Below are 67,895 nucleotides of genomic sequence, written 5' to 3'. Positions count from 1 at the left end.
GCTCAGTCACAGAGAAAGGGGAGGGGGTAGAACTGCTGGCCTAAATGGAGCTGACAAAATGGAGTCTGTGTGGTTCAGCCACACCCACATTCCACTGTCCAAAGCAAGTTTTATGCTCAAGCCCAAAGTCACATTTTTGTTCCTCCCTTCTCCACTAGAATGTAAGCTCTGAGCAAGCAAGACACTTGTCTGTTTTATGTATCTTTGCCTAGAACAGTGTCAGGCATGTGACAGATGTTTTTTTGTTGTTGTTTTGTTTGTTTGTTTGTTTTTTGCGTTACGCGGGCCTCTCACTGTTGTGGCCTCTCCCCTTGCAGAGCACAGGCTCCGGGCGTGCAGGCTCAGCGGCCACGGCTCACGGGCCCAGCCACTCCGCGGCATGTGGGATTTTCCCGGACCGGGGCACGAACCCGTGTCCCCTGCATTGGCAGGCGGACTCCCAACCACTGCGCCACCAGGGAAGCCCCGGTGACAGATGTTTTTAACCAGTCCCTTATACATTTGAATGAACTTCTGAACCAGAAGTCCATGCTGAAATTCAAACAATTGTCCTATAAAACCATCATGACAGTTGGCTTTTCAGAAATACCTCTTGCTGGAGATGGACTTGACACAAACTTTTGCCTGAATGGAGTTCTTTATTAATCATGTGCAACTACATACTACTTGTCAGCAACTGCTTTGGATATGGTCTACGGGTTACAAGAGCCACTTCAAGGTCCAGAATGGCAGAGAAAGCCCGTGAAAGTGGCCCTGACCAGAACAAAGACCATGTAAGGTGTTTTCCACCCTGGACATGGCAGAACCAATAAAGTTCAGAGCAGAGCCCAGCCCCAAACTCTCCTGGTCTCAAACCTGATTATCCTTTAGAGAAGGGAGTGGGAGGGGGCAGAGGCAGCTACAGGGTGAGTTGCAAATGTTGATGGGCCTCCCCTTGCACCTCTGAGGAGAATGGGGTCCACAAGAGGCTAACAGTCATGGAGAGCATCTAGGAGGGTGTGAAAACCAGCAGTCTTTGGAGTGAAGAGGCCCAGCTAAGCTAGTGACCACACCATGCAATTTTGGATACGGCTGCTGACCTCTCTGTGCTTCAGTGTCCCCACATGAAACATGACACTAAAGCCCTTGCCAACCCAAAGGACAAATCAAGAGAGATGCGCTGGGTGAAGCCAACCCTTCCACTGGAATCACGCGTCCCCATCCAGGCTCAGAACCAGTGATTCCAAAACTTTTCAGATTAGACACCCGCTCAGTGACATTCTTAATATATGCTAATATTTGTTTATAAATTATATACATGTACTTTTAAATATTAATGTTAGTGGCCTCTTGCACTTGCATTATTCATATTATCTTTGATCTATGTTTTTTGCAGTGATTTTTTTAAGCCTTTTAGGTTTTTTGTGAGGGCTTCAGCAAAACTAAAAATAATAGTTGCTGCCACTTATATCGTCCTTACCAAGGCAGTTTTCTAAATATTTTAAAGGAATTTAATCCCTGTAGCATCATCATGAGATGGGTCTTAATATTATTCCCATTAAAATGATGAAGAAAGTGGACAGAGAGTAACCCAGGGCTCATAATAGCAGAATGAGGATTCGAACCGGAACAGTCTGGCTCAGAAAGCATCAAAACACACCAGGGATGTGTCAAAAGCTTTATGTCCCGAACACTGAGCCCAGGGAAGGTGTCACCAGCAGCCTCTCCACGGTGTGAGGCTCTCTTGCACTCCCAGGATGTGCCTTTTCCTTCACTTTGTGCAACAAGATATGGGGCTGACACACAAACCAAATAAGGACACAAAGATCAAAGTGTCACTATTTTAAGAATTTTAAAAATTCAATTATTTCAATTGAAATGGAGGTTATAGTCCTGCCCCACTTTGGAAGCCACTGCTCAGAAGAGGTGGGGGAGTGGGAATAACACAGCGTCGGGACCACCAGAGGGCGCCCTAAACCACCGGCCCTAAAGGGCAAGGGCCGAACCTGTCTGCAGCACTCACGACCTGAACGCCTGTAACGAGGCCATCTGCCGAGTTTGTTTTTCGCATTCTCATTAGCTACCAGGCTCACACAGAATGAAAGATGGGCCTGTCTTTCTTAGCTCCAAATCCTTCTCGGGGCTGGGCCTGGGATAGGGAGCCTGGTTGTTACTCTCCGCTAATAGCTGGGTAGGGCAATGACAACGAAATCCTCAGGGAGTCACAGAGCTAGGAGGTACCATCAGGGAGCATCGCCTTCACCTGCTGCCTCCACATCTACCACCTCCTGGAGATACGTTTTTAAACAACTTTTTTTTTCTTGAATTTTTGAATTTTATTTTATTTATTTTTTTTGTACAGCAGGTTCTTATTAGTTATCCATTTTATACATATTAGTGTATACATGTCAATCCCAATCTCCCAATTCATCCCAACCAACCCCCACCCCACGCCACTTTCCCCCCTTGGTGTCCATACGTTTGTTCTCTATATCTGTGTCTCAGTTTCTGCCCTACAAACCGGTTCCTCTGTACCATTTTTCTAGGTTGCACATATATGCGTTAATATACGATATTTGTTTTTCTCTTTCTGACTTACTTCACTCTGTATGACAGTCTCTAGATCCATCCATGTTTCTACAAATAACCCAGTTTCATTCCTTTCTATGGCTGAGTAATATTCCATTGTTTATATGTACCACGACTTCTTCATCCATTTGTCTGTCAATGGGCATTTAGGTTGCTTCCATGTCCTGGCTATTGTAAATAGTGCTGCAATGAACACTGGGGTGCATGTGTCTTTTTGAGTTATGGTTTTCTCTGGGTATATGCTCAGTAATGGGATTGCTGGGTCATACGGTAATTCTATTTTTAGTTTTTTAAGGAACCTCCATACTGTTCTCCATAGTGGCTGTATCAATTTACATTCCCACCAACAGCGCAGGAGGGTACCCTTTTCTCCACACCCACTCCAGCATTTGTTGTTTGTAGATTTTCTGATGATGCCCATTCTAACTGGTGTGAGGTGATATACCTCATTGTAGTTTTGATTTGCTTTTCTCTAATAATTAGTGATGTTGAGCAGCTTTTCATGTGCTTCCTGGCCATTTGTATGTCTTCTTTGGAGAAATGTCCATTTAGGTCTTCTGCCCATTTTTGGATTGGGTTGTTTGTTTTTTTAAATATTGAGCTGCATGAGCTGTTTATATATTTTGGAGTTTAATCCTTTGTCTGTTGATTCGTTTGCAAATATTTTCTCCCATTCCGAGGGTTGTCTTTTGGTCTTGTTTGTGGTTTCCTTTGCTGTGCAAAAACTTTTAAGTTTCATTAGGTCTCATTTGTTTATTTTTGTTTTTATTTCCATTACTCTAGGAAGTGGATCAAAAAAGATCTTGCTGTGATTTATGTCAAAGTGTTCTTCCATGTTTTCATTGAAGAGTTTTATAGTGTCCAGTCTTATATTTAGGTCTCTAAACCATTTTGAGTTTATTTTTCTGTATGGTGTTAGGGAGTGTTCTAATTTCATTCTTTTAGATGTAGCTTTCCAGTTTTCCCAGCACCACTTATTGAAGAGACTGTCTTTTCTCCATTGTCTATCCTTGCCTCCTTTGTCATATATTAATTGACCATAGGTGTGTGGGTTTATCTATGGGCTTTCTATCCTGTTCCGTTGATCTATATTTCTGTTTTTGTGCTGGTACCATATTATCTTGATTACTGTAGCTTTGTAGTATAGTCTGAAGTCAGGGAGCCTGATTCCTCCAGCTCCGTTTATCCCCTCAAGATCGCTTTGGCTATTCGGGGTCTTTGGTGTCTCCATACAAATTTTAAGATTTTTTGTTCTAGTTCTGTAAAAAATGCCATTGCTAGTTTGAGAGAAATTGCATTGAATCTGTAGACTGCTTGGGGTAGTGTAGTCATTTTCACAATGGTGATTCTTCCAATCCAAGAACATGGTATATCTCTCCATCTGTTGGTAACATCTTTAATTTCTTTCATCAGTGTCTTATAGTTTTCTGCATACAGGTCTTTCATCTCCCTAGGTAGGTTTATTCCTAGGTATTTTATTCTTTTTGTTGCAATGGTAAATGGGAGTGTTTCCTTAATTTCTCTTTCAGATATTTCATCATTAGTGTATAGGGATGCAAGAGATCTCTGTGCATTAATTTTGTATCTTGCAACTTTACTAGATTCATTGATTAGCTCTAGTAGTTTCCTGGTGGCATCTTTAGGATTCTCTATGTATAGTATCATGTCATCTGCAAACACTGACAGTCTTACTTCTTCTTTTCCAATTTGTATTCCTTTTATTTCTTTTTCTTCTCTGATTGCTATGGCTAGGACTTCCAACACTATGTTGAATAATAGTGGTGAGAGTGGACCTCCTTGTCTTGTTCCTGATCTTAGAGGAAATGCTTTCAGTTTTTCACCATTGAGAATGATGTTTGCTGTGGGTTTGTCATATATGGCCTTTATTATGTTGAGGTAGGTTCCCACTATGCCCACTTTCTGGAGAGTTTTTATCATAAATGGGTGAAAAGCTTTTGAATTTTGTCAAAAGCTTTTCCTGCATCTATTGAGGTGATCATATGGTTTTTCTTCTTCAGTTTGTTAATGTGGTGTATCACATTGAATGATTTGCTTATATTGAAGAATCCTTGCATCCCTGGGGTAAATCCCACTTGATCATGGTGTACGATCCTTTTAATGTGTTGTTGGATTCTGTTTGCTAGTATTTTTTTGAGGATTTTTGCATCTATATTCATCAGTGATATTGGTCTGTAATTTTCTTTTTTAGTAGTCTCTTTGTCTCTTTTTGGTATCAGGGTGCTGGTGGCCTTGTAGAATGAGTTTGGGAGTGTTACTTCCTCTGCAATTTTTTGGAAGAATTTGAGAAGGATTGGTGTTAGCTCTTCTCTAAATGTTTGATAGAATTCACCTGTGAAGCCATCTGATCCTGGACTTTTGTTTGTTGGAATACTTTTAATCACAGTTTCAATTTCACTACTTGTGATTGGTCTGTTCATATTTTCTATTTCCTCCTGGTTCAGTCTTGGAAGTTATACCTTTCTAAGAATTTGTCCATTTCTTCCAGGTTGTCCATTTTATTGGCATAGACTTGCTTGTAGTTGTCTCTTAATGCTTTGTATTTCTGCAGTGTCTGTTGTAACTTCTCCTTTTTCATTTCTAATTTTATTGATTTGAGTCCTCTCCCTCTTTTTCTTGATGAGTCTAGCTAATCGTTTATCAATTTTGTTTATCTTCTCAAAGAATCAGCTTTTAGTTTGATTGATCTTTGCTACTGTTTTCTTTGTTTCTATTTCATTTATTTCTACTCTGATCTTTATGATTTCTTTCCTTCTACTAACTTTGGGTTTTGTTTGTTGTTCTTTCTCTAGTTCCTTTAGGTGTAAGGTTGGATTGTTAATTTGAGATGTTTATTGTTTCTTGAGGTAGGAAACAACAAATGACAATAAAAACATGATGATCTCGGGCTTCCCTGGTGGCGCAGTGGTTGAGAGTCCACCTGCTGATGCAGGGGACACGGGTTTGTGCCCCGGTCCGGGAGGATCCCACATTCCGCCGAGCGGCTGGGCCCGTGAGGCATGGCCACTGAGCCTGCGTGTCCAGAGCCTGCATGTCCGGAGCCTGTGCTCCGCAACGGGAGAGGCCACAACAGTGAGAGGCCCGCATACCGCAAAAACAAAAACAAAAACAAAAACAAACAAACAAAAAAACATGATGATCCAAAACCTATAGGATGCACCAAAAGCAGTTCTAAGTTCCCTCTTAGAACTGCTTTTGGTGCATCCTATAGGTTTTGGATCATCGTGTTTTTATTGTCATTTGTTTCTAGGTATTTTTTGATTTCCTCTTTGATTTCTTCAGTGATCTCTTGGTTATTTAATAATGTATTGTTTAGCCCTCATGTGTGTGTGTCTTTTACGTTTTTTCCCCTGTAATTGATTTCTAATCTCATAGCGTTGTGGTCAGAAAAGATGCTTGATATGATTTCAATTTTATTAAATTTACTGAGGCTTGATTTGTGACCCAAGATGTGATGTATCCTGGAGAATGTTCCGTGCGCACTTGAGAAGAAAGTGTAATCTGCTGTTTTTGGATGGAATGTCCTATAAATATTAATTAAATCTATCTGGTCTATTGTGTCATTTAAAGCTTGTGTTTCCTTATTAATTTTCTGTTTGGATGATCTGTCCATTGGTGGAAGTGAGGTGTTAAAATTCCCCACTATTACTGTGGTTACTGTTGATTTCCTCTTTTATAGCTGTTAGCAGTTGCTTTATGTATTGAGGTGCTCCTATGTGGGTGCATATAAATTTATAATTGTTGTATCTTCTTCTTGAATTGATCCCTTGATCATTATGTAGTGTCCTTCCTTGTCTCTTGTAACATTCTATTTTAAACTCTATTTTATCTGGTATGAGTATTGCTACTCCAGCTTTCTTTTGATTTCCATTTGCATAGAATATCTTTTTCCATCCCTTCAACTTCCGTCTGTATGTGTCCCTAGGTCTGAATTGGGTCTCTTGTAGACAGCATATATATGGGTCTTGTTTTGGTATCCGTTCAGCGAGCCTGTGTCTTTTGGTTGGAGCATTTAATCCATTCACGTTTAAGGTAATTATTGATTTATATGTTCCTGTTACCATTTTCTTAATTGTTTTGGGTTTGTTTTTGTAGGTCCTTTTCTTCTCTTGTTTTTCCCACTTAGAGAAGTCCCTTTAGCATTTGCTGTAGAGCTGGTTTGGTGGTGCTGAATTCCCTTAGTTTTTGCTTGTCTGTAAAGCTTTTGATTTCTCCATCAAAGCTGAATGAGATCTTTGCCAGGTAGAGTAATCTTGTTTGTAGGTTCTTCCCTTTCATCACTTTAAATATGTCATGCCACTCCCCTCTGGCTTGTAGAGTTTCTGCTGAGAAATCAGCTGTTAACCTTATGGGAGTTCCTTTGTATGTTATTTGTCGCTTTTGCCTTGCTGCTTTCAATAATTTTTCTTTGTCTTAATTTTTGCCCATTTGATTACTATGCTCCTTGGTGTGTTTCTCCTGGGGTTTACCCTGTATGGAACTCTCTGTGCTTCCTGGACTTAGGTGGCTATTTCCTTTCCCGAGTTAGGGAAGTTTTCGACTATAATCTCTTCAAATATTTTCTCGGGTCCCTTCTCTCTCTCTTCTCCTTCTGGGACCACTGTAATGTGAATGCTGTTGTGTTTAATGTTGTCCCAGAGGTCTCTTAGGCTGTCTTCATTTCTTTTCATCCTTTTTTCTTTATTCTGTTCCACAGCAGTGAATTCCACCATTCTCTCTTCCAGGTCACTTATCCATTCTTCTGCCTCAGTTATTCTGCTATTGATTCCTTCTAGTGTATTTTTCATTTCAGTTATTGTATTGTTCATCTCTGTGTGTTTATTCTTTAATTCTTCTAGATCTTTGTTAAATATTTCTTGTATCTTCTCAATCTTTGCCTCCATTCTTTCTCCGAGGCCCTGGATCATCTTCACTATCAGTATTCTGAATTCTTTTTCTGGAAGGTTGCCTATCTCCACTTCATTTAGTTGTTTTTCTGGGGTTTTATCTTGTTCCTTCATCTGGTACATAGCCTTCTGCCTTTTCATCTTGTCTATCTTTCTGTGAATGTGGTTTTTGTTCCACAGGCTGCAGGATTGTAGTTCTTCTTGCGTCTGCTGTCTGTCCTCTGGTGGATGAGGCTATCTATAAAGACCTTCTTTAATGATTTCAGGGTGAAGCATCTGTCAGTACATTCTACTTAAAAAAAAACTCTAACCCACACACTCACACATCATCCGAACCTCTGAGGTTAGTGTGAATGACTTTTTGCTTTGGGACTGCGTTTAATCACCCTAACCTTGACTCTCCAAGGTGTCCTCTCAGGCTGAGTGGATGCAGAATGTGGAAGCGGTGAGGCAGAGTGTGAGGTAGAGCAGGGGGCTAGCAAGCAAAGCTTCATCTGCTGCTCCCCATTGCTCACATTACTGCAGGAACCAGTGCTTTCATTACCGCCGGAACCATATATCCCCCCCACACCTCCCCCCCACACACACACAGACCCCTAACCTGGGAAAATTGTCTTCCAGGAAACCGGTCCCTGGGGACTGCTGAGGAAAGAGCTCTGACAGGTTCACTCCCCCTAGGCCCAGGGACTAAGAGTGTTATTAACCTCAGCGTTACCTGCATCATCTTGTATTCCTTTCCACCAAGGGGAGGGCAATGTCAAATCCCAGAAAATACCCTGAGTGAGTTTGCAGCATTAAAAGTCAGGGTTTTATGCTCATGCAAATAGAAAAGACCATTCATTAATTCATTCAGTGCAACAGAGAAGGATGTCTTGACCATGAGGAATAACAGAAGTGAAAGAGACTGAAGAGAGCTCTGTTTTCTGGGAGCTTCCATTTTAGAGGGGGAGACAGACAACATACAAATAAACAAGAAATGTTCTACAGAGCTGAGTGAAGTTGATGAAACAGACAGATAACAAGGCACTGAGGAAAGGTTGTATCTTGATTTGGGATATTGCTACATGGATGTATACATTTGTCAAAACTCTCTAAGCTGTACATTTAAGATAGGTACATTTCATTGTATGCAGATTTTATCTTAATAAAAAAAACTTTCTTAAATAATGAAAAGAGTGACTGGAGAAGGAAGACATTACTAGGGTGATCAGGATGGCCTCTTTGCAAGGAGACATCTGAGCTGAGACTTGAAAAATGAGAATGAGCTAGAATGAGAATGAGCTAGTTAGCTATGGTAACTATGCAGCCAAGACACTTCAGGAAGAGAAACCCATGTGTTCAAATGGCCCAAGTTGAGAATGTGTTGGTGACATGAGAAGGAAAGCGTGAGCAAGGGGAGAAGGAGGGCAGGTGTGTGAGATGAGCTTAAGGAGGTAGCCAAGGGCTGGTGATGAGGGCCTTGAAGACTGTGTAGGAGTTCATTGTAAGTGCAGTTGGAAGCCAGTGGGGGACAGGTTAGAGGAGAGAGAGCTCCCAAGCCTGATGGGCCCCAGGGCCATCTCCAGGCAGAGTCTACGGAAGAGAGAGGAGGAAACAGCCAAGACGAGAAGCTACCTGAGAACTAATGGTAGGAGTGGCCTGGACAGCAGGTAGGCAACTGGGATCCAAGTTGTCCAGGGTGGGCATTGTGGCCACAGGTGGAAAATACAGCAGGGAATATGCAGGACCTAGACAAGTCAGAAAGATCCATGTTCACTTGGAGGGCTCTGAGGCCTGGAGTGTTCTACAAGTGGGCACCAATGTATGACCCCTGAAATGAGCCCCAGGAACAATTGAAAAAAGAGTCAGAAGAAAAAGGACAAGGCTGAATGTCACAGCAGGAAGGGCACTGCCCAACCACTGGCCTGAGCTCCCTATATGCCCCCTCCTAGGAGTCCACAAGCCATCTTGTGGACACAGCCTAGGAAGTCCAGTGTTCCAGGAAACAGAAGCCTGGTTGGTCCCTCTGGTGCATAAATTAGTCCCCGAGTCTGCAGAGCAAAGGGTTTCTCTAATGTGGTCAGGTGACAGAAAACTCAGCAGTGTGTCCCCAAAATGCCTGCAGTCATTATTTCTGTCTGGCAGATACCTTTGGGTTGTCAGCTGTGTTCTCTGAGGAGAATGAAGGAAGTCACCTCAAAGTTGCCCTCCAAAACCTAAATGACCTGGACTACTTAGAGAAAGAAAACCTAAGCTGAATATCTAAGATGGGGCCATCTGTTGTAATCTGAGAATGGAGGCAACCTCACCAAGGTGAAACAAGTTGGAGCTAACTGCTTGGGCCGGAGCAAGAAAATAGAGGGGCAATTTCAGCATTTCATTCAGGCTTGCAAAGAGAAGGGCTCCTCCCCTGGGACACACTGTCTTTCCAGAGATGAAAACACCCTCTTTCTCATCTCTCTGTGTCTGGGGTCTTAATTGATTCTAGTGTTAAATGAATGACAGAGGAAAAGAACAAAAGCTTCCTCAGTTCACTAATTGCTTTGGGAATTACCCATAATTTTTTGGTGGCCTTGAGATGGCCTAGAAGAAGGGAATGAGCTTTGAGACGTGTGGGTGCTGGGAGCTGGGGGTCTGGGGTCAGCCTTGCCTTGGTCTTGTTTCTCTTATCTTTGTTTTTCATGGCTGGGCAGTGTTCCAGGCTTCAAAGTTATGCATTTTCTTGTCTGCTAAACAGGGTCATACAACCGACTGTGGGCATCATTTTTTTCTAACTTCACTTTTTCCAAAGTAGTCCAGGCTTTCCATAGTGTAGTAGGTTGAAAATTCCCCCCAAAATGTAAGGTCCTGATCCCTGGAACCTATAAATGTTATCTTATATGGAAAAAAGATCTTTGCAAATGTGATTAAGTTAAGGATTTTGAAAGGGGGAAATTATGGTGAAATATTTATGTGGGCCCTAGATAAATTCCTGGAATGGAGGAGAAATGGATGCCCTTTCTATTTAGGGCGTCCAGCAAATTGCAAGATGAAGAAATGCAGAAACAAGTTTACAAAAGTGTGGAATAGCTTAAATATTTACATCTAACAAATTGTCACTTTTTTCTTTTTTTTACCTTGAGAATAGGAAGCATGTATTTCTTTTTTTATTGGAGTAAAATTGCTTTACAACGTTGTGTTAGTTTCTACTGTACAGTGAACTGAATCAGCTATATGTATACATATATCCCTACAACAACTTCATGTAGCAGACATTGTTCGTATCACCTGCTATTTCTGTGTACATACACCTGACCACTAACAGCCAGCACCTGTGTCCCTTGGCCACCAGAGTCTGTTCTGCCTGTGTACACTGCAAGCCAGATATTCTGGGGAATTAATGGATCCCCCCTCTCCCAAGAGCAGCCCCCTACCAATGCCTGATGAAAGTTGGTGTATAAATACCCCAGCTCTCTCACCCTTCAGTGGGAGAACTCTGAGGTGTGCTCTACCCTGGCTCCCAGAGGTCTGCTGTGGGATTGAGCTGTAGTTGCCCATGGTGGTAACTTAACTGATAATGCACCCTATATTGGCTTCCTTCCCTTCCCCACTCCACTTCCAGTCTTTCTTGGAATCACCTCCCAAATAAACTTCTAGTCCTCAAATCCAGGACTTAGAGTCGCCTTCTGGAGGAACCCAAACTAGGACACTATTGTATATCAACTAGTGATAGTGTTAAAAGCATATATTTAAGGCCCTGCATTAATTTGAGCATGAGCCAAATGGCCCTGCTGGTCCTGGTGGAAGCTCCAGACAGTAGGTAGAGCATTAACTCTGGGTATGACAGGTCAAAGCAGACCCAAGCCATTGGTTTGAAGATGCTAGAATGTGTAACCAGTATGGAAAGAGTCACTGGTGTGAAAAGGACCACATGGGCCTCTGGTCAGTCATGTAGCCAGATGCCTACAAGCATCTCTCTACAGATGCCTCTTGTAGAGAAGAGGCACTCCCCTGCTCAGGCCTCAGGAGAGAATGATGTTCTGCTTCCTCCCCACCTTCCAGGGTCCTGGGGCACCCAGGTGCCTAGCTGAGCGGGATGGGTTGTATCCTATTGGATAAGGGCTTGCACTTCAGCCACCACAGCTGGAATGGTGGAGATGCAGGTGCAATGATAGTAGCAATGGGGTGAATCATAACTTTATTCCAGGGAGGTGAGTCACTGGGACTGGGGTAATCGGAGTCTGGAGAGGCCATCCATAAAGTGTCTGTTCCATTGCCTGTTAGGGTTTAGGACTGCTGACTCATTAATGTCAAGTGCATTAGAGTTGTTAGCATTAATGTCACTGAGGCTGGGAAAGTCAGGCTCAGTAGATCTAGGCTCCACTGAAACTGTTTCAGGTTAATTTGGGTTTGGGATAATTTTGGATCAATTAGAATTGTTTAGGGAATCTGGAATTTAAGTATACTTAGGATTTCTTGGGTTTTTTATGGTCTTTTGGACTGAAAGGATTTAGAGTCATTTAAAGCAAATTTAGATTTTAAAGGTGCTATAGGGAGGTGTAAGGTTTAAAATCTTTTACAGTCTATTGTGATCCTTAGGGTCATGTAGAGCTGTTTGAGTTAGTTTAGGGTCACATGGGAGAATTTGGGGCTTAGGATTTTAAGCGTCATTTAAGAAACCTGAGGATGTTTAGTGCTGCTTAGGATTTAGGGTCTAGTTTTGTTTAGGATCTTTGAGGACATTTTAGAATGTAGGGTTGTTTTAGTTTTCTTAGGATCCTTTGGGGCCATCCAGGTTTATGTGACTTCTATCCTTGTTGTTCAGAGTGTGATTTGTGAACCAGCAACAATGGCATCCCCTGAGAGTTTGATAGTAAGGCAGGGTCTCAAGCCCCACCTCAGATCTACAGAATCAACATCTTAACAAGATTCCCCCAAGAAGGCCTCTCTTCTAGCATAGTGCAGGGTCATGTGGGACCATTTCCAGTCATTAGAGCTTTAGGGTTTTTAGACACATTAGCCATTGGGTCATTGAAATTATTGGATTCTTTAAAGTCCTTAGAATTAGGGTCATTTTCATCATTCAGGGTATTTTATGTATTTAGAGTTAGGATCATTTAGGAGTCAAAATATTGAAGGTCTTCTAGATATTTCCAGTGTTTAACTTCTACCTGGATTGCTTAGAGTTTTTGAAGGATGTTTTATATCATTTGGCATCATTTAAAGTCATTGACATTCACTTAGGGCTTAAGTCATTTTGAGTAATTTACTTCTCTTCAGGATCTTCAAGATTATTTGAAGTCTTAGGCCATTTCAGGTATTTAGGATCACCAAGGGTTTAGGATCATTTGCAGTAATTTATGGTCCATTTGCAGTGATTCGTGGCCCATCGGATAGTTTGGGATGATCCAAAGTCATTTTAGGGAGTTCCCTAGTGGCCTAGTGCTTAGAATTCCAGGCTTTCACTGCCATGGCCATGAGGCACAGCCAAAAGCAAAGCAAAGAAAAGTCATTTTAAGAGGGATTATAGTGATTGTGATAAAGAATTTGGGTCAAGACCTTGAGGTTGTTAGCCTTGGTGGTCTTCGCATTTTGACGTCTTTGTGTTTGGGGTACATCTGGATGTTCATTCGTTCATTGCACAAATATTATCAAGGTGCCTACCAAGAGTCATGTCCTACTCTGGGTGTTGAGGTTACCCTCATAGAGTGTGGGTTCTAGTGGAGAAAATAAATAAATCAACGATGCCACCTGAAGTTCAAAACCACTGGCATGGAATTTACAAGGATCTTCAGGATCCTCGAGTTTTTCTAGGGTGGGGAGATTCTAAGGGCATTTTAGGATCACTTGGGATCATTTGAGTTATTTTAGTATTATTTATTGTTGGAAGAGTGTGCATATGTTTTTAGGGTGCTGGTAGATACCTGATTGAATTTATCAATTTATTTGATAATTATCTGAGTCACTCCAGGAAGAATCTTCAATGCCACTATCCCCAGACATTATCGTCCCTAAAGCCCTTGGGAAAAGTACTTTGTGGGAATGTAGGTCAAACCTCCTGGCTCAGACCTTCAGGTGCATGAGACAGGATTGGGAAATAGGGAGTGTCCTGTGTGCTAGAGTGGGGTGAAGCATACATTTATCCAGAATCTACCATAAAAGGCTTTGATTAGCCAAGCAGGCCTTGCTTCTGGTACCCAATTCTTAATAAAGAGAACTTCAGAATGTGAGAAACTGAAAGCAGAGCAATCTGATGGTATATTCTGGCGAACCTCAGGTTTCCAGAATTCATGATAGGCATTTTTTTTCTCCTTTTGAAAGTTTTTGCTTGTCCAGTTCCTGAAAGGAGCATTGAGAGTACAATTAGAAAGTGAGTTTGGTGTCCAGTGTGACTGAGACTAAACACAGGGAGCTCCTGAGTTTCTCACAAGGAGACTCCATCCTTCAGCACAGTCAAGACATCAGAGTGGCTGGTTTTCTCAAAGACCTTAGAACTATGGATGTGATCTTTCCATTCTGGTGTCTGTATGTGTGTGTGTGTGGTGCGTGTACATTGCACGCATACACACATATGGTTTTGGCATATAGAGACTGCATTTCAGTTGCACGATGGGCCTCGTGTTACAACGGGATTTTGAAGTCTTGTGCTTAGAGAAAACTGACACTGGCAGGGAGATGAGAGCCTAGCTGGCTTTAACCCTCTGGCCATTGTTTTCATTGTTTTGTGTTTTTACATTTACATGTGCTTTTGGACACACTAAACAGGAAATTTTAATCCAAAAGCCAATGTAGGGAATTCCCTGGCAGTCCAGTGGTTAGGACTCTGAGCTTCCACTACAGGGGGCACGGGTTCCATCCTTGGTGGGGGAACAGAGATCCCCCAAGCCATGCGCCGCCAAAAAAAAAAAAAAAAAAAAAGCCAATGTAATAGAAGCATAAAGAAAACATAATCTCACCACTCCAAGGTAACTTTTTCAATAGGCTTTCATATATAGGCCTGCAATCATACTGAACATGCAATTTTATTCACTTTATGTAATGTTTTCCAATGTTTCTAAATAAATGTATAATTATACTTTTAATGGCTGAATAATACCCATGTTTATGGTTTTTATTTTACCTGTAGCATTATCACAGAAGGAAAGAAGAAAGAAAAAGTCCTACTTGGCTTTGGCTTTTTTTTGATTGAGGTATACCTACTTGGCTTTTTATTGGGATTAATTAGATCAATTTGAAGAGAGTTGCTATCTTTCCAATTCATAAATGAAGTATACCTTTCCATTTTTAAATTTTATTTTATGATCTTTTATTGCTGATACATAGAAATAAAATTAATTTGTATATAGTCACATTGTTTTAGCAACTTTGTAAAATCAATTTATTGTTTCTAATAACTTCTCTCTAGATTATTATGACCGCTTTAAATTCAACTTTTATTTGTTGGTTTCTTTTAATGGGTCATGGATGTTGTAGTTTGCTCTTTTTGCTTAGTTAACTTAAGGGTTTTGGCCAAACTACTTATATTAATTTTTGTGACGACTCATGTTATTGCCAAAATTTGGTGAAGGAACTTTTTAAGTTAAACAATACATTACATTTCTGTAAGTATGTCCCTTGCCTTTAAAAATCTTTCTTTGGGGTCATTTTGGATTCCAGGCTTTTTATGGCCCCAGACATTCAATATTGGCTATGTGTGGGGGTTCTCATCAGCATTTTGTTCCTGGAATTACACTCCAGACATCTCTGAGACATAATTATTCCCATTAGTAAGACAGCCCACGCTGTCCTGTTCCTTCTGATCCAAGCTTTGGCACAAGCTACCCTCCGGGAGCCCAGGTTTCTCTCAGTGGAGGATATTTTAAGAGGCCCAAATGTGGGTGCTGCTGATCCCTTAGATGGTTCTGCAGACACGGGTAGTGTGACATTCAAAGTCACAAGTTAGTGCTAATGTATCCAGTTTTAAAACTCCAAAAGAAAAATGGATTTTGCTCTAATGCAAGTATATTTAAATCAGCATTATCAAAACAGTGATATATAAAATATCCATATTATATTCTGCCTTCCACCGAAACATGGGTTTAGATTTCAGTTCTAGCCTAAAGCTTAAATTTAACATTTAAATTCCAAATTACAGCTTTTCTTAAAAATCTCACATATTAAAATTATGATAAGCTGCTTTTTGGCCAATGCATAGAGTGACCATATATATCATCCACAATGGGACATTTTGAGAGCAAAAGGGGGTGCTATTAATAATTACACTAGAGCAACAGACATAAATTGGAATTGTCCTGAGCAAACCAGGACTTACAGCCCCTACCAATGAGCCCATAGTTTTAAAACTTCTAAACTTATGTACTTATAAAGTATATATTTATAAGGTATTATTTCTATAAAGTTAATTTACATAGTCATTGTTATATAATTACATACTTAAATAAAAGTAATCATTTTTATTTTGTTTGGTTGGGTTTTTTTCTCCCCTGCATTCCCCCCACCTCCTATTTTTCTTGGTTTTAAAATGAAAAGAGCAATGTCAATTTTATCCAAGCTCAATTTTCAGTAGGTTTGCTTGCATCTAAAGCATTCCAGCAAAACCTACTCAAATGTATTCAGAACTTTAAAGTCTGGTGCTCACAGCAAACTCCATTCAGTAAGAGCTTCATTACCTAAAATGGATACCAATAAATTATTTCATAAAATCTGTTTTCATAAGGCAAGACAAAAACTGCCGACTCCTTTGGCAGCGGCTATTAGTATTTGTTGGGTGACTTCAGGCACTCTTAAATTCTATAAAGTTTACTGCCTGATTTGGGGTCTTGGTGGGGCCCCAAACAGACCATTTATCTTTTGTTTACGTTGCCTACATCCACATACTGTACAGTACAAAAACCTCACTGCCTTGGAAGTGTTACCTGTCTCCTCATCTATTTCACTTAGTTTAGTTAATTCAGCACCTAAAAAGCTACTGCTTTGAGTGAAAACTCTAAATGTAAGAAATCAAAACAACAATTAAAGGGGAACCACCATTATCCAAACTTTTCTCTCTTTTTAAGTACCTATAAGCATTGTTCGGCAGCATTGATAAAAATCTTGTCTTGGTTGCTACCTTTTTCTAGAGGCCAAATTATGTTGGTCACTCTTTATGCTCCATGGCCAGATTTCCTAGAAAGACAACTGTCAATCACATATTTAAATGTTATGAACCAGCCACACAACCTCTCTCTGTGTTAGAGTTCTCCAGAGAAACAGAACCAATAGGATGGAGAGAGACGATAGATAGATAGATGATAGATAGATAGATAGATAGATAGATAGATAGATAGATAGATAGATGATAGGGATCTACTTTAAGGAATTGGTTCATGCAATTGTGAGAGCTGGGAAGTCCAAAATCTGAAGGGTAGGCTGGCAATCTGGAGGCCCAGAGAAGAGCCAATGGTGCAGCTGAAGTCCAAAGGCAGGCTGGAGGCAGAATTCCCCCTCCCTCAGGTGAGTCAGTGTTTTGCTGTTACAGCCTTCAATTGATTGGATGAGGCCCACCCACATTATGGAGGGTAATTTGCTTTACTCAAAGTCTTTTGACTTAAATGTTACTCTCATCTAAAAATACCATCACAGCAACACCCAGACTAGTGTTTGACCAAATATCTGGGTACCATGACCTAGCCAAGTTGCACATAAAATTAACCATCACACTTGTCTCACACCATAGCGTGGAACTTGGGCCCTCGTCTAAAGGTCTTAGGCTTGGCAACCTCTGGGGGGCTGTGCCTCCAACAGAGGCAAGCCCAGGTCCCCAAACCCTGACAGTGGCTTGGTCATTTTACAGATGAGGAAACCAAGTCCTAGAAAAAGGTTCAGTGAATTGGCCCCAACAAGCCAAGGGTAGAGTTAGGACAAAAATCCAGCCTCACTGAATAGCTGTCCCCAGCTGCTTCTACAATTCTTGGCTCCACCACGGCCTGAACTCAAGATTCATAGGGAATATTCTCATTTCACTTCATTTTTGGAACATTAGAACCAAGTCAGAGTGCCAGTCAAACCATAAACTCCGAAAAGTAAATCAAAGCGTCTCCTGGATGCACCTTCACTTTCCCATCCCCAACCCTCCTGTAATGCAGCGGACACGCACACACCTGTCCACCGGGGACTTCTCTTTGAAAGTGCTTTATTCAACAAGATCTAAGTCAGGTGCTTTAAAACGTATCAAAATGTTACAGAAATTCACAGCTCCCTACTGAGGACTTGCCAAGTTGCATTAAGATACCTAAACACATCAGTTTATAACTTCAGAACCACACATTGAACGAGGTCATGTACCATTGCTCGAAAAGCAAGTTATGATTAAGAAGAAAGATACTTCACAAAGCTAAATCAAGTGAGGAAACCCTTAAGAAACACTAGCAGTAACACACCAGGAACCATCAGCCTGGGAAACAGGTCTGCGATCCCCGGGGAGACTCCACAGGAAAACTGAGGCTCTCCTTTCACAGCTTGTCCATGTCTGGTGCCTGGCTATAACACAGGGGGCGCTGTGACCTCCCATGACAGGGTAAACACTGTCAATTCCCTCTGAAAGAAGGGGTGCCACATTTGTCTTTATTTTTACCTCTCTAGATCATTCTTCATCTCATCTGCCTCCAACAAGACTTTGTGTAAAACAATTTTCAGAGGCTTGACTCGAGAATCTGTACTGCTGCAACAGGTGTTCAAGGAGATCTCTGCCTCCTACCTTGGCCCTCACATCATGGTTTTGTCACTATGAGGCACTAGAATTCCTTTGTTCATATAGGAATTTCTCTTGGAGATTTATCTATGGCACCATGTTCTCTGTGCTACAGAGCTTTGAAATAGTTCTATTTTTTAAAGAGAGCTTCTCTTTCCTTAAGAGAGCTTCCTGCTTTTCTCTGGTCCATTTCTCCTTCCAACCTCCTAACACTGAAATAACAGCCCAACTCCAAAGAAAAGAATTCTTGCCAAGACATGTTTGCATCGGAGAACAGAGTTTGTTTCTTGAGTGTTCTTGTTTGTTTTGGTCTTTATATCCTAAAGTCTTATCTACAGAGATAAAATGTCTTTATCTGGAGGTCCCTAGGAGAGAGTATTGTTTTCTTTCTGGTAGGGAGGAGGGAAGGGTGAAAATATTTCTCCTTGAAGTCTCAGACCAAAACCTCAACCTCAGGGCTCAGCATTTGTCACAGGGGTAGGTGGCTAATCTGAGATCCTCCCACCTCAACCTCAACTCACAAAGTCCACAAGTCTGGAGACCAGTGTACACATTCCTCACCAGTTTGCACAGGCAAACCTATTGTTTGTGCTTTTCAATCCCTCCCCAAGGTAACCACTCCCCCCCACCACAAAATTTAACTCCTCACCTTCCCACTAATGTGATGACCAAGAATGTGACCTTGTGCTTAATTCCATCATCAGCAGGGGGACCGGATCCCCTTCCCAACGATAAACTCAGGTTTTTCCTTCATTTGATCACCTTGTAACATAAGCCCCTGGAAAAAGACTCAGATGTGGCTATGCCGCTTTTCACAAGTGAGGAAAAACCCTGTAAATTGGCCTTTCTGTTCTTCGCACGATTTCAGGTTCATTGCACACAATTACATAAACCCACACAAATCAGTCCAGGAGTTCAAAGCTGCAAGGCCATGTGATACCAGTGAGAAAATCCAGCTCCACATCACAGCAGAGGGTCTCTATTTCAGTTGCTGCTATTTCAAAGAACCTTTCCAAAATTCCTGACTGGGTCATTAGTATGTGAGAAATGATTTCTAAACAGGGTGAGCCAAAATGGAAAAGTGCGGCCTGCATTAAGTGGAATGTATCATGTAAGATGCGATTTCCCCTCAATTCCATCCCAACCCCCCATCTTTAAAAAGCCAAGTCTACCTCAGTATCACTTTCTGAGAAAGTGATCTGGCAAATCTGACATTTTGCAACACTCCCATATTTACCACTATCATATTGCTAGTGCAAATTAAAGAGAACTTTGATAAACCAAAAATGGCTGTCCAATAAAAGTTAGCATTAGTAATTTGCTTTGTGGAAAATTTTTTCCCTAGCCACTCAAGGAAGATTACTGGGGCCAACAAAGGCTTTGAACATTCAAAATAAAAATAACCGGAATAAAAGTTTTCCAAGTCATTTCTCAAATGCAAAACTCAGGAAGTATGTTTGCATTCACAAAACTGCTCTTTCCCATCTGTAACAAAGGAAGCCTCTCCCCCGGCCCCCATTTTTTTCTGTGCATTTTGCAGAAGCCCACTGAGGTGTATGATTGAGGCTAAGGCCCTCCAGATTTCCAGTCCATCCCCCACAGGACTGGTGGCGCTCCCCACAGAGGAGGTAAGCTTGCTAAGAGACCCTCAGCAAAATGCCGGGTAGCAGCATGCCATCCTTTTGAAAGTTAACAGTGAGACTACATGGAAGCCACAGGGGCAGGTAGGGAGCAAGGGTGCCTGGGCAGGAACAGCTCTGCTGCAAAGGTCCACTGTCCTTGCAGGCACGGATCAGTGGCTCTTCTTTCCTCAACTGCCCAGCTCTCCAAACCTTCTTTGGAGAAGAGGTGGAGAACAGATGGGGAGCTTCCCTACCACAACAAGGCTCAGTGTTAGGAGCTTCTGTCCTTGCTTGGTTGACCTCCACAGCCAGGCACCTGCTCCAAGCATCTATCTGTCGCTCTTCAAATAGTATCCGTTGTACTAGAGCTGAGCTACTTGGCGATCTTACCAATGGGGGCCCAGAAGGACAGACTCCTCCTGCCCTTCCCCCTCCATTGGAATCTCTCTAAAGATCACCCAGGTGGCTGCTCAGAGAAGCTGAGAGAGAAGCTCCATCCTATCTACACACTCTCACGGGGCAGCCCAAGAAGTATCCCTTAACCCCACACTTGGTCAGTAGCAGGACAAGTCTTCATTCTTAGAGTCCATCTCCACACACGACGTGAGGGCAACTTGCAAAAATCCAGTGGTTGTAAAGTATTAAGCCTTGACTTTGCAAACGCAGGGCCTCAGCTCCAAGTGCAAGAAGACCACTGGATATGAAAATGGGCTGGGTTTACAGGCACCTGTCATTCTGCAAGGAGCCTCCACATTTCTCTAAGGAGGGAAACTTCCCAGCCATACAAGACCAGGCGCCATGTACAAACCAGTGAGGCCTGTTTCATAAGATACTTCTTTCAACTCAGGGAGGCCCCAAAGAGTTGGGGTCATCAGCTTGGCATGCTGAGACAAACATCAGGCTCCCCTATCTCCTAGAGGTAGCCAGGGAGGTGGGGGCGGAGGCAGAATCCATTCTTTACTGGCATCCACACAGACCATCACATATGCCCTTGTTATTTAAAAAAATTGAAGTTTCCAGTGTAAAAACCTGTGGGCTTATTGCATCTACCCCACTGATGGTTTATCTTTTTCTTTCCATCAGAACTGCCCCAAGGGCATGGTTTGTTAATTAATTTGTTAACTGCCAAGGATCTCACACTTGCAGATCCTTCCTAGGGATACAGGGAGAGTATCTATTAACATAAAAATATCCCAAATGGTGAGTTTGCTGGGCCCACTTCCCCTTCTAAACACAAGCAGACATGTATGGCTGCTCCCTGGCACTTGAGGGGAGAAATCTTTTCTTCAACCTAAAACCCCTCAGGTCGGTGACTCCTCTGATTTTCCTGCCCACAAGCAGAACATCTGCCAGCCTCATAGCACCTGTGCTGGCTGCTTGGAATTGAATTGCATGTGAATATATCATGTAGGCATGTGGATGTGTACCATGTGCACACACACGTGCACACACACATTTTGGGTTCTTCTTATAATAAAAATGGAAAGTCCTCGTGAGTAAAGGAAAGGAGCAGGGAAAAAAAGGTCAGGGAGTTAGTTGTCTGCTGGCTTCTCCATGGTGGTTTGGGAGCTGGAAAGGTTTGCATTTAAACGTTTCCATGGAAGGCGCCCAGCTTCCTGTGAGTCTTCTCAGGTCAACAATGCCCTCCACGGCGTCTGGATCCCCTCCCTGTGGCTCAGATTGTTGCTGGGGTCTCGGCTATCTCCTCCAGCCTCTGCCGAATCATTAGCCGGAGCACGGTGTACCTGGGGACAGAACAGCTTCGGTGGAGAGCAGAAAGCAACACACTCCTTCTCATGACCCTCCCCCATCACTTGGGTCACAGTGTGGGCCAAGTGTCCCAACCCTTTGCTTCTCTCACTGGCCCACTCTTGAACCACTTCGTTACTTGTGTTCATTTCCACAACAGGATGAAAGGGACTGAAGAGGCTCACTCCAAGCTAATTATTTTACTATGATTAAAAAGTCTGGAGAAGAAGAATGAGAAGGTGAAATAACAAGAACAGTAATAGGGATTCCCTTTGTTGAGTGCTTACTATGCTCAAGGCACTATGCATAGAGTATCAAATAATCCTCACCTAGGCTGGACCATATGAAATTGCCATTACTTTTACCATTTTGGGGGAGCCTACAAAAATGACAACTTCATATGGTTCAATCTAATATCAGTATCTGCATTTTGCCAAAGACACTATAGCAACTACCAGGCATGGAGGTCCATGGCTTAGTGGTGAGTATGGTTTTTTCATCCCTTCCCTGAATTATGGTAATTCAGATACTGGAGTGGGCACTGTTATGCAGGGCTAACGTGGCTTTGCACTGCACAGCAAAACTATTTTTAAAGTTTGGCACACAGTAAGTGTTCAATAAATGTTAACTGCTATCATGTTATTATCATCAACACAGAAAATGTAGCATTGACTTTAGCGGCAAAAAAATCAATTTTTCTGCCATATCTATGGAACGCAGCTCTACTTTATGACTAAACATGACCAAAAAATAACAAAATCCTCTCCAGAACAAAGTTTTAGTACTGGACTTTTCAACCCAAATGCAATTTCCAGAAGAGAAATGTTAAAAAGGGAGAAAGGATGTGAGGAAGGGATTTTAGGGTTACTCTGCTCAAATTTCCACTGCCGAGACAACCTTCCTGAAATCCTTGGAACAATTTTATGTCCCACATCAAAATGAGAAGTTGAACGAGAAGCAGAACGACCAACACACTGATGTTTCAAGTCCCCACCTGAGATCTGAGATCTGGCATTGTCAATGGGAAGCCCCCTGAACACAGTCCCAGGCCCAGGCGGCAGCTCCTCACAGTCCCTGCAAAGTTCCCGAACAGAGACTCTTCTCACTGAGGCCTCAGGAGAAACCCAACCAGCCACCCCAGGGGCTATGCTTACTTGCGCATCAGCTTCTTTACTTCCCGATCTTCTTCCTCTTGGAGCTTCTGAATGAAGCTTTTAAGGACAGGCATCTCAAACTTTATATACTGAGCCACCTGGGGAGGAAAAAGTAAGTCTGGGGTGCAAGACCCCTCCCAGCACTATTCTAATTTTTTTTGGCATCTCTCTCATATAAGGCACAAAGCCTTGGGAAATCTATTTCTGCACTAATCCGGGATTTCCTTAAAGGCAGGAGCCAAGCCTCATTCTTCTCAAGGCTGGTATAGAGTCTATGATGAAGATCACTTCATTTACATGATAACTTCATCTCATAACTTCTCATTTTTCATCTCATGTATCCAATCCATGAGAGGTGATGTCAAACATAGAAAAGCACTTTCTCTTGTCAGGCATGCAGAGAAGACTGGAACACATAATATTCAATAAACCTCTCTGCTCTCCCCTAAGAGAAATTAAGGAACCATGGCTCAGAATGATGATTTGTGCCTCAAGGCTCAAACAGGCATCCAAACGTGAACTGCCTCCTGAGAGGCTATAAGCCTGGGTGTGGCTCCCAGGTGAGCTGAAGTTAAGCAGCCACTCCTCCTCCCTCACCAGAACCCTCGCCCTGTTCTACCAACTCTTCTCTGTGGGAGAAGTATGTTTCTCCACGCTGTTAATGGTGGGCTCAGCTATGTGACTTGCTTTGGCCAATGGAATGGGTGTGTGGATGTGATATACATAAAATCCAGGTGGGGGCTTCAAAGGAGCTTACATGGTTTCTTGCATTCCAGCCATCTGCCACGAGAAGCATACCTAGGTAGCCACTGCCTCTTACCCTCAGTCTCTGAATAAGACATGCAATGTCTACCTGAACTGAACCCACAATCTAAAGCAGAACCGCTGCTACCAGCCTACAGAATCCGGGGCAAGAAAGTAAATGTTTACTGTTGTAAGTGACTAAGACTTGGGGAAGTTTGTTGCTATAGCAAAAGCTATAAAATCACTGCTAACTTCTTGAGGTTGCTTGGAAAAGGTTTGCAGAAACTTTTCAGCCCTCTTAAGTACCCCAGAAAGCCTCAAGAAATTTATTCCTTCTATGAAAATCATTTTGTGCCTGAGCTTTCTTCCAGTTAACTCCCACAGGGCACACCCTCAACCTAGCTTCTGCATTCATTACTGTTTCAAGAAGACCTGGTGTTGAGAAATAGCAACAAAACAGGGCCTGGTCATTGGTCAAAAAGCCAAGCTATACCCCAGTTGTAGTTTACCCAACCAAATCCCCCACCCTCCGGGGACAGACATCTGACTGAAAAGGGACTCACATCATAGGTGACTTCCTCCACCTGGTCCTTCTCCATAAGGAACACTTTGGAGACTTGCTCACATGGGCCCTGGAGGATCCGGGCAATCAGGGGGTAATCAGTGTTCTTCAGCTTCTGTTTCTCTGGAACCACACACAGCCAGAAGCAGCCCTGAGTTGCCTGAGGCCTTTCTCACCTTAAGTGGTTGTCAACTCAAGGGCCCAAATGGACCAGGCACCTCAGGAGATGTAGCCATACAAGTCAGGAGACTGATTGGTAAATGAACAATTCAACAGTTCAAAGCAACTGTTACCGCTCCCCTACCCCTCAACAATACTTCCATGCCTCAAGCCCTTTGGAAGATGCTGCATTGGAGAATCTGGTTTTCTCTGTGCTTTGAGAAAATCCAGTTCTTTTTTTAATAGGCAGTTATGTTTTAGGGTTAGTTTACTGACCATATATGGCATTCCCCGGTGGACTCATCCAGCAAGCTCACCAGCCTTGGAGGCAAACAACATTTGGAAGTTTCCAAAACCCAAGCAACAAGCAAATGAGGCAGAGATTTTTTTTTTAACTTGCTATTTTGAGTTAATTAAAAGTTTTAAGTATACTGTGTTCTTTATACTTACCACCACTGGTATGGACCACATACAAAGCAAACTCTTCCGCTGAGTTCTCAATCTGAATCAGGAAGGAGCAAAAGATACTTGCTGAAAGCATATATTACATATCCTAACTGTGGCCATTTCTTCTTCTTGAACACTGCAAAGCTAAATAAATGATAGGCTCTTTTGAGGGGAGGGCTATTTATCTACAGCATTTAAAGGTGGTGAGGAAATGGGGTGGTAACATTATCAATAATAATAGGTAATAAGAGCTAACATTTATTGCACCATGCCAGGCACAGTTCTAACAAACTCTACATGTTTTAACTCATCTAACATGACAACCCAGTGAGAAATAAAATATTGCTTGCCATATCAGTAAACAAAGGATGTCACAGTCATCGGCAATTGCAGCCACCTCCGATGGTGAGCTGGTGAGCCCTGAGACGAGACTCAGGAAAGAAACAAAGAATACCTGCCATCTTGCAGCCATCAGACTGCAGCCACTCCCAACGGTGAGCCCTGAGGAAACTCAGGGTGAGAAAACAGGGTACTGGCCCCCAATAGCTAAGGTGTGTATCAAAGGAATGATTTCAGTGAGCCCAGACTCTTGCATCTTTCCACATGTAGGAAAACACTAAATTCCTTAACTTGAGATATCTGATTTTCTTTAATTAACAATAATCTTTTGACATTCAGACTACCTGCCCTTTGTGACAAAACTCCTATGTATCCTAGCTTCCCCTTCACCTCCTTGGAGCAGTTCTCTCAGGGTTACTTGAGATGCTGCCTTCTGGCTTTGAAGTCCTAAGAATATTCGCTGAATAAAACACAACTCTCAGCTTTTAGGTGGTGCAATTTTTTTTCAGTTGACACCAGTAATGGGGTCCTGTTAACCTTATTTCACAGATGGTGAGGCAGAAGCACAGGGAGCTTAAGTCACTTGTGCAACTCCTTCAACCAGCAGGTGATAGATAGAGATTCAAACCCAGAGCCTATGCTTTAAACCACTAGGACACACCGGCTTCTGTTAGAAATAAGAATACCTGGTTTCCAAAAGACTTAGAAGGGTATTGTGGAAAACATACAGAGCAACAGGACTTCAAAAACACTCATGCACTATAATTTTCACATCTATTGAAGGCTCATCAAAGTAGGTTCCCCAAATGCACAGAAGTCGATATGTGCACGGAGCCCTGAACCAGTCATCAGGTCCAGGGTCCTTCTCTGGAGGCCCATAAAGCACCTGAGGGCTGGTGCTTCTCAGGTTTCAGTGGCACCAGAATCCCTGTAAGCCTTGTGGAACGGGTTCCCTGGTCTCATCTCCGAGTTTCCGCTTCAGTGGGTCTGATCTGGGGGAGAGGGAGGCCTGAGAACCTACTTTTCTAACAAGCTCCCAGGTGATGCTGATGTCGTGGGGTCTAAAGAACCTAAACCCTCTCTGCCCTGTGCCCCCCTTACCACACACTCTCCATAGCCCCCACCTCTACAGTTCTGGGGGCCCCAAGGCACACATGCCACTGTCTGAGGCCAGCCAGCAGAGGGAACTTGCCTTAAATTTGTTGAGCAGCAACTTCAGGACCTGTGGAGTGGTCATGGTGCTGTTGATGCGGACATTGGTGATGGAGCCATAGGCCGGCGTGAACACCGACGTCTGTCAATAGAGGGGTCCAGCTGAGAGTGGGTGTACAGACAAGGATGGGGCACTAAAACCCAGGTGTCCTGGCCCTGTTACCTGGGGTAAAGGGACAGGGACAATGGCACTCAACCTGTGCTCCCTGAGAGTCCTCTGTCCCTTACAACGTAGAAGCATTGGGCTTTGATGTCAATAAAGAGCCCTGGGCTTTGCCTAGCTCAGGAGCTCACGCCCACCCCACCGCAGGAGGCTTGAGGGATCTGAGCTTGCCAAACGGCAGCACTGAGGAGGGAAAGAGGACCAGATAAGGGAGGCACTCCCTCCAAATAAAACATGCACAAAGCCCCTTCTACTACGACTTCAACATGAGGAGGTCTGTGACCACTCTTCCATGATGCACTTGTTTCTGGGGCCAGATTCAAACCAAGCAGCAGGAAGGAAGCAGAGTCAGCTAGCTTGGGGTGGGGTGGGTGATCTGAGTTCTGCAGCTCTGTTTCAGGGCAGCCCTTAACTCACAGAGAAGTCAGGCCACATAGCAGCTGGAGGCACATGGTGCAGAAAGAGAGTAACGCGTGGATGGGGGGGTTTCTGATGAGGGCTGTTTGTGGGGTCATCTCGCATCTTACCCACTGAGCCAGGAAGAAAGGGGGCAGGGCACAACCATTAAACGAATGACACAGCCATTAAGAACAGGATACCACAAAAACTGGTTAGAACCTACTAGGCCCAAGGTGGCAGAAGATTTGACTTCCAGTTGACCGTCACCCATTATACACTCATTGTAATACATTAGCATCTAAATGACACACCCACTGGTGCCATGACAGTTCCGAGGTCGACCATAAAAGGCCAAAAAGTGGGTGGTGGCCCAATTCATGGAAATCCCCAGCCCTTCTCCAAGATAGAATACTCCTCCCACTTATTAGCCTATGAAATTACCCAGCCCATAAAAACTAATCACCCCCACAGTCCAGGGCTGCTCTCATATTCCCGAACGGCCCATTGCCTTGGGGCCACCGGACTCACCTGATACCTAGGACATGACCATCCTCTTGCACCCCATTTTTTCCTACAACACCATCATTTAGGAGGGCTCCTGATCAGGAGGCCCTTATCTCTTTCAGAGCCAGCAGAGCCCACAGCCCACTCACGACCCAAAGACTGAGTGGCTTCCCAGGAGTCTGCAGCCCTGAGGTGGCAGCTGCCCAGGAAGGGGTTTTGCCCCCACTGGAGCTGGCGCTTGCCCCCTGCCACCCTATCGCCTCTACCTTGTGGTTGTAGAAATGGCCGTTGATGGAGAAGCGGTGGCGTCTGATTCGCCGCTGGTCACTGGGTGTCCTCACGTTGCCACGACGACGTACCCCAACATCACTGCGTGTGCGCATCAGTTGTGGGGTGTCTTCCTGCAGGGACTTCAGGCCCCTGGAGTCTGAGAAGGAAGGGGAAGATGAGCTCTGTCTGCCTGGACCTGGCATGTGGCAGTGTGCACAGAGTACCCTCTTCCGGACCAATGCTACAGCACCGACAGCTTCCTCAAAAATATATTTTATAAAAACAGTATTTACTGCTGGGGGAAAAACATGATGCATAATTTACCAAGAAGCAGTACAGTGACAAAGTTCAGAGCACAGACTCCTAGGTTCAAACCCCAGCTCCACCACTGTCATTGTAGGGGGGCAAAACTTGCTACCCCCAAATGTCTCTGGCATGCTGAAAACAATCAAGCCCCAAAAGACTGATAAATGAAATATAGCCTGCTATATCAGTAAACAAAGGATATCACGGTCATCAGAGATTGCAGCCACAGGCGATGGTGAGCTGGTTAGCTCTAAGGGGAATCAGGACGGAAAAGAATACCTGCCATCTAGCAGCCATTACACTGCAGCCACTCCCCACGGTGACCCCTGAGGAAACTCAGGAGGTGAAAACACAGGATACTGGCCCCAGATAGCTGAGGTTCCTATCAAAGTAATGATTTCAATGAGCCCAGACTCTTGCATCTTCCCATACACAGAAAAGAACTAGATTCCTTAACTTGGGATATCTGGTTTTCTTTAATTAACAATAATCTTTTGACATTCAAACTACCTGTCCTTTGTTGCAAAACTCCTATGTATCCTAGCTCCCCCTTTGCCTCCTCAGAGCAGTTCTCTCAGGGTTACTTGAGATCCTACCTTCCAGGCTTGAAGTCCTAAGAATATTCGCCGAATAAAACATAACTCTAAACTTTTAGGTTGTGAACAATTTTTCAGTCTAACAGACTCAGGAAGAAACTCTGCCTTTTCCCCTAACTGCCTAAAGAATTTAGATAGCAGGCTTATTACTGGACTAGAGTTATCACCAGAGACATCTGCAAAGAATATGGGCTAAATGTGGTGAGGGGAACTCTTAGAGATCAGAGTCCACCCTGTGTCACACTGTCTTTGCAGGCCCAGCAAACATTTGTTTACCAAACGTTTGTTTTCCATCTCCATGTGAACTGCCTTCCTCCCCTGAAGTCCCAAACCACTACCCCCAACATCTTCTTTTGTCTTTAGCTGAAGATGGTAGTTAAGGTGAGGGCATCATCAATCGGGAAGATGGCGGAAGTGTAAGACACGGAGATCACCTTCCTCCCCACAGATACACCAGAAATACATCTACACGTGGAAAAACTCCCACAGAACACCTACTGAACGCTGGCAGAAGACCTCAGACTTCCCAAAAGGCAAGAAAGTCCCCACGTACCTGGGTAGGGCAAAAGAAAAAAGAATAAACAGAGACAAAAGAATAGGGACGGGTCCTGCACCAGCGGGAGGGAGCTGTGAAGGAGGAAAAGTTTCCACACGCTAGGAAGCCCCTTCGCGGGCGGAGACTGCGGGTGGCGGAGGGGGAAAGCTTCGGAGCCACGGAGGAGAGCACAGCAACAGGGGTGCGGAGGGCAAAGCGGAGAGATTCCCGTACAGAGGATCGGTGCCGACTGGCACTCACCAGCCCAAGAGGCTTGTCTGCTCACCCGCCGGGGCGGGCGGGGCTGGGAGCTGAGGCTCGGACTTCGGTCGAGCGCAGGGAGAGGACTGGGGTTGGAGGCGTGAACACAGCCTGCAGGGGGTTAGTGCACCATGGATAGCCGGGAGGGAGTCCGGGGAAAAGTCTGGACCTGCCGAAGACGCAAGAGACTTTTTCTTCCCTCTTTGTTTCCTGGTGCGCGAGGAGAGGGGATTAAGAGTGCTGCTTAAAGGAGCTCCAGAGACGGGCACGAGCTGCGGCTAACAGCGCGGACCCCAGAGACGGGCATGAGACGCTAAGGCTGCTGCTGCCGCCACCAAGAAGCCTGTGTGCGAGCACAGGTCACTCCCCACACCTCCCTTCCGGGAAGCCTGTGCAGCCCGCCACTGCCTGGGTCCCAGGATCCAGGGACAACTTCGCCGGGAGAACGCACTGCGCACCTCAGGCTGGTGCAACGTCCCGCCAGCCTCTGCAGCCGCAGGCTCGCCCCGCATCCGCACCCCTCCCTCCCCCCGGCCTGAGTGAGACGGAGCCCCCGAAGCAGCTGCTCCTTTAACCCCATCCTGTCTGAGCGAAGAACAGACGCCCTCAAGGGCCTACACGCAGAGGCGGGGCCAAATCCAAAGCTGAGCCCCAGGAGCTGTGCGAACAAAGAAGAGAAAGGGAAATCTCTCCCGGCAGCCTCAGAAGCATCAGATTAAAGCTCCACAGTCAACTTGATGTACCCTGCATCTGTGGAATACCTGGATAGACAATGAATCATCCCAAATTGAGGAGGTGGACTTTGAGAGCAAGATTTATTATTTTTTCTCCTTTTCCTCTTTTTGTGAGTGTGTATGTGTATGCTTCTGTGTGAGATTTTGTCTGTACAGCTTTGCTGTCACCATTTGTCCTAGGGTTCTATCCATCCGTTTTTTTTTTGTATGTTTCTTTGTGTGTTTTTTCTTTAAAAAACATTTTTTTAATAATTATTTATTTTAATAACTTTATTTTGTTTTATCTTACTTTATTTTATTTTATCCTCTTTCTTGCTTTTCTTCCTTCCTTCCTTCCTTCCTTATTTCCTTTCTTCCTTCTTTCCTTCTTTCTTTCTTTCTCCTTTTTCTCCCTTTTATTCTGAGCCATGTGGATGAAAGGCTCTTGGTGCTGCAGCCAGGAGTCAGTGCTGTGCCTCTGAGGTGGGAGAGCCAACTTCAGGACACTGGTCCACAAGAGACCTCCCAGCTCCACATAATATCAAATGGCGAAAATCTCCCAGAGATCTCCATCTCAACACCAGCACCCAGCTTCACTCAACAACCAGCAAGCTACAGTGCTGGACACCCTATGCCAAACAACTAGCAAGACAGAAACACAACCCCACCCATTAGCACAGAGGCTGCCTAAAATCATAATAAGTCCATAGACACCCCAAAACACACCACCAGACGTGGACCTGCCCACCAGAAAGACAAGATCCAGCCTCATCCACCAGAACACAGGCACTAGTCCCCTCCACCAGGAAGCCTACACAACCCACTGAACCAACTTTAGCCACTGGGGAGAGACACCAAAAACAACGGGAACTACGAACCTGCAGCCTGCAAAAAGGAGACCCCAAACACAGTAAGATAAGCAAAATGAGAAGACAGAAGAACACACAGCAGATGAAGGAGCAAGATAAAAACCCACCAGACCTTACAAGTGAAGAGGAAATAGGCAGTCTACCTGAAAAAGAATTCAGAGTAATGATAGTAAAGATGATCCAAAATCTTGGAAATAGAATAGAGAAAATGCAAGAAACATATAACAAGGACCTAGAAGAACTAAAGATGAAACAAGCAACAATGAACAACACAATAAATGAAATTAAAAATACTCTAGATGGGATCAACAGCAGAATAACTGAGGCAGAAGAACGGATAAGTGACCTGGAAGATAAAATAGTGGAAATAACTACTGCAGAGCAGACTAAAGAAAAAAGAATGAAAAGAACTGAGGACAGTCTCAGAGACCTCTGGGACAACATTAAATGCACCAACATTCAAGTTATAGGGGTTCCAGAAGAAGAAGAGAAAAAGAAAGGAACTGAGAAAATATTTGAAGAGATTATAGTTGAAAACTTCCCTAATATGGGAAAGGAAATAGTTAATCAAGTCCAGGAAGCATAGAGAGTCCCATACAGGATAAATACAAGGAGAAACATGCCAAGACACATATTAATCAAACTGTCAAAAATTAAATACAGGGCTTCCCTGGTGGGGCAGTGGTTGAGGGTCCGCCTGCCGATACAGGGGACACGGGTTCGTGCCCTGGTCCGGGAGGATCCCAAATGCCACGGAGCGGCTGGGCCTGTGGGCCATGGCCGCTGGGCCTGTGCGTCCGGAGCCTGTGCTCCCCAGTGGGAGAGGCCGCAGCAGTGAGAGGCCCGTGTAGCGCAAAAAAAAAAAAAAAAAATTAAATACATAGAAAACATATTAAAAGCAGCAAGGGAAAAACAACAAATAACACACAAGGGAATCCCCATAAAGTTAACAGCTGATCTTTCAGCAGCAACTCTGCAAACCAGAAGGGACTGGCAGGACATATTTAAAGTGATGAAGGAGAAAAAACTACAACCAAGATTACTCTACCCAGCAAGGATCTCATTCAGATTTCATGGAGAAATTAAAACCTTTACAGACAAGCAAAAGCCGAGAGAGTTCAGCACCACCAAACCAGCTTTACAACAAGTGCTACAGGAACTTCTCTAGGCAAGAAACACAAGAGAAGGAAAAGACCTACAGTAACAAACCCAAAACAATTAAGAAAATGGGAATAGGAACATACTTATCGATAATTACATTAAATATAAATGGATTAAATGCTCCCACCAAAAGACACAGGCTGGCTGAATGGATACAAAAACAAAACCCATATATACGCTGTCTACAAGAGACCCACTTCAGACCTAGAGACACATACAGACTGAAAGCGAGGGGATGGAAAAAGATATTCCATGGAAATGGAAACCAAAAGAAAGCTGGAGTAGCAATTCTCATATCAGACAAAATAGACTTTAAAATAAAGATTATTAGAAGAGACAAAGAAGGACACTACATAATGATCAAGGGATCGATCCAAGAAGGAAAAATAACGATTGTAAATATTTATGCACGCAACAAAGGAGCACCTCAATACATAAGGCAAATACTAACAGCCATAAAAGGGGAAATCAACAGTAACATATTCATAGTAGGGGACTTTAACACCCCACTTTCACCAATGGACAGATCATCCAAAATGTAAAAAATGGAAACACAAGCTTTAAATGATACATTAAATAGATGGATTTAATTGATATTTATAGGACATTCCATCCAAAAACAACAGAATACACTATTTTCTCAAGTGCTCATGGAATATTCTCCAGGATAGATCATATCTTGGGTCATAAATCAAGCCTTGGTAAATTTAAGAAACTTGAAATTGTTTCAAGTACTTTTTCCGACCACAACGCTATGAGACTAGATATCAATTACAGGAAAAGGTCTGTAAAAAATACAAACTATGGAGGCTAAACAATACACTACTTAATAACGAAGTGATCACTGAAGAAATCAAAGAGAAAATAAAAAAATACCTAGAAACAAATGACAATGGAGACACGACGACCCAAAACCTATGGAATGCAGCAAAGGCAGTTTAAGAGGGAAGTTTATAGCAATACAAGCCTACCTTAAGAAACAGGAAACATCTCGAATGAACAACCTAACCTTGCACCTAAAGCAATTAGAGAAAGAAGAACAAAAAAACGCCAAAGTTAGCAGAAGGAAAGAAATCATAAAGATCAGATCAGAAATAAATGGAAAAAAAATGAAGGAAACGATAGCAAAGATCAATAAAACTAAAAGCTGGTTCTTTGAGAAGATAAACAAAATTGATAAACCATTAGCCAGACTCATCAAAAAAAAAGGAAGAAGACTCATATCAATAGAATTAGAAATGAAAAAGAAGTAACAAATGACACTGCAGAAATACAAAAGATCATGAGAGATTACTACAAGCAACTCTGCCAATAAAATGGACAACCTGGAAGAAATGGACAAATTCTTAGAAATGCACAACCTGCCAAGACTGAATCAGGAAGAAATAGAAAATATGAACAGACCAATCACAAGCACTGAAATTGAAACTGTGATTAAAAATCTTCCAACAAACAAAAGCTCAGGACCAGATGGCGTCACAGCAAATTCTATCAAACATTTAGAGAAGAGCTAACACCTATCCTTCTCAAACTCTTCCAAAATATAGCAGAGAGAGGAACACTCCCAAACTCATTCTACAAGGCCACCATCACCCTGATACCAAAACCAGACAAATATGTCACAAAGAAAACTATAGGCCAATATCACTGATGAACACAGATGCAAAAATCCTCAACAAAATACTAGCAAACAGAATCCAACAGCACATTAAAAGGATCATACACCATGATCAAGTGGGGTTTATTCCAGGAATGCGAGCATTCTTCAATATACGCAAATCAATCAATGTGGTACACCATATTAACAAGTTGAAGGAGAAAAACCATATGATCATCTCAATAGATGCAGAGAAAGCTTTCGACAAAATTCAACACCCATTTATGATAAAAACCCTGCAGAAAGTAGGCATAGAGGGAACTTTCCTCAACATAATAAAGGCCATATATGACAAACCCACAGCCAATATCATCCTCAATGGTGAAAAACTGAAAGCATTTCCACTAAGATCAGGAATAAGACAAGGTTGCCCACTCTCACCACTCTTATTCAACATAGTTTTGGAAGTTTTAGCCACAGCAATCAGAGAAGAAAAATAAAAGAATCCAAATCGGAAAAGAGAAGTAAAGCTGTCACTGTTTGCAGATGACATGATACTGTACATAGAGAATCCTAAAGATGCCACCAGAAAACTACTAGAGCTAATCAATGAATTTGGTAAAGTAGCAGGATACAAAATTAATGCACAGAAATCTCTTGCATTCCTATACACTAATGATGCAAAATCTGAAAGTGAAATCAAGAAAACACTCTCATTTACCATTGCAACAAAAAGAATAAAATATCTGGAAATAAACCTACCTAAGGAGACAAAAGACCTGTATGCAGAAAATTATAAGACACTGATGAAAGAAATTAAAGATGATACAAATAGATGGAGAGATATACCATGTTCATGGATTGGAAGAATCAACACTGTGAAAATGACTCTACTACTCAAAGCAATCTACAGATTCAATGCAATCCCTATCAAACTACCACTGGCATGTTTCACAGAACCAGAACAAAAAATTTCACAATTTGTATGGAAACACAAAAGACCCCGAATAGTCAAAGCAATCTGGAGAACGAAAAATGGAGCTGGAGGAATCAGGCGCCCTGACTTCAGACTATACTACAGTAATCAAGACGATATGGTACTGGCACAAAAACAGAAATATAGATCAATGGAACAGGATAGAAAGCCCAGAGATAAACCCACGCACATATGGTCACCTTGTCTTTGATAAAGGAGGGAGTAATATACAGTGGAGAAAGGACAGCCTCTTCAATAAGTGGTGCTGGGAAAACTGGACAGCTACATGTAAAAGTATGAGATTAGATCACTCCCTAACACCATACACAAAAATAAGCTCAAAATGGATTAAAGACCTAAATGTAAGGCTAGATACTATCAAACTCTTAGAGGAAAACATAGGCAGAACACTCTATGACATAAATCACAGCAAGATCCTTTTTGACCCACCTCCCAGAGAAATGGAAATAAAAACAAAAATAAACAAATGGGACCTAATGAAACTTCAAAGCTTTTGCACAGCCAAGGAAACCATAAACAAGACCGAAAGACAACCCTCAGAATGGGAGAAAATATTTGCAAATGAAGCAACTGACAAAGGATTCATCTCCAAAATTTACAAGCAGCTCATGCAGCTCAGTAAGAAAAAAACAAACAACCCAATCCAAAAATGAGCAGAAGACCTAAATAGACATTTCTCCAAAGAAGATATACAGACTGCCAATAAACACATGAAAGAATGCTCAACGTCATTAATCATTAGAGAAATGCAAATCAAAACTACAATGAGATATCATCTCACACCAGTCAGAATGGCCATCATCAAAAAATCTACAAACAATAACTGCTGGAGAGGGTGTGGAGAAAAGGGAACACTCTTGCACTGCTGGTGAGAATGTGAATTGGTACAGCCACTATGGAGAACAGTATGGAGGTCCCTTAAAAAACTACAAATAGAACTACCATGTGACCCAGCAATCTCACTACTGGGCATATACCCTGAGAAAACCAAAATTCAAAAAGAGTCATGTACCAAAATGTTCATTGCAGCTCTATTTACAATAGCCAGGAGATGGAAACAACCTAAGTGTCCATCATCGGATGAATGGGTAAAGAAGATGTGGCACATATATACAATGGAATATTACTCAGCCATAAAAAGAAACGAAACTGAGTTATTTGTAGTGAGGTGGATGGACCTAGAGTCTGTCATACAGAGTGAAGTAAGTCAGAAAGAGAAAGACAAATACTGTATGCTAACACATATACATGGAATTTAAGAAAAAAAAAAATGTCATGAAGAACCTAGGGGTAAGACGAGAATAAAGACACAGACCTACTAGAGAATGGACTTGAAGATATGGGGAGGGGGAAGGGTAAGCTGTGACAAAGTGAGAGAGTGGCATGGACATATATACACTACGAAACGTAAAACAGATAGCTAGTGGGAAGCAGCCGCATAGCACAGGGAGATCAGCTCAGTGCTTTGTGACCACCTGGATGGGTGGAATAGGGAGGGTGGGAGGGAGGGAGATGCAAGAGGGAGGAGATATGGCAACATATGTATATGTATAACTGATTCACTTTGTTATAAAGCAGAAACTAACACACCATTGTAAAGCAATTATACTCCAATAAAGATGTAAAAAAATTAAAAAATAAAATAAATAAATTTCAAACACACACACAAAAATAGGTGAGGGCATCAGCCATTTTGGTGAGTTACTCAGTTTTTCTGGGTCTCTCCCATGTTTACATGCTATTAAACTTTTGTTTGATTTTCTCCTGTTAATCTGTCTCATGTCAATTTAATTCTTAGACCAGCCAGAAGAACCCAGAAGGTAGAGAAAACTGTCTTCCTTCCCAACACCATATATCACTAACTCTCTGTGCCTCAGTTTCCTCATCCATACAATGGGGATAACAATAGCACCCACCTCATGAGATTGCTGTGAGGGTTTAAATAAGTTAATTCATTTAAAGCGCTTAGAACAATGTCTGCACAGGCTAAGCACGATATAAGGACTTGCAAGATAATGTCGAACTGACAATATCTATCAAAATTGCAAATGCACATAGCCTCAGATCCAGAAATTCGATTTCAAAGAATCCTACAGACACTGACAAATGTGTGAAATGAGACATGTATAAGGACACTCTACACTTTTGTTTGTCTAAAAGACTAAAGATGACTTAAATGTTTATCAATAGGGAGCAACTAAATTATCATTTTTTTCATACAATGTAATACAGCAGAGCTGTAAAGAATGCAGAAGTTCTCCATGGGTTTGTATGGAACAATCCTCAAGACAAACTAATAGAAACGGGATGTGCAAAATGCAGCCAGTTACATAAAAATGGGAAGAAAAGAAATGACATCCAATCATTAAGCTTTGTTGGTGTGTATTTCCTTGTGCTTGCAAAGAGTATCTTGGGAAGAATGCCTTCAGTTTGCTTCTAGGGAGGGAAACTCAGTGGGTGGATGAGATGGGAAACTTTCAATTCTTTTTTTTTTAATAAGTTTTGAATATTGAACCATGTGAATTTTGTTTCCAAAACATAAGTAACAGTGTACAACATTCATCACATCAGTCTTCACACAGTCGGCCCCAAACTAGAGGATCCTCCCACCATGCATGTACCTGTGGGACTTGATGTCTGATCATTCTCAGGCAGGGCATCCACCTCTGAGATTGGAATCTTGGGCATGGTGAGGGGCTTCAGGATAGTGCTGGTGAGCAGAAAACAGACAAAAGGTTCAGCCCCTGCAGAAGAATGCCCCCAGTCCCACCCCACCCCACTTGTACAAAGGGAGCACTTGGCCTGTGCAAGGCTGGGTACCAGCACACAGAAGGTGACAAAGGACATGGTAGGCTGTGCTGAGTGTCTCACGAGGCTGGCCCAGTTCCTGGGCTAAGCACTTGGCAGGGAAGGGGAGTTCTGGAGGGAGAAAATGCTTGTTCCCAGTATTTGCAGCAACATGAAGTCCAGGACAGAGAACAACAAAGAACACCTGTGTGGTGCCTGTGCTGAGTTTCTAAGCACGTACAAATTCTATAGCTTATTTAGAAAACCCTAATAATGGTCATTTACTTCTAGGGACAAGATTCTAGTTCAGACCCACTTCTGTTGGAGGAATAACTCAGAAATTGCTTCTGCCATCTAACAGGAATGGAAAGTAATAGGTTGGCTGCTACAAGAGTCAGGGCAGCTTTGGAAGTGGCCCTGATGGCACTGTTCTCAGGGTTGCTGGAGAAAGGGTCACAAGCAGGCAATCTGAGTTGAGACCTGGTATTGCTATGATAGCTGGAAAATACTCCTCAAAGCCTAAAAGTACAGTGGCAGTTCAGAGAAACACATCGAAAATCAACAGAGGATTTGGCCAGAAAGGAGAATAATATTTAACCAATTAGGACCATCCCATGTTGAGAAGAATGCAGGTGCCCTGGTGAAACAAAGCAGGACCCTGTGGGGGCTTCCCAGGAACAGACCCCTGTATCCCGCTCCTCTTGTTTGTAAAAAAGCTTTAGCCTCCTAGGTCTTCCCTGAGTTCCAAAGAACAAATTTAATCAGAGAAGTGAGAAAATGCAGAAACTAAGGAAAACAGTCAAGCAAGACAAAATATTGATAATAACAGTTTAGCCAAAAAACAAAGTCAAGGACCTTTAGTTCCTCCTCAAGGGCTATAGATAATAGTATCCCGAGCCATGTCCATGAGTTGCTTTGCAAATATTAAAAGTATCTTCTTACACCAGGTGTAAGAAGTTAACTGCATTCTGACCACAAGCAGGTAAACCCCAAACCCCTTGGAACCAGATGATGTTGACTTCTGAAATACCACCAATTACCTCACCAGCAATTAATCAGAAGAGCATCTACCACCCTGCGACCCTCTCCCCTCACCTTGCCTTTAAAAACTCTCCGTTGAAAGCCATCGGAGAGTTCAGGTTTTTTTGAGCATTAACTGCCTGGACTCCTTGCTTGGACCTGCAATAAACGCAGCACTTTCCTTCACCACAACCTGGTGTCAGTAAATTGGCTTTACTGCACGTAGATGAGCAGACCCAAGTGTGGTTTGGTAACACTGGGACTCAGCAGAGATAGGATAATTTTTTTTTTTTTTGGTCACATCATGTGGCTTGTGGGATCTTAGTTCTGAGACAGGGATTGAACCTGGGCCCTCTGCAATGAGAATGCAGAGTCCTAATCGCTGGACACCAGGGAAATCCCAAGGGATGCTAATTTTAAGGGAAGACAATTGAAAATTGAAAATCTGAAAGAACTGCCTATTGTATTATAACCAGTGGGCTTCTGAGCCCCAGAATGAAACTGAGCAGAGCCTCTCAGGAATAGCGGACTTTTGGCACCCATAGCAGCCGCTTCCCACTCCCTTGTCCAAAGCACTCTTCATTGCCAAAGCAGAAACTGGTCTCAGCATGCTTCTTAACACAGTGGCTCAGGCATTCACTTTATTATAGCAGGCACTGGGACAACGTTATTTACCATTCCTGAAAACTCTCTCAAAGTATTTGCAGGTTTCAAGAACCAGCCAAGACCAGCTTGATGCCATAGGGAATGGAAAAGAAATAAGTGTACAGCGTGAAAGACCCCTTAGTAGGCCAGCCAAAGGCCACATGGTCAAGTGGAATTTTAAAAATCATTTCACTTAGGAAACGGAATGTAACACCCCAGGGCCTGGGCTGGCGCTGTGGAAAGGGTTTGGCCCACTCGAAACCAAATACAGTGAAAGTGCTGAAAACAAAGCAGAGTATATAAAACCGGCAAAGTTAGATGAAACCAGAGAACCTTGACTGGACGCCCTGGCGCTGATGGGACAGGCAAAGATTTTCCTCCTTAAATTCCCTTGGAAAGAAACCAGATCAGTAACAGGCTTTGGCCACATTGTAGGTTTCTCTCAACTTTAGCAAAGAATAGATTTGGCTGTGGAGTTTAACAAAATGTTCAATGGGGTCAACAGAAAGGGCTTGGTTCTTATTTAAAACAGAAAAAACATCACTGTGGTTTGGCTGAACGGTTGGCGCACTCCACCCACGCTCTGGCCCCAAGGCATTCAGTACCAGGAAATTTTAGGATGGAACAAGGGATAGTCACTTGATCCTAAAAACTGAAGCCCCAGAAAGACAGTAAAGAGGGTGTGCCTTACTAGATGCATTGAACTACTCATTTGGCTACAGGGAGGAACAGGCTTAGTCTTCACAGACCTTCCAGTGGGAACCAAGGAGAGGGGACCTCTCAAGACCATCACGCCACCACCCAACTCCAGGTGTGGCCTGAAGCAGACCTTGCTTGGCTGGCTTGGACAGGACCTGACATTCTTTTTCCTCTTCCAGGTTCCCCTCAGACACAGAGAGCTTTGGACAGAAGTTTTGAGCCCTAAATGTCTCTGGGGTGGGGTCGTTCTATAAGGAGTGGTCCCAGTGGGGAGGATGCTGGGGCATCAGGTGTCCTTTCAGAAATCTGCAGACTGGGCCTGGCTGGCCACTACGATACCCCTCAGAGACTAGGGGTCTCCACGCTAGGGAAGGCATGCTGCTCACCCAGGCCTTAGTGCTTCTCCTCTCTGACTCAGCATCTCCCCTCCTCACTCTGACTCTCACTCAGTGATTGTGGTGACAGGCATGGAAGCCCAATAACACCAACATACACCCCTTTCTCCTCATCCCGTCGAAGGCAGGGAGCAGTGGGAATAGGAGCTGGGGTCAAGGCTTGCTGGAAGTAGGTGGAATTTACCTGCTTGAGAATAGATGGAACCCCCAGATACCCCTGGTCACCCCCCGGTCCCATCTCTCTTCACTCACCCCTGAGCTCCTAAGTTACAGCCGGAGTGCCAAGAGGAAGAGGATGGAGGAGGGCGAATGCGTTCATTGTCATCCTGCATTTGTAGACGAATGGGCCGGCGCAGCCCCCAGGAGATGTTCAGCAGTCCCTCCACGATGAACTCATCTTCTTCCTGCCACAAAACAATTGGCAGGGTGAGCCCAGAAAAGCCTCAAGGAAGCCAGCACCATGTTGTTGGGGGTAACTGACAGCATCCTTGATGTGTCCAGCTGGGTGCACCCAAGTTACAGTCACACCCCAGCTCCAAGACACTCTCTCCACTTGTAAACTACCCCTGAGGCTCTGAAGCTGACCTCAGAGGTCAGGGCAAAGTTGCCTCAAAATTCATAGACATGTGCAAATTATAACAATGTTTTTTTTTTGTTTTTATACTAATGACTTTAAAGAAAGTTAACTATATTTTTTTTTCTTTTTTAATTTATTTTTAGCTGTGTTGGGTCTTCGTTCCTGTGTGCGGGCTTTCTCTAGTTGCGGCGAGTGGGGGCTACTCTTCATTATGATGCATGGGCTTTTCATTGCGGTGGCTTCTCTTGTTGTGGAGCATGGGCTCTAGGCTTTAGTAGATGTGGCACACAGGCTCAGTAGTTGTGGCTCGCGGGCTCTAGAGTGCAGGCTCAGTAGTTGTGGCGCATGGACTTAGCTGCTCTGCAGCATGTGGGATCTTCCCAGACCAGGGCTTGAACCCGTGTCCCCTGCATTGGCAGGCAGATTCTGAACCACTGTGCCACCAGGGAAGTCCAATTACATTTCTTAAAGTATGTGAGACTAACCCTGCTAACAGAAGCAAGAGCTAAAGCCTTAAACTAGCTACTTTCCCCTCCCCTACTATGGAAAGTGATGTGTCTTTAGCTATAACATGTTATATGTTAATCTGACCCACTGGTTGAAGGAGATTTAAAGTAACATTTTCTCAAGTTTATTCAACAGAATACTAGCTCCTCTACCAGATCAATTGTTACCTTAAAAAGAGTATCATGTGATCATGAGTTGGGAGATGATGTGTTAATCAGATTTCTTAACAGCAGAACTTCCCAGGCCAATAATTAGCTAATGTGCTACATAACAGCTCTCCAAGAGGTGAATAAATCCTGTAAGAATTCCAACTTTATACTCAAGGGTTGTTGACTGATAAGAATTTAAATGTGAAACCCTTCTAAAAACATTTCCATGTTTTATCCCAAAGAAGTGGATCTAACTAATCACCATAAAACCTTTTAATCACCTATAGGACACATCTCAGAAAAGCTGTTTAACGACCAAAATCTTGCTAATGGTCCAGCCACTAATTAGTAGAGGGTTTGAGGACAATGCCTAAAGGGTCAGGTTTTCTTTCTAGAGTTTCAGAAAAACCTTTCTGAACCCATGTTTTTTTGTTTTTGTTTATTTATTTATTTATTTATTTACGGCTGTGTTGGGTCTTTGTTTCTGTGTGAGGGCTTTCTCTAGTTGCAGCAAGCGGGGGCCACTCTTCATCGTGGTACGCGGGCCTCTCACTGTCATGGCCTCTCTTGTTATGGAGCACAGGCTCCAGACGCACAGGCTCAGTAATTGTGGCTCACGGGCCCAGTTGCTCCATGGCATGTGGGATCTTCCCAGACCAGGGCTCGAACCCATGTCCGCTGCATGAACCCATGTTTTATAAGCAGGGCCAAGACCTGATATCTGGGCTATGGCCACATCTTCAGGACAAGCCACATGAATGAAGATGATACTTGTTCACTGAACAACTAACCTGGGCCCCAGGATCATCCTTAGGGAGGGGGTAATAAAGAAGGCAGGAGAAGAGTGCAGCAACTTTAGGGCATTTGGGGATCTTAGGGAGGAAAGCTTTATTTAAGCACAGGTCATATATGGCCTTCTAGCTGGTCAAGGTTGGCATCATTACTTTATATCACATGATTGTAGGGCAGAATTTAACCCAAAGTAGGACTTTGCCTATGTGGTGTGGTTTGAGGAACATACAAAAAGCCACTACATAGTATTCCCAACCAGCCTGCCTTAGTAGCTGAAATTCTGCCATCTGGATATCCGTTTGTTTCTATGAATTAAATCCCCATGGCTTGACAACCTGAAAATGTGTTTAGAAGGGTATTACACACACCTTCTTATCGGTCAAGGACATTTGAGTATATATTACTCCACCATCTATCTGAAACAGGCTTTACAGAAATGGATACAGTATGAATAAGCTTAGATTCAGGATGGGGGCTGGGGAAAGACAGATGGATAACAAAGAACACTCCAAGAAGGCACTCAAGGAAGGCTGCTGCAGTTGTGGGGAAGGGCCAAGAGTTACCACCCAGAGCTTATGTAACTTGTCCAGGTTGCTTCAGCAATAGGACATGGGCCCAGATGTGTCAACGTAGAGGACTGTGTGAAGTTCCTGAATTGCCCCAAAGGAGGAAGGCTGCTTGAGAGTTAGCTGAAAGAGTCATTTCATGAAAGGGAGGGTTCTTTTTTTGAGGCTGGCGCTAGCCCAGCCACACAGCCGCAGCAATGTCTCCAGAACAGAAAACTCATCCTTTTTAGAAAAAATTTGGGCCTGGGGTCTCCTTCTGAAGAACTCTAGGGACTCCCAATAACATCGCTAGCATCGAGAGGCTCCTCACTGTGGCAGGAGAGGCAGGGACTCTCAGACCAGGAGACATGGAGACAAAGACTGGGCTGGCCACCAGGGAAGGAGCCTCACAGATCTTCCTCGGGACTCCTTACCTCACGATGTCGGAGCTGCAAATTCTGGCCTTCATAGTACAAGTTGTAGGTCTTCAGATGCAGAAGAAGTTCGTTCCTTAAGGGAAAAATACAAGAGGTGTCACAATCTCAGGTGAAGCCACTTATAATGCAGTTATTCCCTCTTTTTCTCACCTCTAAGCTGGCTTTCAGTCATTCCAGTCTGGGTGTTTGTCTACATGTGTACATATACACATACACACACCCAGAGTTCAAGGTCAAGGTCAAGAGTAAATACTACCTAGAACAGACTGGATGTAAAGAGCAACTCCAGAAAACCAACGCAGGTCTGGTCTGCTGACAAAGGTTGGCATCTCTCACAACACTCCCCAAACCCAAGCTAAATATGCAGGCCTTAATAAATCACAGATTCATAGAGGCAAACACACTTCAAAAGCCCACAGACAGGATTTCTCCAGCCTCTCCACAGCCTTTCCTCCCTCACACATGCTGTGAGTGAGGGGGGGACAATCACTACAAACCTTCACAAGACTCAGAAACTCCTAGAATTTCAGAAAGTTGAAAGGGACAGGCCTGGGTCCCACTGACTTACGCTTCATTGACATGACCTTATCATGTGTTTAAAAATTTACTGACTCCCATCAAGAGTGGAACAGATGAATAAAGGCAGCTATGGTCACACAATGGAGCAGCAATGAGAATATGAATGAACTACACATAACACGGATGAATCTCAAAGATATTACGCTGAGTGAAAGAAGCCAGACACAAAAGAGCACATATTGTATGATTCCATTTATATGAATTCAGAATTCAGACAGTGGTTCTCCTTTGGGAGTGGTGACTACAAGTGGGCATGAGGGGGCTTCTGAAGCCTAGCAATGTACCCTTCTAGGTGCTTTTATCTTTTTAATCTATTCTAGGTGCTTTTAGTTTATAAAAATATTTTTTAAAAACCTTACAAGGCCTCTAAATACTGGTTTCCAAGTGGCCCCCCTGGGAGCACAGCTCTACTAAATGTGAGAGAGCATGTCACACCCTTTGTGATCAGAGTGAGAGCTATCAAACCTGAAAATGCTGTGAACAAGTTTTATATGAAAGTGAATGAGGGGAGGCCTGGGAAGGGCTTGAGGAGGCTGAGGTGTGTTCTTTTGCCTATACTCAGGCAAGAGGCAAGGGAGTTCAGTCCCTCTAAGTCCAGCCATTCAATGGAGAGATTTGGGGCCACACAGGAGGTCAAAACCGGCTGGAAACTCCAAGAAGTTCCAGACAAGTTAAACCTAGATAAGCTGGAGTGAATTAGCAAAAAATGTGACTCCAAGTAACCTAAAACAAAAGCTGTTTGATACTTTTGAACACAAAGATCTGAAACTAGGATTTAAAAGTACTGGTCAGTAGAAGCCCCGGGGGAAATCCATCAGTGAAGAGATAAGTATGATCCATAGCTCACACAACTGTGTGTCTGTGTATGGCCAAGTGTGTCTAAAGGAATTCAAACAATTTGGTCTCAAATAAATTAAACATTTCATTAGGATAGAGAACAATATATATGTACAAATCCCTGTGCTGAATGTAAAAATATATCTGCAAACTTATAATTTAAGAAAGTCTATTTTGGCTTAGGCCCTGCCATATCAGCAAAAATCTGAGTTCAAAAGATTTTAGAGCATAGAAAGCAATGAAACTGTCTCCTGCTATTCAGGGGGCACCTGTGCCCATTTTAGCGAGAACCCCAGCAGCACAGGGACACAACCCAGCCAGGACTTCCCTGGGGTATACCACAGACAAGACAGTGAGCAGCCAGCACCAACTCCTCCTCCTGGAAGCCCTCCAGGACATCATCTCTTTTGAACCCCTAAGGGTGCCATGTCCTAAAGACCTCCTTAACTTCACTCTCTATGGCCAGGCTCTGGGGGCACGTTTTTTTTGTTTTTTGTGTGTTTTTTGCGGTACGCGGGTCTCTCACTGCTGTGGTCTCTCCCGTTGCGGAGCACAGGCTCCAGACGCGCAGGCTCAGCGGCCATGGCTCACGGGCCCAGCCGCTCCGCGGCATGTGGGATCTTCCCGGACCGGGGCACGAACCCGCGTCCCCTGCATCGGCAGGCGGACTCTCAACCACTGCGCCACCAGGGAAGCCCCATGGGGGCATGTTTTTTATCTATAGCAGCAACCTTGCTGATGCTCTCACTAATCCACACTCAGTTGCTTTCTCCTTCTCACACACATGAGATCCTCTCATGCACAGAGGAGGCTCCTCTGCCAGTGGCTTCCATTGACATGGGACTGGCCACTGCAAACACAATACCACAGCAAAAAATCTTACTTGGAAATGTATTTATCTTGTCCACATGGGACTAGGGAAGTTTGGTGACTGTAGTCCATTCTTCCTTTCTCTTTTCATCAGACGAGAGGCCTATATTTGAAAGGTGAAGACAGAGGTTAAAGTCAGGTTGTGTCCTTAGGAACTCAGCAGACAATGTACCAGGGGCGGGGAGCACATGGCTCTCTGTCCCTGCCTCAGATCCACAGCTCGAGCAGCCCAACACTGACCCAGGGCCAGGGAAATGCCACACTGCTGGCTGCTGCCACTGCTTGCCACAGCCTCTGAGAAAAATCCCACTTGATCATGGTGTATGATCCTTTTAATGCACTGTTGAAATTCAGTTTGCCAGTATTTTGTTGAGAATTTTTATATTTTCTTTCATCTAGTATTTCAGCCTGCAGTGTTTTTTTTTTAAATTGTAATGTCCTTATCTGGCTTTGGGATCTGGCATTGTAAAATGAGTTTGGGACTGTTCCATCTTCTTCAATTTTTTGGTAAGAGTTTGAGAAGGATCAGTATTAACTCTTCTTTAGATGTTTGGTAGAATTCACCAATGAAACCATCTGGTCTTGGGGCTTTTCTTTGTCGGGAGGCTTTAGATTGTGGATGTTCAATATCACTAATCATCAGGGAAACGTAAGTCTTGCAAACTATTATATACAGGATGGATAAACAACAACGTCCTACTGCATAGCACTGGGAACTATATTCAACATCGTGTGATGAACCATAATGGAAAAGATATGAAAAAGAATACATATGTGTATAACTGAGTCACTTTGCTGTACAGTAGAAATTAAACACATTATAAATCAACTATACTTCAATAAAATTTTTTGAAAAAACCACAATGAGATATCACCTCACATTTTGATGAATGGCTATCATCAAAAAGACATGAGACAACAAGTGTTGGTGAGGGTGCAGAGAAACTGAAACACTTGTGCACTATTGGTGGGAATTTGTAAAATGGTGCAGCGCTGTGGAAATCAGTATGGCAGTTTCTCAAAAACTTAAAAATAGAACTGCCATATGATCCAGCAATTCTACTTCTGGGTACATACCCAAAAGAACTGAAAGTAGGACCTTGAAGAGATATCTGTACACCCATGTTCTTCACAGAATTAATCACAACAGCCAAAAGGTGAAAGCCACTCAAATATCCATCAGTGGATGAATGGATTAACAATGTGGGGTGTATATATATATATATATACACACACACACACATATATATGTGGCGGGCATATGTATATATATATATATAAAATGTAATATTATTCAGCCTTAAAAAGGAAGGAAACCCTGTCACACATTACAACATGGATGAACCATGAGGACATTATGCCAAGTGAAGTAATCTAGTCACCAAAGGACAAGTACTATATGATTTTACTTACATGAGGTACCTAGGTCAAATCCACAGAGACAAGAAAGTAGAATGGTGGTTGCCAGGGGCTAGGGAAGGTGGAATGGCAAGTTACTATTTAATGGGTATAGAATTTCAGTTTTGCAAGATGAAAACAGTTCTGTGGCTGGATGACAGTGATGGCTGCACAACAATGTGAATGTACTTAATGCCATTGAACTGTACACTTAAAATGGTTATGATGGCAAATTTTATGTGTGTTTTGCCACAAATTTTTTAAATGGAAAAAGCAGGCAGAAAATCAGTGTTATAGTGACACAATGTGAAAAGGATTCAACCCACTGTTGCTGGCTTTGAAGTTGGGGGAATCGGGTGCGAGCCAAGGAATGTGGGTGACCTCTGGAAGCTGGAAAGGACAAGGAAATGGATTCTCCCCTAGATCCTCTAGAAAAGAACACAGGCCCTGCCAAAACCTTGATTCTAGTCCAGGAAGACCCATGTCAGACGTCTGACCTACAGAACCAGAAGATAATAAATTTGTATTGTTTTAAGCCACTAAGTTTTGGTAATTTGTTACAAGAACAACAGGAAACTAATACAAAGGCTCCCTAAGGAAGGGGTATAAGTGGGAGGAGGGGAGTGGAGGGCAGAGTTCCATTCAGAAAATTCATACCCCTCCTGTATACCCAAAAGTGGTACCCCAAGAACACAACTGTTCTCTCTAAATTTTAATTTTTCAATTCTTCAAAAAAGGGAAAAAAATCATAAAATTTGGAGTATATATGTACTGCAAAAAAAGGAAAAGGAAAGAAAGTCAGACTACTGAGAAAGTTTTTCTTTTTTTCTTAAGTGACAATTACCATAACTAGTGAGTACCCATTTTTTTAAAGCACCTCTTCTATGCATATGTAAATGTATACGTTCATTTATTGTGTGCCTAAGGTGTGTCAAAGCTTTGCATTTACTGATGGCAGTTCAACAGCAAGTAAACTGGCACAGCCCTGCCTTCAAGTGTACATAGTCCAGCAGGAGGGGATATGAGGGGAAAGACAATTCTATCGAGGAGGGCAGGTGCCACAGCAGCACACAGGAAAGGCACCTGATCTGGACTTGGGTGGGGTCCCAGGAGCTTTCTGGAGGAAGTGAACTCTAAACTGAGACCTCAGTGATGAGACAGAGCTGGCAAAGGTGAGGGGAAGAGTGGTCCAGGCAGGAGCATGCACCAAGATGGGGTGGTGTGTGTGCTGGACCTTGACCATATGGAGGAGTTTGTACTTTGCAGTACAATGGGGGTGTGTGGTAGGCTGAATAATGGACTCCAAAGATATCCAGGTCCTAATCCCTGGAACCTGTCAATGTCACCTTATATGGTGACAGGGACTTTGCAGATGTGATTAAATTAAGGATCTTGAAATGGGAAGACTAACCTAGATTACCTGGGTGGACCCTAAATGTAATCACAAGTGCCCTAATAAGAAAGGCAGAGGGAGATTCTACAGACAACCGCAGCAGAGAAAGATATTTGAAGATGCTACGCTGTAGATGAAAGGTGGAGAAAGGGACCATGAGCCAAGGAACACAGCCAGAAAAGGCAAGCAAATGAAATTCCCCCCACAGCCTCTAGAGGGAGCGCAGCCCTACTGACACCTTAGTTTTGGTCCACTGAAACCAATGTCAGACTTCTGGCCTCCAGAATGTAAGTGAGTATATTTTTGTTGTTTCAAACCACCAAGTCTGTGATAATTTTTTTATAGTGGCAATAGGAAAACAAGGGAAGTTATAAGGGAAGGGTGTGATCTGAGTTGAATTTTGGAATGATTATCACACTCTGCTGTCTACTTTGAGAAAGGATTGGGGAAGAAAACAGAGGTAGGGGGACCAATTGAGAGGCCTGTCCCAGGGAAGCAGGCAGTGGGGATGGAGTAACAGAGTCTAAAGAGTTTAAAGAGGTAGAGAAAAAGTCATGATCCATCAATAAAAAGATTTGGAAAGGGCCAGATTCGACATGGGGGTAAAGGCAGAGTCCAGCACGATGCCTGGCTACTGCTGAGGATAGCGATGAAGGTGGCCATACACAGTCACAAGCACTGGTGTGAGGAACACGGGCTGAGTCTGAGGCAGGGCCATGGAACCCCGTGATGCAGATGACAAGAAGCACAGCCAGGCCTGTGGCCCAGGAGAGTGACAGTGTGGAGCTCCCAGGGAGGGGAATCCTGGCTTGGCTGAAGGAAGGGAGGTGAGGAGAGTGGCAAGATTACCAGGGAGAGAGCAGGGAGGGCTGCAGGGGCAGGGCCAAGGGCAGGGATTCAAAGGACCCAGTAGGTCAGGGACGGGCAGAGAAAAGATGAGTCCCTATAAGGGGAGGGAAAACAGGAGACGCAGTATCCTGGAAGCCAAGAGAACAGGGGGCCCTGAGAAGAAGGCCAAGATCAGCAGAGCCAGGAGCTGGTGGTGGGAGCCCAAGGGAAACCCAGAGGGGCCTCTGATTTACCACACAGAATCATGGGGGACCTCGGCCAGAGCCAATGCCAAAGCTTGGATGGAGTAGAAATCAGATTAGTAGTGCCTGGCCGTTGACAGACCTCATCCTGAACATTCAGGTCTTTCTCCAGCCAGGGAAATATCCTATACTTGCTTTGATTCCTGCTTCTCTTCCTTCCATTCTTGTTTTTTCTTCTGCAATGTCTCTATCCCCTCTCTCCAGCACTATACATACATACATACTTACATACATCCCTGCAGTTATCCTCCAAGTCTCGTATAATTTTTACTCACAGTCTCCACCTCCTTATTTTCCCCAGAATTCTACAGATAATTTTCTAACTCACTGATTGGATTTTCTGCAGGACTCTCATTCACTGCCTCCATAATAACCTATAATTTGGTAATTTTGTTTTGGATCTGAAAGCAATCTGTCCTGCTCCCAAGACAAATCCCTTTTGACACTACATCCTCTTAAATCTACTGAAAATACCAATTAGAGAAATTAAGTCTTCTCTGCAGTTACTAAAACTATTTGGTACTTGAGGAAAACAGGCAGATTAATGAAACAATATCACATACAGAAATAGACCCAAACATATTTGGGAACATAGAATGTGTGCTACCTTTCTAAATAGCAGGGAAAAGATAGACTAATAAAACAAAATGTTGCCGGAGAATTGACTGGCCTTTGGAAAGGGGGAGATGCGGAATCTAAATCCCTACCTTACTCTTCCACCAAAAGGAATCATAAATGAATTAAAAACTTAAACATTAAAAACATAAAATGCTAGAAGGAAATGTAGGGAAATTTGAACTGGGGAAAACTTTCTTGACCCGAAATCCAGAAGGCATGATGAAAAAAGAAAACCGGATACCAATTTGTAAAAATTTTAAGCTTCTGTTGAGAAAAAAAGTTTACCCTATCCTGAGTCAAAAGGCAAATGACAAATTGGGGGAAAATATTTACAATACATATTATGAAAGGTTAATCTCCTTAATATGTAAAAGTCTTTAATAATTCAATAAGAAAAAGACTACACTCAATAGAAAATTTGTCAAAGCACATGAACAGATAGTTCACAGAAAAATAAATACAAATAGTTAATAAAGATGTTCAATCTCCCTTATCACTATTTTTTACTTACCAGGTTGATATAAATCATCAAGTAGTCTGATGGCCCAAATGTGGGAATTCTCTAAAGCTCTGTCTACATATTGAGTGACTTCACCAAGGCCATTGTTATAAATCTGACCTATAGACTCACTTGGTCCAATATTTGTCTTCAGCCTGACTTCTCCCCACCTTTTTTCTTACTTTTACGTTTCTTGGGTTAGGAATGTTAGGAAAATACTTACACAGCCGACCACATTGTCGAATTGAAATTACAGGTAGCTGATTCTAGGACCCAACCCCTCCTTTGTCTATCTCAAGGACAACAACTGCATCTGTCTTCATAAACTTTCCAACCATCACCACAAATCACTGGCTACCTCCAGCCAGCTGGAGAGGAAAAAAGAGCCAGCTACATTTACATACACTTTAAGGCAAACACAGTAGCAGAGCAAACAAAAGGCCGGAAATTTAGAGTTCAGTCCAATATTGCTTAAGCAGAGTATTGTTCTCACACAAGGAAGAGTCAGAGGAAGATGGTTGATGGGGCTGGGATCCACATTCAATTGGACACTTCTGCCAAGGGTGCCTGCCAATATCTACAGTCTCGAAGAGAGGGATTTGCTCAGCTAGCTGGCTGCAATTCTTCTGCCTTCTCTGTTATTATCAAGAATTTATGAAGCCCTCCTGGACTCCACAGTGCCTTGTAAGGATCATTTCCAAGCATCGCTTCCACATTGCCTTGAGAATATAGAACCAATCTTCACCATCTCTTTGAAGAGGGGAAAGCAAGACAGAGAGGAAGGAGGGTGCTTCCCACATCAGCCAGCATCTCAGGCACAGAACGGAGACAGCTCACTGCTTCCCATACAGAGAAAGGAGGAGAGACAGAATGGGACAGGAATGAAACGGCAGATTTGACACAAATAATCTTTGATGTGGAGTCACTCTTTAGAAGTCTAAAACATATTTAAACCTACTGAACCGCCCGTGAACGTGGCCATTTGGCCCTCAAGATTTCTAGATCAGTACAACTAAAATGTGTATTGAATGTCTACTAACTACAAAGCATGTCTGCTGACATGTCTGGAGGTGTGAATACCGCTGGGCTTTGCCAAGTCAGGACAGGAGCCTCTAGTCAACTAGTTGCAGTGGAGACTTGTTGAGGCCACTAACCAGTCAGTCCTCTCTTCTGGCACCACTTCATGCCCTGGCATGTTCTGGGTTCTCCTCAGCTCCATTAAATGCCTGGGCGATGCCATGCAGCCTGTCAGCAGAACCTAGCACTTCCCATGTGAAGACCCATCCACTACTTCCTGCCTGTTCCCAGGACAACTTGAGGGCACAACCGTCCCTAAGATCCAAGAGAATGTCTTGACAAAGGGAAGGTTCCTAAGCTATTGAAGATGACATCCCAGCTACAAAGAACTTTCTACGCCTGTTTTTCATGCTCTGTGAGTGTGCCCATGCTTTTCAGACCCAAACAAACTCACATGTTCCCTAGACCCGGATCCAAAACTTACCTCCTCCTACAAACTGTTCTCGCTGTCCCTGGGCAGTGTTGGGGGGATAGGCACCCACACCTCAGCCTGTCCTTCATCACAGCACTTACCACCACACAGAAACCATTCATTTGGTGTTTCTTTCCTCTCCTAGGCCTACAGCTTTCTCTCTTTGGACCCCCAGCTCTCACACTGTGCCTCTCTCCTGCAAATATTCCCATTCTCATTATTAATTCTTCAGCGGAGACAGTGGATTCAACAGTCAGCCCAAAGAAAGCTAACCTGCTGTCTTAGGTTAGGGAATTCCTAGAGGCAGAGGTCAAAATGAGGATTCTAGTGCACATGAGTTATTAAGGAATTGATTTCAGGAGAAACCTGTAAGGGAGTGAGGGAAGAAGGACTGGGCTGGGGAAGGAACTGGAGCCCAGCCACAGCCTGATCCCATGGGAGCTCTAGGGCGTGAACAACTCCACCGAACTGTCCCACCCTAAGACAGGCAGGCCAGGCCTTTGTACCCCACGCTAGTCAGTCACTGGTTGAGAGCCACCTCTGGGAGGAGGGGGTGAGCACCCAGGCATTATCCTGCAAGAGAAATTCTCAAGACTAGGGAGCAACTGAGACCTGTCGGCAGTCCACACCCATAACACGCAGTAGATAAAGGGGGGGCTTCCCTGGTGGCGCAATGGTTAAGAATCCGCCTGCCAATGCAGGGGACACAGGTTCAATCTCTAGCCTGGGAAGATCCCACATGCCGCGGAAGCCCGTGTGCCACAACTACTGAGCCTGCAGTCTAGAGCCCACAAGCCACAGCTACTGAAGCCCGTGTGCCTAGAGCCTGTGCTCTGCAACAAGAGTAGCCACAACAAGAGAAGCCCACGCACTGCAACGAAGAGTAGCCCCCACCTGCCGCAACTAGAGAAAGCCTGCACACAGCAACAAAGACCCAACGCAGCCAAAAATAGAAACAAATAAATAAATAAGTTTATTAAAAAAAAAAAAAAAGAATCCGCCTGCTAATGCAGGGGACATGGGTTCGAGCCCTGGTCCGGGAAGATCCCACATGCCACAGAGCAGCTAGGCCCGTGAGCCACAACTACTGAGCCTGCGCTCTAGAGCCCGCGAACCACAACTACTGAAACCCGCATGCCTAGAGCCCGTGCTCCACAACAGGAGAAGCCTGCGCACGTAACGAAGCGTAACCCCCACTTGCCACAACTAGAGAAAGCCCGCATGCAGCAACGAAAACCCAATGCAGCCAAAAACAAATAAATAAATTTATTTTTAAAAAAATAGATAAAGGGGATCTGGGTGGGTACCAGTAGCGGCCACGACACCTGCTCCACGTTAGGGCTTGAAGCTCCTGTCTCCATCACCTTCCTCTACCCACTCTCAAGCTGGGACAAAACAGCTGCCTGCACAGGATCTCCAGGCCCGGTCGGTACAAGGCTGAGCTGCAGGAATGGGGACAGACTTGCCCAAGTTCTGGACCAGTCAAAATCCTGTAGCTACCCTGTAGCTGTTGCACAAAGGATCCTTTCCTCTTTCTTTTCACAGAACCGCCCCCCCCAACTCACAGGTGTTTCCAGCCTCCCCAAGAATAAATGAGAGGCCAGCCAGGCTCTTGAAATTAACCAGCTCAGTTTCCTGTGATGAGGGCAAGCGTTAAGTCCTCAGGAAGCTTGAGGAGGTGGGAAAGGCATCAAAGCTCTGTTCAAAGAGAGCAGAAGCTCCTCTGTTCTTAGCTCTTGGTTTCTACAGACTCCTGTGCCCTCACTCACTTTCTGTCAGGGAGCCCAGAGAACACACTGAAGTTAATCTGGTCGCAGAGCATCCCCAGGAGGCTAGCTAATCCCTACACAGTTTCTGTTCCAGCCTAGAGACCAAGTGTCTCTCATCTTATTGATCAACTGGGAAGTCCCCAGCAGGCAAATACAGAACAGAAAGGGGGGCCACCCCTGGCTGGAAAGTCCAGAGTGAGATGAAGAACCCCTGTGGTGTTTTGTTTGTTTCCTGTTTCCTAAAGGGTCTTTCTGATTGCATAACAGGAGCCAGGCCCCACCCCACTCCCACCTCAGCTCCAGGGTAGGATGGGGGGGTGCCGGAGCAACAGTGAATTTATAGGACCCAGGCAGTCCCAGTCTCTAAGAAAATATAACTAGGAGAGAGAGACAGGCTGGGAAAGGGGAGGGCTTATTCCATGAAGCATTCCCAGTGGGCCAAACCCCACAGAGCCACCCCCTGACCAGCGAGAAGGACATGCACTTGGCAAGCCTCAGCTGAAACCAAAGTGGGAAGGAGTAACAGCTGAACTCAGGACACACAACATCTCAGAGGTTCTAATTCTGGGTGCTCATTAGACTCTCTTGGAGGGGGAATGGGGTAGGGGGTTAATTTGAAACTCCTGATGTCAGGGCTGCAACTCAGACCAATTTCATCAGACCCTCCGGGAGGAGGTCCAGCCACAAGCATTTTTAAAACCTCCCCAGGTCATGACAATGTACAACCAGGACTGAGAACCACTATGAAATCTGATGGGGATAGAGCTGTGTAAACTGAGGACACCCCCAAATGCATCTCAACGAAGCCTTTCAAGAATGGAAGGAACAGAGTTTTCTAAAAGCAAACTGAGTTGAGTCTTCAGTGCCCCCCTTCCCATTACTAATATTTCAAAGGGGAGAGGGGCAGTGCAGAGCATCCCCGAGGATCAGTGTGTACAGGCACAGAGCTGATGCAAGGGGCCCCATCACCAAACCAGGGCACCACACCCCAGAAGCCAGGGAGCCAGCTGCAGGCCCCAGATGCAAAGGAAACACTAGCTGGGGGCCTGCAGCTTCCCCTTTTGGGGCCTCTCCCCACCTCTTCTCTGAACCCTGGTCGGCCCTGCCCTCTGGGGACGATCTGGAGCTCTAGGGTTGGAGAAGAAAGTTATCTGACACGGTGCTTCATACTATCCATGGCTTCATACTATCCGAGGCAGTATCGAAGACTGCCTCATCAGGTCTCCTGAGGGCCTGCTTTGTAACCAAGCAGTGGGAGAGGAGATAGTGCTGACCCCTCCGCACTTCAGCCTCCTCGTATGGGGGCAGGAAGAAGTGTTGATGGCAAACAGGAAACCCCAGCCCTACTGCGCCACACAAGGAAGGAGACTTGAGCTGCGACCTGGGGCGCTGCCAAGATCTAGAGATTACAAGAGATTCCACCTGAGCCTGTCCTAAACATGGGCAAAATTCGTGCTGCCTAGGAAGGAAACAGCATACTTTGCCTTCCATCTACATGGTTTCTTCAATAAAAGGCCCACTTACTTGTCAAACCCATGTGCCTCCTCCATCCCTTTCCCACCCCATGTCCAGGCCCCCAGGGAACCACCCACATGGTTCTCAGTCACTCTGCTCAGGAAAAGAACATCAAACAGCACCAAAGGGAGAGATAAGGTCAAGTGTACTGGGTATATGTACTCTACTTCCTCAGCTTTATTGTGAATGTGAATACAAAGCTTTGCCCCTCCACACCCCAAAAGGACGTTAGAGGTTAGGGAAAAGGGAGGCGAAGGTATTTGGGAAGAGGTTGGCTTGTCCTGCCTGAGGAGGGAGGGCACTTAACGTGGAGGCAGGTAGCAAAGAGGACTAACAGAAGACTAGTCAAAGGAGGCCCTGGTCTCCTGTTTCCCTCACAAATAGGGAATAGAACAATCACAACAGTATTACTATGTTAATAATAAAACAACAAGTGTGAATAATAGACAACTACCAGAAATGCAAGCTTGCTACAAGCTAGATATTACCTGCTTCGACTCATTTAATCCCCGTAACAACCCCATGAAGAAAGAAACAATAATATTCCCATTTTGTAGATGAAGCAACTGAGGCACAAAGAAGTGAAGTAACTTGTCCAAAGACACACAGCCAGGAAGAAGCAGAGCTAGAGTTCAAACCCAGGACTGTCTGATGCAAAGCAGAACCCTTATTTAGTACAGCTTCTCTTGAGGTGAATGGGAAGAAAGAGTTTTCAGCTAAAAGTCACCTGACCTGGCCATATTCTAGAGAAGTGTATATCAGAATCCCCCAGAGGGCTCATTGAATACAGATTCCTGTCCCCCTCCTCCCAATTTCTGATTCAGTACCTCTAGAGTGGGGCCTGAGAATGTGCATTCCTAGCAAGCTCCCAAGTGATGCTGGTGCTGCTGGTGACAAGACTCTAGAAGCCTTCTCCTATTCCTTACAAGAACCCACAGGGAAGGCTTTATTTTTATCACTTTAAAGATGAGGAAACAGAAGGTCCCGGAGGTCAGGTGAATTGTCCCAGGTCACAGAGCTGACATGATGAGGCCAGTGCTCCTTCTGTGGTGCCCTGGCTGGACATGAGGGTCTCCGAGTAGGACAGGCAGCTGGAGGCTGGCTTCAGCTGCTGGCCACAGCCCTGGGGAAGGCAGGTGAGTCAGTGACTGGCCTGGCAGACAAGCTGAAGGGAAAGCAGACCTTGCAGGAGCCTGGGATGGAGATCCCATCCAGGGACCCAGGTATTTGCAATGTTACAGAGCCACGAATCCCCAGACACAACTCACCCTCTGTCTAAAGAACAAGCTACCCCCTACACTCATGGGCCCCAAAAACAGCCTGCCCCCCTCCTTCTGGAAAAAACCTGGGTGCCTGACTGACAACAGGTACGAGACCCCTGCTGACAGGCAACCTCACTTCTATCTCAGGAGGCAGTCTCTGTCTGGTCCACCTGCCAGATGAGGACCTGAGATTCAGCAGGACAGGTGGCCAAGCTGGGCGCCCTCCTGCCAGCAGCAAGGTCTGCAAAGCCCCAGCTCCTTCCACTGACAGCTGGGTCCTTGACCCTTCTTGCTTAGGCCTTCCTCACACAGGTGTGAGTCCCTCAGTGTGGCTGGGGAAGATCTGAGGGAATGGTCTCTGGATGCCTGCCGGGAAGGCCTGCCTCCTACTCTCACGCCAGCGGGCAGGTGGCCAGTCGAGTGACCCCGAGAGTCACAACAGTCGCCCCCCACCAAACGATCATTCCGCGGGCCCAGATGAGCAACTACTTGTTTATAGGGAAGTCCCGTCAACATCCACAAGCTTTTGACTTCAGGACAGATATTTAGAAGGAAACCTTAGCCTCACAGGGGATGAGCAGGGTGTTGGAATGGGGCCAAAAAAGGCATAAAGGAAGCAAAAACTCCAGACAGAAGAAGCGGTATGTGTGTGAATGTGTAGGTGTGGATGTGAGTAAATGTATAGATGTAGATATGTAAGGGAGAGTGTGTGTGTCAATGTGTCCGTATGGGTGTGAGAGAGCATGCAAGTGCACATATGAATGTGTGGTATGGGTGTGTGAGGGAGTGTGTGTGTGTGCAAAGAACTTAGACTCCAGCTCAGAGAACCCAAAGACCCAGAAAGCGAACCCTCCAGTACCTACAGGCCCCAGGGAAGGTCCTGGCCACCTCTGCCTCCCTGATGGAAGGGAAGCAGCACCTCCGTCATCTTCAGCCAGAGGGACCCTGCCCAGATGGCCCCTCACAGGATAAAACTCAACAAAGTGCAAATCTCCATGTAACTGACTTGGCATGAGGAAAGAGTGGGAAGTTAGTGGAGGCATACAAGACACATAAGACTAAGCATTCCTTCACCTGCATTTCTCAAAACCGAGGGCTATTTTATGGGGTATTTAAAGTCCTGCCTTCAGAAGGGCAAATTAAGCTTTCCTCCAGCCCAATAATTGCAAGGTTTAGGTGGAGCCCTGTCCCACAGGGAGGGCCCAAGGTCTGTGTCACTCTTCATGCTCTGAGCCCCCACTCGCCGTCAGCTCCAGGCACTGCTGGCTTATCCTGGCAGGTGAGGAGGCCGTCTCCAGTTCCGCACTTCCTACAAGCACAGGTTTCTTTCTGGCCACGCTTCCTGTTTACTAAGTGCTTCTCTGAAACTCATCTCTGACCTCACATCCCCTTCCTAAGGGAACCCCAGCAGTTCTTCCCTTTTTTGGTGTTATAGGCTGAGACTATGAGCTTTGTGTGCAGAGATCTTAGGGTTTCCTCTCCTTGCTACACAGGGCCAGGATTGGAAACCCAAAAGCCCAAAGCGCTGGCCTCCTCCACCGCCAGAGACAGGCAGTTTCCTCACCCTTGAAAGCTGTAAGGAAGGCGAGCGGAGGAAGGGTCACTGTGTGCTGAGCCCTCCCCTGGGGTAGCCACTGTGGGGCATCTCACATCCACCCTTTTTTAACCTCATTAATGCCCTACAACAGGTGTGGGGAAAGCTTCACATAGCAGATCTCAGACCCAGGAGAAACAGCTCATCCAGGGGATTCCAGAACATTTCCAGGAGGCTGAGGGGAAGTTTTCCACAAAACCACACTCACACCCTCCTCTGCCTGTCCTGCAACCAGCTGACTAACCCTAAAGAAAAATCAGCACCACGAAAAACCAAACTTCTCAAAATGGCCTTCAAAGACTGTTTCCGTAACATCTTTATACTTCCCCCACTGTCTGGGATTAAAAGAGCAGCCTTCTGGGCAGAAAGAAAACAGGCAGAGCCAGGTGAAGAAATTTCCAGAGAACACAGTAGGCACATCTGTCCTCCCAGACCTACATTCTTTCACCAGCTCGCTGGAGGGTTGGGGCAGGCTCTTGTGGGAGATTGCTTAATGAGAAACTTAAAAACATTTTCCACAGAACAAGACATCCCAGAGTAAAGCCGCTTGACCCACTCCCATGACCCCTGAATAGAGCCACACAACCTAGTATCCAGTTTCTGGGTACCAAAGCTTCCTGACCTCCTCTCACCTCAGGCCAGACTGAAACACACATACACACCCCCTCCCCTGCCCCCACCCCTCTGCACCATGTTCCCAATTATCCTGTCATATACACAACCCACCACATGCACAAGAGATCAATCCTTGCCCCAGATATCTGTATAATCAACTGTAAGAGCCTATGTGGAGCCTTAGGAAGAGGGCACTGATTATCTGAGGCCACTACCCATCTCCCCAGAGTTCTTAGGATCTCATGGATTCTACCAGTTAAAGTCCTCCCTGCATCCCTGGCAGGCTGACCCTGCCTGTCGACGAAGGATTCAGCAGCCATACCCACAGTTGCCATTGGTGGGTATTTAGTAGGTTGAGTTGAGCCACAGCGTCAGAAATACACAAAGGATGCTTAAAATAGAAAAGCTGAGGCTCTCCTTCTCAATCTTTAAGAAAGATGGTCTCAGCAACATGACTTCCACCTGGTTTGGACCTCACTCACTGCATGACAGCTATTAGGTTTGAGGCACAGTGAACCCCAAGCACACCCTTTCAATCCCACCACCACACACAGAAAACCCTGGGATAAGATGATTTGCCAGCAACCAGCAAGCCCCAAATGTGATTAGTTCTGAGGCCCACTGGTCATCCACCTTTGTCCTGCCAGGCTGAGATGGAGGTCAGACGCTGACCCCCACCCCAGGTAATGGCGGCAGAGGCAGCAAGGATGGCCAGGACCTTGTGGCCCAGCCTGAAATGACAATACCAGAGACCAAGCACCACAATTCTCTCCCAGGTCTTTCTTGTTCCTTTCCTTTTTATTACACAAGTAAAACAGACTTTTTTAATTTTAAAAATATAGATAAGCAAAAAGATTAGGATCCACAAAAGGCCAAGTACTGTGCAATTGCACTTTTATAAGAAACATAGAATAGGGAAATTCATGAAGACAGTAAGTATAATAGAGGTTACCAGGGGCTGGGGTGCAGGGAGGGAATGGGGAGTTAATGTTCAACAGGTACAGTCTCTGTTTGGGATGATGGAAAAGTTCTGGAAATGAATAACGGCAATGGTCATACAACACTGTGAATGCACTTAATGCCACTGCTATGGTCTGAATATCTGTATCCTCCCCGAATTCATATGTTGAAATCCTATGATGGTATTAGGAGGTGGGGCCTTTGGGAGGTAATTAGGTCATAAGGGTGGAGCCACGAATGGGATTAAAGGAGACCCTTCCAAGCCCCTTCTGCCATGTGAGGATATAATGAGAAGTCTGCATTCTGGAAGAGGACCCTCACCTGACCACGCTCACACCCTGACGACTCCCAGACTCCATAACTGTGAGAAATAAATTTCTGTTGTTTGTAAGTCATTCAATCTGTGGGATTTGTTATATAGTATAGCTCAAACAGACTAAGACAGACGCTGAACTGTATACTTAAAAATGGTTAAAAAGGTAAATTTTATATTGTGTATATTTTACCATGATAAAAAATCGAAAATATTTAATGTAAAAAATTTAAGATCAAAATCTTCCAAAATTCCACCACTCAGAGACAACCACTATTAACATTTTTCTATATATCATTCCAGAGGCAAATAAGTGGATGATATGATATATCTTACAAAAATAGCACATTGTTTGGTAACCTACTTTTTAGAAATGTATCCTATTTTCCCATGTTAACAGATACACATCTGTATCCTAAATTTTTTGTAGTCACATGGTATTTTAATGTATAAATACACCATGATTAACAATTTTACTATTTGGGGGCATTTAGTCTCCGTTTTTGTTGTTGTTATTATTATAAAAAACGCTGCATGGGACATCCCTTATGCACATATTTTTCTTCATGTGTCCAATTATATCCTTAGGATAAGAATTCCTATGGGTGGAATTGCTGAGTCAGGGACTCCCTCAGGAGGATTATCAATGGAGCATTGTGAGTAAAACCCAACTAGGAACGCTGAATTCTGTCATATAGAAGTCTCTTCTTCCACATGGACTTTTCTTGGTTTCCACTTGGGTGTCTACAGCATTGCATAGTGGTTCAGGAAAGTAGGGCATATCCTTTCCATATCCTCCTTACCCACTCCTCAGGCCTCCTCTGGGGACACATCATGCCTACGTCATTAAGTGAAACTGGTACACAAGGAAGGCAAACATTTTACTGGGATAATTCTACTGAAATCCCTTGTGCCAGCAGAAAAGACTAAAACTTTAGGATGGCCCAGTGCTGGGTGCCCCATGGTGGGCAACCTAACTGTAGACATATGAAAGGTTTTCTTTTGTTAAATGCTGTTTTGTACTGACAGAAGGAGAATGCAATAGACTCTTCCTGAGGAGACCAAGGGCCAGAAGGGACCTGTGGAATCATCTAAGGCCTGGCTTTGGAGATGGGGAAACCAAGGCCCCCAAAGACTCAGAGCACTCACTTCAATAATCTTTAACTGAACCTCAGAAGTGTCTCATACACAGTGATTCAGCCAGTTCAGGGCACAGCTGAACATACCTTAAATTTTGACACCTAGTACAATTGGCTGCACAGCGCGGCTTGTGGGATCTTAGTTCCCTGACCAGGAATCGAACCCGCGCCCCCTGCAGTGGAAGCACTGGAAGCCTGTAGTCTTAACCACTGGACCGCCAGGGAAGCCCCCACACCTAGTACAATTCGTATCCTCCTCACCCTGTGTACAAACTCGGAAATTAAGATCACTGATCACATCCCAGCCCAGTCAAGGCCAGGTGTGTGCTAGAGCTGGCTCCTACTGGCTCTCAAGCCTCTCTCTCCAAAGTATTATAATTCTCTATGGTCCACCAAAACACCCATTCCCAAATCCATCATAGCCCCGTCTGTACTACTCAAAGAGCCAGCAAATGTTTGCCTGAATGCTTGCTGTGTGCCAGGCCCCTGTTTGAGCACGTATCACAGTGAGATAGTTATCATTTCCATCATACAGCAGGGGAAACTGAGACTCAGAGACTTTATTTTTTTTTCTTCTCATTTTTTATTCAGTCAACAATATTTAAGAGGAATCCAAGATATAAAAGGCATTTTGCAGGATGCTACCAAGGTGAGTCAGTCAAGGACTCTGCTCTCAAATTTCACAAGGTGAGAGAGAACAATGAAACAAGAAGGAAAGGGATGGGCAAAATGTGGGATGAGAAGGCAAAAGATGGGGCTGTACTCCCATGGGGCATAGTCAGGGAACAATTCCTGGACGCAGTGACATTGGAAGTAGCTGGAAATGTGGCCCCAAGCTTTTCAGCCCTGAGTAGGTCCTGCTGGGTGGTAGGAGTGTTCTACTTTATCAGAACCAGGGTTTATCTTTTTTTTTCCATTATGGTATATTACAGAATATGGAATATAGTTCCCTGTGCTGTACAATAGGACCTTGTTGTTTATCCATTCTATGTACAATAGTTTGCATCTGCTAGTCCCAAACTCCCAATCCAACCCTCCCCCTTGACAAGGTCTATTCTCTATGGAGACTCAAAGACTTAAAATGACTTTTTAACTACAGACGAAAGCCTTAGGTTGGTTTCCCCCAGAAGTTGACCATAAGACAAGGATTTGAGGACTTCCCTGGTGGCACAGTGGTTAAGAATCTGCCTGCCAATGCAGGGGACACAGGTTCAATCCCTGGTCTGGGAAGATCCCACATGCCGCAGAGCAACTAAGCCCGTGTGCCACAACTACTGAGCCTGCGCTCTAGAGCCCGTGAGCCAGAACACTATACTGAGCCTGTGTGCCACAACTACTGAAGCCCATGTGCCTAGAGCCCGTGCTCTGCAACCAGAGAAGCCACTGCAATGAGAAGCCCGCACACCACAACGAACAGCCATCCCCGCTCACCACAACTAGAGAAAGCATGCATGCAGCAATGAAGACCCAATGCAGCCAAAAATAAATATAAAATAATAAATAAATTTATTTTAAAAACATAAGAGAAAAGTATTAAAAAAAAAAAAGACAAGGATTAGAGTGCAAGTTGAAAGGGAGTGGGAAAGTGAAAGAGGGAAAGGAAGGCAGCCAATGAAGGGAGACAGTTATTACTGTTAGCAACTGGGATATGGTTCTACAAGGCAGCTCTGAAAGACAGCATGGAATATGCCTCAAAGTTACCCCAACAGAGAGGTGAGGGAGTTGGAGTATTTATATACTTTCTCCCATCACTCACTGGTTGAGGTCAAGGGAACACAGGAAGGATGTTGACAGCATCTATTACATTGCCCAATATCATGCTGCTAGAAATTCTGAATGCCATTCAAACTCCAAATCCAACAGTTCTTTCATTTCTCTATAGAAAGGAGCAGTTAATCAAACTAACACTATGGATAAAGTGTTATGCTGGTAAAAGTAAACCTATTTGCCAAGTCACTTCGGATTAACATGTCCAAGGAAATATAAGGTATCTTTTTGCTAATTTTTATCAATATAAGGAATAGAAAAAGCCATTCTAAGTCACTTTGCTCATCTCACGGGAATTAACCAAATGCCCTTCCCTGCCCGCTTCTTCAGTGAGAGGTTGCCTTCTCTAGTTCAGTCACAGCGGCCTTGGGCAGGAGTTCTACAGCCTCAAGCTGTCATCCCCGAGCAGCTGCATCAACCTCTGATTACAGGCTCCAGAGTCTACCATCCAAGGGATGATTAAAAAATGACCCTCTGGCCACCTAGCCAATGGAGTCTGGAAGATGTTCCTGTTTACTGTGCCCTGCTCCCCCATTGCCTCCTGCCCCATCCCCTCCCCCACCACGTCCTCCATGGGAATCCACAAATAGCCAAATAAATGAAGCCTTCAGTCATGGGCCTGTGCTAGCTTATGCAGCCTCAAAGATTTATTTACAATTCTTCTGGAGAGGCAGGGAGGTGTTTAAATAGCACAGTGTGTCATTGGGATAAATAAAGACCAAATTGTGAAGAGTGGTGGGAGGGGCGGGGAAGTGTAGAAGGAGACCACTGCCCTAGTTTTACAAACCCAGCTGTAGCAGCTCTCCGCAACTATAGCTTGAAGACAGAGACTGTACGTCTTCTTCCATTCTAAGAACACTACTGAGACCTGCCCAGTTTCTCACTCTGGGCAGAGGAAAATGAATGTGGACAAATCCTGAGACTGCTCTTGGGATCATCCAGTCTCTCAAGTTCTCCAAGGGATTCTCTGACAATCTGGTCCCCCCTCCACACCTCACCTCCCGGTGAGGACACTTCCTGCCAAAAGTATCCTAGAGAAAACTGAAGGAAATAATTAGGCCAAGGTCCTTTTGTACTTTGGTGACAGGACCCCCTTCTGGCAAGGCCCGCAGTCCAGCTCTTGGCACTCCAGCATAGGTGCCAGAATACTTGGTCCTGGACACCTCTCCAGCCAACTCTCTTGGCCATTCCTAAGGCGCTCATGCACAGAAAGCAGACAAAAAGCTTGGCTCCAGGAAACAGACCAAGAAATCAAAGCAAAACTCGGTAACTGAGTGGTCCCAGGTAGGCCAGTGCATCCAAGAGTGACGAGGAGAGCTGAGGGGCTGAAAACAAGGTGTAGGGTTGTCAACCATCCTGGACCAACTCCTAGGATAACACAAACTGGAGAGAGGGCCTGGACCCAGAACAGAAGCCATGCAGAGATGCAGAGAAGTGGACTCTGGGGCAGAGCGAGACCACCCTCAGGAAGGCGGGGGTGCTGCCAGCCGGAGGCACAGCAGGGGCAGAATACTGCACAGGCCCTGGCCCACTCAGCCAGGTGCAAAGGGCATATCTTCTACCTTCCCCTGGAAGAGGGTATGACTAGGGGCCCAAATCCCCTGGCCTTCTCTCAGCCAAGCTCCCCAAAAGTATCCCTCATCATTCTAACCAGATTTCACCAGCATAAAAAACTAGGGCAGAGGAACATAGGATATGCCTAGGTTGCACTCCAAAGATTATCCTATCCCCCCTGCACTCCACCTCTGCTCTCCCTTCTCCTGAAGGAGGAGCAGGATTCACCTTCCAGCCTTCTCAGCACAGGGAATCCCGAATCGAACCAGCCCAGGCTCCCAGGTGCCTGGGCAGGTTGCATGCTCTATCTCCACCTCCTTGTCCCAAGGCAAGAACTACCCTCTTTCCAAAGCTACTGTCCTCTCCGAGCACAGGCATCATTTGAGGTCCTCTTCTGTCCCCCTGAGGCCCACCCGACTGCAGCAGCTCCCAGGCATCAGGCTGACCTGTTCAGAGGAGAAAGCACAGCTGGTGCCCACACTCATGGCCATACTCCAGGGTCTCTGATCCCAAATGGGCACCTCACAGGCAGACTCCACATTCTCTGAGACACTGCATTTGGACACAAGTTTGAAAACAAAAAAACAAAACAAAACAAAACTCCTCAAACTACCCAATATAGCCACTGAGAAGTTTCTTTAATTCTTCAGACCACCTGCAGAAAAATTTCCCAGTAAGGAAATGTGGATTGGTGAATAGAATAAATCCAACCCCAGATTCCTCAACCAGATGCTTGGGAAAGAAGGCCCCTGGCTCTGTCTCACAGCTGTTTAAAAGAATCATTGTTTCTAATTCTTTCCTCCCATTGTACCAAGATCAACTGTGGCAGGAATTGTTATTTGTCAGCTCATTGGTTCATACATTCATTCATCACATGTAAAGTACTTACTATAAATTTGGCCAGTTCTAGACATGGCCTCTGTTCTCTGGGAGAACAAGTTTTAGGGATCCAGATTCCACACACGTAGAAATAAAGTGCATCGCAGCGTTCAGAAGCCTGGCGCTCAGCTCCTCCTGTCACTGAGGCGCAGAGGTGCGGTGGACAACCCAGGACCCACGGAGCGCCCCAGGGTAAGATGGAACCCTATATCTCCCTGTCAGGCCACCGTGCCTCTCTGCTGTCCCCAGGGATCTCCCAGCTTAGGAACTGAGCGCAGTGCAGGCACTCGAAATGCAGAAGTGGCCGGGGTCGGCCCAAGGCACTTGCCTCTCTGGCGAGAGAGGATGCAAAGCCGAGAACCAGCGACCTCCGGTATCAGCTCCGGAGACGGGCCGCGAGCCGGCAAAGGGGAAGTACAACGAGGACCCAGGGCCCCCGCGCATCCGGCGCCCTTCTGAAGGCCAAGGGAGTCTCGGGCGCCGGAGGTTGGAACCCGCCTCCAGGGAATCGTCGGTTGAGCCGGGAAGAACAGGACCAGATTAGGATCGGACACCCCCCAGGACACCCCCCGATAAGGGTCGGGGCCTGCCATCCCTGCACCTGCCCGCCCGGCACCTTCTAGCCAGGGAATCCCGGGGACCCCGGGGATAGGGTGGGGGCGCCTTCCTGCAGCCGCCCTCGGCGTGGAGAGAAGGAAGGACGCCCCAGGAATCGGAGGGGGAGGACGAGCCTAGAGCCACAACTTTCTCCCGCGGAAGGCGGGCAGGCTGGGGTTCCGCACCTACGCGGCCCCTGCGGAGTCCACACGCCCGGGAACCCCCAGTGTCTGGGGAAGAAGGGAGGAGAACAGGAGCAGACGAGGACTGAGGGGCTGACTTGGACGGGGCAGGGGACACTGCAGGAAAACTTTCGGCAAGGGGAGAGAGGACCGCCCAGTGCACCACACCTTGCGCCCCGCAAATCGGGCCCGGAGCCTCGCTCCCCGCGGCCCGCGGCCCGCGCCTTGCCTGCGTCCGGAGCCGGCTGCACCTCTCGCGCGCTGCGGGGACCTTGGAGTTGGAAAGTGGGGGTGTTGCGGCCGCGGACGGCTCCAGCCAGCGTCTCGGTCAGCGGTCGGCGGGCCCAGCTCCCTTACAGCCTTGCTGAGCTTGCGGCAGCCGCGCGATTGGGGTTCGGGCGCCCAGTCCCCCTTCGCCCCTCCTCGCCCTCTCTCCCGCCCCTCTGCCTTTATCTGCCCCAATCGGATCTGACCGCCCTCCCTCCCCCTCTTTCTTTAGCTCTCCATCTCTCCCTCCACCCCTCTTCCCTGGCCTTTCTTCTTCCCCCTCCTCTCCCGCCCTCCCTCCCCCCCGGGGGGGCGGGGCTTCTCCCCTCCCTCCCAGACAAAGCTGTAGCTGCTCATCCCCTGCGAGTCCGGGCTCAGGCTGCCAGCGCCTCTTCCGGCCTGGGGTGGAGGGGTAGAAGTGAGGGGGTGGGGAGGATGAGCTGGCTCACTCACCCCATTCTCCGCGGCCTTCTCCAAAAGGGATATAGTCTTGGCCCGAGCCCCTTGGTTTGCTCCGGGCCGTGACAGCCACTCCCAGAGAACAGTCACGCTGCCCCGCGGAGCCCACGTCGAGCGCCCTGGATTCCCCAGGCAGAGGATGCGGGATTTTTTGATATGGGATTTTTTTCTAACACTTGCTTATCCCAAAAAGGGTTTGAGCTGAGCAAGGCCCCTTGGACTTCGCGGGCTGGCAGACGTGACAGAAATGTGAAGGAGGCCAAGTTTCTTTGTCCTCCTCTCACCTCCCCCTCTTAGCCATCCCTGGACCTCCAGGGCCTCTCAGTATACACGGAGCCCTAGAGCACCCCAGATTTGGGGCGCCCTATTTGTTCCCTCGCTTTTATCACAACTGTCCCCCAACATACATACTCCAACCCTGCAGGGTCGGTCCCCATGCCTTTCAGCGTGGAAGGGGGACTAAGGATTAATGGGTAGACAACCCTCAGGGTACAGCTGGGTCAGCTCATCCCTCCTGGAAGCGAAACATTCTTTCCAAATTCATTGTTTGGATCGTGGAATGTGTTTCCCTTAGAAACAATGTTGTAAATGGTGACCTGCTTCCCAGACTGGCCACAGAAGTTTTTTGAACCCAAAATGCAGCTGAAGGTTGGTGGTGAAAACTGTGTCAGCTACCCCAGAACAAGGAGACCACTGATCAACTATAGAAAAAAAAAATTATCTTCTGGTTCTTTCTGGAGCTATAAACAGAAAGGTCAATTATTAATTCCCCCTCCCCCACCCCAAATTTTGGAGTTACTACTCTGTATTAGTAAGCTTCTTTGCTTTGCAGGTAATAAGAGCACACTCAGGGGAACGTATTATGAGGACATGGGGATTTCCCTACAACCTCAGGGTCAGAACTGCAGGGAGAGCTTGGTAAGAAGCAAACCTAGAACTTGAAGGGCTTCCAGTAACCCAGAAAGTCTTCTCTGAGGAGCCAACTTTTCTCTTTCACCATAGACTGGCGTTGGCTGCACCCCAGACACACGGCAAAGGGTGGCCATCACTTCCATCACTGGGGCTTAGAGCTCTCTGTTGAAGAAGGCAGCCAGGTGGAACTAGAATCCCTTAGTCTCTACTCCAGTTTCCCAGGACAGCAACTCATTGGCCCAGTTTAGGTCAGGTGACCATCCATT

At 45.0% G+C, this 67,895-nt stretch overlaps 1 protein-coding gene across 6 annotated transcripts; it reads right to left on the bottom strand.

Annotated features, from left to right (window-relative positions):
- Positions 1-17,572: 17,572 nt before the first annotated feature.
- RASSF2 (Ras association domain family member 2) lies at positions 17,573-66,402 on the bottom strand. Of its 6 annotated transcripts, none has more exons than XM_022556450.2 (11): positions 66,221-66,397; positions 45,371-45,460; positions 43,069-43,144; positions 40,317-40,468; positions 37,140-37,228; positions 27,480-27,640; positions 26,128-26,229; positions 24,600-24,651; positions 23,992-24,113; positions 22,685-22,782; positions 17,573-21,526 (listed from the first exon to the last, which is right to left on the bottom strand). In XM_022556450.2, exons 2-11 carry the CDS (start codon positions 45,427-45,429, stop codon positions 21,457-21,459), a joined length of 981 nt encoding a protein of 326 aa, XP_022412158.1. In that variant the 5' UTR covers positions 45,430-45,460; positions 66,221-66,397; the 3' UTR covers positions 17,573-21,456. The 6 variants fall into 6 exon arrangements, with proteins under 6 accessions (XP_022412158.1, XP_022412154.1, XP_022412153.1 ...); XM_022556446.3 differs by lacking the exon at positions 17,573-21,526 and adding an exon at positions 21,533-22,604 and having other exon boundaries at positions 66,160-66,402; XM_022556445.3 differs by lacking the exon at positions 17,573-21,526 and adding an exon at positions 21,533-22,604 and having other exon boundaries at positions 66,221-66,402.
- Positions 66,403-67,895: the final 1,493 nt, after the last annotated feature.

This window comes from Delphinapterus leucas, chromosome 15, assembly GCF_059928025.1.
Source record: "Delphinapterus leucas isolate spDelLeu-1000000601 "Yukka" chromosome 15, BTC_Dleu_Yukka2, whole genome shotgun sequence".
NCBI classification, from domain to species: Eukaryota; Metazoa; Chordata; class Mammalia; order Artiodactyla; family Monodontidae; genus Delphinapterus; species Delphinapterus leucas.
The sequence above is the reverse complement of the archived record's forward strand: the minus strand, read 5'-3'. Positions and strand labels throughout refer to the sequence as shown.

Excerpts from the sequence above, each read along its gene's own strand:
- RASSF2 (XM_022556446.3), bottom strand. The coding sequence starts at position 45,429 with ATGGACTACAGTCACCAAACTTCCCTAGTCCCATGTGGACAAGATAAA. Across the intron at positions 43,145-45,370 it reads CAAGATAAATACATTTCCAA|GAACGAACTTCTTCTGCATC; the intron begins GTAAGATTTTTT and ends TTTTCCCTTAAG. Across the intron at positions 22,605-22,684 it reads GTAAAGAAGCTGATGCGCAA|GGACTGTGAGGAGCTGCCGC; the intron begins GTAAGCATAGCC and ends GGAACTTTGCAG.